The following is a 72,089-nucleotide window of genomic DNA, read 5'->3' on the forward strand; positions in this document are numbered from 1 at the left end:
CGATAAGGCAACAATAAAGTTGCACGTCGATGGACTCTTCCTCCTTTCAGGAATGATTTCTCTGCGTAGCATGTGATGCTGTTTGATTGCATTTCACCCACAGTAAAACTTCTTTCAAAATTGGAGTCCATCCTCTCAAACCCTGTCGCTGTTTTATCAACTAAGTTCACGCAAATCCTAAATCCTGTGTTGTCGTTTCAACAATCTTCACAGCATCTTCACCGGGAGTTGATTCCATCTCAAAAAACTACTTTCTTTGCTCATTCTTAAGAAACAACTCCTCATCCATTCAAGCTTTATCATGACATCGCAACAATTTGGTCATGTCTTCCGGCTCCACTTCTAATTCCAGTTCTCTTGCTAATTTTCACATCTGCAGTTACTTCCCCCACTGAAGTTTTGAGCCCTCAATTTGTAAAAAAAACACAGTATCTGCAAAACACAACCAAGCAAAGGACAATAAAACGAAGCATGCCTATAATCATGTTAGGCAGCTAGAATTGTTGGTTGGTTTTTTTTTTTTTTTAGATTTTATTTATTTATTCATGAGGGACACAGTGAGGGGTAGAGACACAGGCAGAGGGAGAAGCAGGCTCCCTGTAAGGAGCCCGGTGTGGGATTCGATCCCAGGACCCCACGGTCACAGCCTGAGCTGGAGGGAGATGCTCAACCACTGAGCCACCCGGGTGCCCCAGGCAGCTAGAATTATAACCTGACCAAAAAAGAAAACAACTTCAGAAATATAAAATAATTCTAGTAGGTAGATTTTCTGCATGGAGATGACAATGAGGCATAAAGATATGGAGTGGCTTCATGCACAAGATATTTTTAGAATGCAAACCAAACTCTTCCGCAGCTTTTTATCCATACCAGGCACTAGTCCAATAATATCAGGCATTTGGCCATCATCTCTAATTAATTCAATTCTACAATGAATTCAATATTCTTCAATAACTCTCTTTTCCAAAAAATGCATTTGAGGTATTGATGTTGACATTTTATTAATAGCTCTGCAATACTTGCTCTCTGTATAACACTAATATCAAGGACCCAAAAATAAGATGAACTGGAACTCAATTTTTCCTAGGTATACTTTGACCCTATTTGCAAAGTAAGTATAGTATAAATTATGTGTATGGCCAACAATTTATCCAAACATCCAGATTTTTATCAAGTGCTTAGTATCTATCAGATACTGTGGAATTTACATATTCAGTGACCAGGGAGAGGTTAGCAAAAATGACCACAAATTCTCCCCGCTACGTCCAGAGCCTTCCAGTGTGATATGGCATTTCCCACCAAAAGGTAAAATCTATTTCCCCAACCCTTGCGTCCTAGTTGGTCCTGCGACCTGTGGAAAAAAACGTGATGCAGGCAGGGACTTTCCTTCCCCAATGAGGCTTAACTCTCTTGCTGTATTTGGGGCCCTAACACCACCATGTGGATGAGCCTGAGCTAGTCTGCTAGAGAAGAAACCTGGAGGCGCACCAAGGTCCTCTGGCCAACTGCCAGACGTATCAGCAAGGCCTTCCTGGTTGCTTGGCCACCATCTAACCCATCGGCTGACTCTAGACAAGCGGCAAACCCAGAAGAAATCAGCTGAGCTCCCCAGACCAGAATCGCCTGACCACAGAATCACGAACTAAACATATGGTTGTTTTATGCCATACAGTGTTTTAAGCCACTAAATTGGGGGTGGGAAAGCTTTGCTAGCAAAAGCTGTCTGACCAAAACAGCCCATAGTTGTGTGGTCCAAAGCACTACCGTCTAATGAATTCATTAGACATTTGGGGACTTTTTTTTTAAGATTTTATTTATTTATTCATGAGAGACACAGAGGGAGAAGACACACACACTTGATATTAGTGTTCTGCAGAGTGCACAGGGGAGAAGCTCCCCTGCAGGGAGCCCGATGGGGGACTCGATCCCCCGGGATCATGCCCTGAGCCGAGGACAGATGCTCAACCACTCAGCCACCCAGGCATCCTGTGTTAAGGGACTTTTGTGGGACGTTCTTATAAAGTCAAATCTGCAGAGTCTCAATTCTCTTTGCCCTGCATGACAAACGAAACAGCTCCTGGAAGCCCAGGAAGCTCACTGAGGCTTGGGGAGAAAAGACCACAGCTCATTTAGCATTTACTGAGCATCTACGGAGTCGATGGGAATACGAAGATGATGAAATAATTCACGCTCTGCTCCCTAAATTTTTAGTCAAGGAAATGGAAAAACCCAATAGTAATCAGAGGATGAAAATAAAATCTGATAATCTCTGTGAAGGAGTCAGGCCTGCCGGAGGTGGGGAAAGAGGAGGGATCCAAGGCCTCTGGGTGCTACCCCCGAAGCCAGATCCTGAGCGATCAACGGAGCCAGCAGGAGAAGTGGGCGCTGGGAGTCCGTAGGGTCCAGGAGAGAGGAGGGAACCCACATCCCATTCGTTATAACTTCAGGTGGTTCCCGGGATTGGGAGCTGAAGCACAAAATTGAGAACCAGGCAGACAAGAGTGGAGCTGGAGGGGAGGGAAGGGGGATGGCGGCCCACGAGTGCAGGGGTCAGGCTAAGACTTTCAAATTTCATTTGGAAGGGGAAGGGGAGCCACTGAAAGTTTTTAGGGTGGAGAGACGACATGAAAAATTTGCTCGACTTGCCAGGAGCAGGAATGGTGGCAGCAATGTCCACTGGAGGCAGGGAGACCGAGGTCAAGCACCAAAGGTCTTGGAGTCGTGGTCTCCGCGTGATGGGCTACAGTGGTGGACACTGAATTCGTGCATAGACTCGGGCTGGGGTGGTTGGGGCAGGAGATAGCTGTCAAGGGTAGATTAGGGACTTGCTAAGTGCAGTGGACGAGCTAGTTCCAAGATAAGAGCTGGAAGCTGAGCTTTTTTAAAAAAGTTTTTATTTTTGTTTTTAAGCCTCCACACTTTAAAAATTTAAGAGAGAGAGAGAGCGAGTGAGCGTGAATGGAGCTAGAAGCAGAGGGAGAGGCAGAGGGAGAAGCAGACTCCCCGCTGGGCCGGGAGCCCGACATGGGGCTCCATCCCAGGACCCTGAGATCGTGACCTGAGCCCAATCCAAGAGCCAGGGGCTCAGCTGACTGAGCCCCCCAGGTGCCCTGGAAGCTGCGCTTTGGCATACCGAGTCCGGGGCCTCCATGGGAACCCCGAATGGAAACGTCCACCAGGAGTGTGCTGCTGGGGAGCTCAGTAGAGACACGAAAGCTAAAGGGGCAGACTTAAGGGGATGGACACAGAGCTTCCCCAGGAGCCTCTGGGGCTCTGCCCTTGGGAAAGCTCTCCTTTCTGGTTTCCATGTCTGAAAATTGAAGATATTAATCACTACGTGACAGGGTGGTGGTGAAAACTACGTGTCATAATATTAAACACGATGCTTTGTGCATCGTGGACATTCAACACGTGCCTGTCGGGAATGCGTACCAAGCAGGGACTGTTCCGGGAGAAAAGGCCCAGGAGGGGTGGGGATCGGGGGAGCTCCAGTGTTTAAGAAACAGGCCAAGGAGCAAAGGATACTAAAAGAAAAAAAAATGAACGGAAGGAAAAAAGATAACAGGCAGGTACCATTCGGAAAGCCTCTTGCTGATACAAGCCTGCCGTCTTCCAAAGAAGGTTGTACGCACAGACCGGTCATTCCTCCACTGTGTATCTAGCCTAAGGAAATAATAATATTTTTAGAAATTAAGAACAATATGGGGCACCTGGGTGGCTCAGTCAGAAAAGCGTCTCTGCCTTTGGCTCAGGTCATGACCCCGGGGTCCCAGGATGGAGCCCCGTCCCGCTCCCCGCTCAGCCGGGACCCCGCTTCTCCCTCTGAACCTTCACTCCTGATCTCTCTCTCTCTCACACTTGCTCTTTCTCTTAAATAAATAAATTTTTTTAAAAAAAATTAAGAACGATATTTGTATAAAATGTTTATTGTGATTTAAATAAACATAAACAGAGTTATAAAAACTGCGGTAAATTTACAGGACCTATTTTATAACAAGGGTGGTGGGTCTGAGTTGGGGCAGGGACAAGTGAGGACGTTCATAAACTAGAACGAAACATACCAACTATGACTAGAGATCAGATTATATGAGAATTTAAAAAAAATAAAAAAATAAGATTATACGAGAATTTCTGATTTTTGTTATTCCTTAATTCATTACACTGAGAGTGTGTTATTGACACCCCAAAACCTCTGCCTAAAAAAAAAATAGATATTTTACTGGGGGGCCCTCTGGGGGGCTCAGCGGTTTAACACTGCCTTCAGCCCAGGGTGTGATCCTGTAGACCTGAGATCGAGTCCCACGTCGGGCTCCCTGCATGGAGCCTGCATCTCCCTCTGCCTGTGTCTCTGCCTCTCTCTCCCCCTCTCTGTGTCTCTCATGAATAAATAAATTTTAAAAATCTTAAAAAAAAAAAAAAGATATTTTACTGGGGGGAAGAGGAGCAAGAGAAAACTCACCTTGTTTCCAATGTCACTCAAAACATGACCTCTACCTTTGACTGTTTCTAATGATTCTGAGTCGTCTTCATCATGTAATCTTCCTCCTGCCAAACTCAGCTGGTTGGATTGTTTGAGTTTTCCTACTTCCTACCTTCCTTCCCTTTCTTTTTTTTTTTTTTTTTTTTCCTTCCTTTTCTTCCTTCCCTTTCTTGGCCTTTTCCCTCTGCTGGAACGCTGCCTCCTGGACACTAATACCTGACCTCTAACTAGACAGGCCTGTCTATCAAAACATACCTATCCCACCAGCCCCCGCCCTCCGCCCCTCTGACCCACCTGGATCTTATCTCTAATCTCTCTTTCTAGTCCGTGACTACAGTTTTGTGCTTCCTTCAAGGCAATACTATTCCATTTCATGCCCACCCTAAGGTCATTCTACCGACAAGCTTGGGGCTGGGGGCTGGGGAATCTCCAAACACTGTAAAATCATTGCGAAACTCTGTGTGTGTGTGTGTGTGTGTGTGTGCACATACATGCATTTTTTTTTTTTTTAAGACAGAGAGAGAGAGGACTCAGAACTTTCACCAGATTCTCAAATTTTCCATGAGCCAAAAGACGGTAAGAAAGGCCATTCAACTCTCACTTGGTCCTTTCGTCCTACGGGCTCTTAGAGGCACCTCCAGGGCTTCTCCAGCGTGGTGCCTCCCGGGTGCCTGGGAAGGAGCCTTGCACAAAACAGGCACCTGGTTGTGGAATTCAACTGAATGGAGTCAACACAGAGGTTGGCATCTACCACGTGGAAAGGTGAAAAGTCTCAAAAAGAAAGAAAAAAAAGAGAGAGAGAGAAAAACACCCCCTTCACTCCTCCAATGTAAAGATTCGATCACAACCCACACAAGAACAAAAGTGAAAGTGAAAACGTTGTATTTTCTCTCAAACCTAGGGCCCAGCCTGCCAGCAAGGCTCGGATTAGGGGATCAGGCGAGGTCGTGAGCAGTCCTCAATCTGCCCCTGACTCACTTCTATTTCGAGTAATAATTCTCTCAAACTCACTATACCTCATTTCCTATTTATGCAACACGGGAAAATAGTTCTTGTCCCTTATCTGCCCAATGAGGAGGACGTCAGGAAAACAGATGACACACAGAATGCTTTCTGAACACTTCATTAGGCGGGCTCCACAAATCTTTTCATCAGAAAGCCTGTGGTTGCAAAGGGCCGCCCAGCCGTGGTGCTCGGTTTTGATGTCCCGAAGCTTGCTTTCAGGTCTAAAATATTTCCAAATGTGCTCAAGTTTAACATCGACGGCAAGAAGAATCCTGGGCTGGAATGCACTCTGGCCACACTCCGGAGCAGCATTTCTCAATTTTTAACCCGTATTCCCATTTGATAAGCCTTAGACATCTCGCTCCCTCTTTAAACTCTGTATTATGAAGACAAGGCTTGGGTTCCCCCTTTTTCCCCCCTTTTCACGCTTTTATGATAAACACCACTCGGCAGTAAAAAAGGCATGGACTACTGGTGCGTGGGGGCGTGGATGCCTCTCAAGGAGAGCGTCCTGCTGAATAAAAGAGGCCGGACCCAAAGGAGGACACTGTGTAGGACTCTCTTCCTAGAAGAGCAAATGCCTCTATCTGCGGGGGATCGGCGGGCGCTGGAGCACCCGGGGTGGGGGGAGCTCAGGACACTTTAGGGGAAGGGGAGACAGAGACGTTCACTGTGACGGTGGCATTTCCATGGGTCTGCGCGTGTCAAACTCACCCCGCATCTGCGCTCACGGTAAGTGAGGTGCGAACGTCGGTGCATCTGCCGTGCAGGGTGCACTCCACGGCTGGGCTCAAGGAGCTCGAGCCCCGTCCACCCTGAACCCATAAATTAAATGGCTCTAAAGAGCGAGCTTAGGACCCCCTCGCCTGTCCCGGCCTCGGTCCAGCAAGCGGACCCTCGGCGCCCCCCCACCAGGCCCGGTGGCCTTGGGCCTGCGTCCCTTGCGACCCCTGCATCCCCTGTGCCCCCTGCACCCCCGTGCCCCCTGCATCCCCTGTGTCCCATGCATCCCCTGTGCCCCCTGCACCCCCTGTGCCCTGTGCCCCCTGCATCCCCTGTGCACCCTGCATCCCCTGTGCCCCCTGCACCCCCTGTGTCCCCTGCATCCCCTGTGTCCCATGCATCCCCTGTGCCCCCTGCACCCCCTGTGCCCTGTGCCCCCTGCATCCCCTGTGCCCCCTGCATCCCCTGTGCACTCTGCATCCCCTGTGCCCCCTGCACCCCCCTGCCCGGGGCCTCGGCTTCTCTCTCCTGCTCTCCAGGCTGGGGCCAGAGGCCGGCAGGAGTCTCGGGGGCGGAGGGGCTCCCCTGCTTGGGTTCCTGTGGGTCCGGGTGGATCTCTAACCGCCACGGGCCACCTGGTGCTGAGTTTTAGCTGTTTAGGCTTCTAACCGCCCCCGGCCCCCGAAGGTGCGCATCTAGAGGAGTTCTTCACTATTTGGGGGCCTCGGCCACTTGCGGCAGCCCCGTGAGGCCTTCTCAGAACCCGGCAAAACGCACAGGCATGTGCAGTAATCCGTATTATGACCTGCGGTCGCCCAAGGAGCAGAGCGTCTCTGCTGTTAGAACGCGTGCGCCCTGGGGTGCCCGGGTGGCGGGATCGAGCCCCATGGCCGGCCGGCTCCCAGCTCAGCTCCCTCTGCTGCTCTCCCTGCTTGTGCTCTCCCTCTGTCAAATCAATAAATAAAATCTTTAAAAAAATAAATAAAAATTCGGGATGTACGTCTGGGTGACTCAGTGGTTGAGCATCTGCCTTCGGCCCAGGGCATGACCCTGGGGTCCCCGGATCGAGTCCCACATCGGGATCCCTGCAGGGAGCCTGCTTCATCCTCTATGTCTCTGCCTCTCTGTGTTTCTCTCATGAATAAGTAAATAAAATCTCTGAAAAAAATTAAAGTTAAAATTAAAAACAAAAGAACACACGGGCCTTTTTACTGATGTATGAAGGGGCCATACGCAGCCGCCGGCCAAATCACCAGCTCATCCCGAAGTAGTGGGAGGGTGACAGGGTGACGCACTATTTCAAGGGAGCCGCCAACAGCTGTGATGGGATGTGTACTGTGGAAACGCGCGTGCTTCACAGGTGTGGCTCATCCCGCTGTGGCTTTCCATCACCATCTCTCTCTGAAGGAGGTGACTGAAAATGTGATCTTTTCTCTATTCAAGTTCACAAAGGCCCTGAATTCCACCCAAGGACACGGACCCATGGACACCTGGATGAGGCGGCGTGCTATTTATCTTTGTGCTCTTGGCACCCTGGGGTGGGGGGGCGGGTAGTGACAGCCTCGTAACACCGTAATGAGAACAATGACAATATTAAGCATAAATTCAGAAACAAAGATAATTTCTCTTGCTAATTCTTGTTATGTTACGACTACTATGCTTCCACCAGACTATAGCCTGCAAAATTGTTCAGAGTGCCAGGGAACTTCAGTTCCATCTACCTGGAACCACATGCGCCTTCGGCCACCTTCTAGCCTATTCCCCAATTCTCCAAGCACTAACACTAAGCCATCTGAAGAGAATAGAAAGGCCGAGGAGGTTGAGAGGAGGAAGTCGCCCCGCACCATGACCTCACTGTGTCCGTCCGCTGTGACCTTCACGTGGTAGGTGTGTAGCTCTAGATACATGAGGAATGTAAGAAATGCCCTTGACTCAGTCTTTTTCTTCCCATTGCAGCAGGGAATAATGCAAGATGCTTTGTCCCCACCACGCCTCTCTCTTAATATTACACAAATACTTCCTTTCTTCTCCTTTTACTGTTGCAGTTATTGCTGAGAGCGTTTCGTAAGGGAGTAAAAAATAATGAAACTGGCTCAAGTGAACCGGAGTGACAGTGAAGTGCCTGGCGGGGAAAAACCCTGTTCGCTGTGAATTTTCACATGACCCTCTTTGGTCTGATGCTGCACATTCAACCATGCACGCTGGGGCCCAGCTGGTGCGCGCAGGCCTAGGCCGCACATAGAAGGAAAAGGCCTCTCCTCCGCCTCCCACCTGTGACCCATTTCCTCCAGCGTTGGAGGAGGATTGGTTTCTTAACTTCCAGTAGAGTTCACATGAATTAAGGGGAGTTCAATTTTTTTACCTTAAAACCTCTTTCTTTCAGTCCCGCTCAAGAGATTTGGAAGCCCCTCTTACCCTAAATCAATCAGATTCAAAAGAATGTGGAGCAAGCCTGTCGGTCCACCCACAACCCCTACCCTGTCGAGCCCTAAACATCTGCAACCTTAAAAATGAGATAAGCAGTTGAGGAAACCAAGTATCTGAAGATAGTGGCTTCGCGGCCTGAGCGAGGACTGTGTGAGGTCCCACAGAACCACCGAGTGATGACATGCCCAGCTCGCTGGAGGAGAGAGGCACAACTCTGAAGGAAGCCAGAAGGCGTCCCGGGCCTCCCCGGGGCCTCCGCCGATGCCACCTGATGCTCAGGACGTCCTGCCACCGGCAGAAAGGAGCATCTCTCCCGTCTTCACGCTCTCGCTCACCGGCTTTTTACGTTTTGTCCACAAACATGTTCAAATTGATTGCATTTTGGAGTAGTAACAACTACCTTTACACCACTTCTCCCCAGAGTTAGCAAACTGCTGCCCCATTATCTCTGTGTTCTAACTTCTTAAGAGAGCGGTGGCAGTCGTGTCCTCACTTCCTCCCTCTTGCTCTCTTCTCTAATCTCTCTCGACTCTGTTTCCAGCCATAGCCTCTGTGCTGGATTGCAGTTAGTTTATTAAAAAGGAGGGTGCCAGAGTCAATGACCTCATAATCGCCAGCTGGATCCAATGGATGGCTTCGAGCCCTTCACGGGCCCATGCAGGTGACGCCTGGCACCCCTTCCACCTGGGAACAGTCCTCCTCGTTCTCCTCCTACCTCTGAGGCTAGCCTACATTTTCCTTAAATGTTGGTGTTCCTCGTTTTCCTCCTGTAGTCTTGTTGTCTTAATCCAACCATTCTGCTTAGCAGACCTCCACTGGGCTTGAAACCGTTTTGCTCATGAATCCCCTAAAATAAAATCTATAGACCCCTATGCAATGTCTAATTTGACATCCAAGTTTTAACCCAAACTCAAATGGTGGCCGAGAATCCAGTGTATGGTACTTTGTGCATGCACAGATCTTTAATCCTCAGAAATGACATATCATTCTTCTTTTTGTTTCAAGTCCTATTTCCATTCCATTTGCCCCACAGATTTTTTTATTAGCTTTATCGAAACATCAATCACCTATCATACAATTCGTCCACTTAAAGCATACAATTTAATGGGTTTTGGCACAGAGTTGTGCAATCACCACCACAATCCATTTTAAAACATTTTTTCATCACCCCAAAAAGAAACCTCATACCGATTGGCAATCACTCCCCATTCCCTGCTGCCCTACCACAGCCCTAAGCAACCGCTAATCTACTTTCTGTCGGTAGGTTTGCTAATTCTGGGCATTTCATACAAATGGAGTCATACAATATGTGATCTTCTGTGACTGGCTTCCTTCACTTAGCATAATGTTTCCAGGGTTCACCCATGTTGTAGCCTGTGTCAGTAATCATTCTCTTTTATTTTCCAATAATATTCCATTATCTGGATATACTACATTTTGTTTATTCTTCAGATGGTGGACATTTGGGTTGTTTCTCTTTTTTGGCTGTTATGAACAATGCTGCTATAGACATTCATGTACAAATGTTTGTGTTATTCATAGATTTTAAACCCAATTTTTAATATTTCCTTTCTTTTTTAAAAAAGATTTATTTTTTTGAGAGAGAGCCAGCATGCCAATGAGTGGGGGAAAGAGCAGAGAGAGAATACCCAAGCCGACTCCCACTGAATATGGAGTCCACAAGGGACTCGATCCCGTGACCCATGAGATCATGACCTGAGCTGAAACCAAGAATCAGAGGCCCAACCGATGGAGCCACTCAGGTGCCCTAATTTTTGTGTTTCAAAGCTTTTTATTAATAAGCTTTCCATAGATCTCATCCACAAACAATATCCATAAATTAAAAGTTAAATTAAAAATTAGAAATAAAAATAAATAAATAAAATAAAAATTAGAAATAAAAAATGAAAATAAAGTTTCTGTGACCACAGTTTACCAAATACACAAAAATTCTGGCCTGAGTAGTAATAAATTCCAATTATTAGTAGTATAAAATTAATCAAAGTATCAGAAGTCTACTACAAAATTTGATAATTATTAAACATAAAAAGTAAAATTTTATTGGAAATATATCCCTTAATAGAGATGAACTGGGTTTATTTTCCAATTATTAGTTCATGGGTCTGTGGAGGCCTTTTTATTACACTGAAACAGTTTGGTGTAATTGCATCTTACTACCTTCCCTTTCACGGAGGCAGTCACTGAGACATGCTTTAAAACACACAAGAGAAGGAATGGAAGTATTCTACTTACAGTAGTTATGGCTCAAATCTCTGATGTCCAGGCAAGCCAGAGCCCCACAGTCACTTTGTAATCTGTCATCAAAAATTATGCTTAGGGCAGCCTGGGTGGCTCAGCGGTTTAGCACTGCTGTCGGCCCAGGGCCTGATCCTGGGGTCCCGGGATCAGGCCCTGCATCGGGCTCCCTGCATGGAACCTGCTTCTCCCTTTGCCTGTGTCTCTGCCTCCTTCTTTCTCTCTGTGTCTCTCATGAATAAATAAATAAATATATTTAAAAAAACAAAAAGTGTTGAAAACAAACAGCTCGAACCACCAGATTTATGAAAGGAAGGGCCCCCAGAGAACAAGCCGGCCTCCTGCTTTATAGGAAAAGGGCGCATCTCTTGCCTTTCCACCATCTCTTACTATGAGGTGTTTGGAGAGTGTCTAAAAACCTGGGCTTTAACCGAAGGGGCCATTCTCAACACTGATGCGGGTGTGGGAAAGTGAGTGACTATTGGGGGTGCAGGGGTGGGGGTGGGGGGCCCTTCCTGCACTTCACTGCTTGGCCAGCCCTCAGGTCCCTCAGCAGTTCCACATCAGCTCATCTCTTCCAAATCTATCTCCCTCCCCATATTCCCGGTCACCCTCATCCACTCTGTTCACCGCACTGCCACTAGGTCAGGTGCTACAACACGCTACTGTGATCAAGTCGTTGCCCTGTTTGAAAAACTTCATGGGGGCCTCAAATCTATCTTGAACTTTTGTACGTAAAGCATCTCCTCCAAGACATAGAGTGAAGCCAGAGCCTCTTCAGAGAAATGATGCAAGCTCTCCGTCTCTGACCTTCTAACGCCCAGTTAAGAAGGGCCAGGCCTCCAGGAGACAGGATAGGTTAGTTGTTAAAAGGATGGACTCTGGATTGGGACTACCTGGGTTAAAGGCAGTTACTTGAGGGGTAACCTTGGGTGAAATCTTTGACCTCTCTGAGCCAGTTTCTTCATCTACAGAGAATCATAATCCTATTTTTTTAAGGGCGGGGATAAAGATGAGATGGTGAGATGTATGTCATGTGCATAGCACAGCGCCTGACACATGACAGATTAGAGCAAGACCTCGGTGAGTCCTAGCCATCATCCTCACGAAATAAACCACCAAAGTCTTAAGTTGAGAGCCCAAGTCCATTACGAATTGGGGAAACCCATTTTCCAGCCTCACCTGTGGTCTTTCCCAAACTCTTCCCCCACAAGTTCCCCATGCCATACCACTTGCTCTCCTTTCCCTTCTCTCCCCAGTCAGGTTTTCACAGGCTGGGTCTTTGCTTTCACCCTTTCCCTCAGCTAGAATTCTTTCCTTACCATCTGCCTGGTGAATGCCACATTCCAAAGGGCCTCCCTCGTTGCCTTGTCTGAAGTCTCCATCGTTGATCCTTCCTCCTCTTCCAGAGCTCTCAATGTTGGAATGCCCCAAAGCTCGGTCCTTGGACTCGCCTTTTCTCTGTCAGTGTTCCCTTATGATCTCCCCAAGTCACCAGGCTTTCAATATTCATATGCTAACCATTTCCAAATACCCATCACCAGACCATACCTCTCTTTCCACTTGTTGACCTCCACTTGGATGTCAACATGGACAAATAGGGAGTCTTAGTCTTCCCCCCAAATCTGTTCCACCTACGTGTCCTCCCCTGTGCTGCATGTCTTTGACAAACTCGAGCCTTCCAGTTGCTCATGCCAAAAGCATTTCATATCTGACCCATGTTGATAAATCCCATTGGCTTTACTTTCAAAATATATCCAGAATCTGATCCTTCTTAGCCCCTCTACTGTCATGAAACCCGATCAGAGCCATTATCTTCTCTTGTCTGGATTACTGCAATGGCTACTAGCTGGTTTCCCTGCTTCCAGCTTGCCCCTATAAGTCTATTCTCAGTACAGCAATTGGAATGATCTTTCCAAAACCTCAGTCACGTCATATTCTCTTCTGCTCAAACCTAGCAGTGGCTCCATATTTCTCTCATAGTAAAACTCAAAGTCCTCAAGATAATGCCAAATAGTCTGACTCCTTTACTTCTCTGACCTCACAGTTTTTTCTTTTAAGACTTATTTATTTGAGAAAGAGACCACAAGCCAGGGGAAGGGGCAGAGGAATAGAATATCCAACGCCAAGCAGATTCCCTCCAAGAGCAGAGCCCAACAAGGGGCTCGGTCCCATGACTCATGAGATCAGGACCTGACCCTAACCCAGGAGGAGTTGGATGCTTAACGACTGAACCACCAGGGCACCCCTTGGACCTCACCTTCTCCCACTCCCCTCCACCTCCACTCCATCCCAACCACCCTGCCTACCTTTTTATTCCTAAGCCTTGCCAGTAGGCAATTTTCTGTTTGCTTAGCTATTTTCTCTGCCTGGAAACCTATTCCACCAAGAACCCCACGTGGCTAACTCACTCAGCAACTTCAAATCTTTGAGCATATCTCATCTTCTCCATGAGAATTGCCCTGACCTGAGCTGGCGCTCAGACACAGCTGCCTGAATCCCGAGCACCTATATGGTCTCCCAGGAAACTCTGTCTGGGAACTAGTTACACCTGGGCCTCTCAGGAAGTACAAATTGGAAAAAATTCCCTTTGCTGAGTCTCTCCTCTGGTCCCGTGCTATGTCCTGTGAAGAAAAGGAGCCATCCTGATTTCTTTTTTTTTCTTTTTTCTTTTTTTTAAGATTTATTTATTTATTTATGATAGACATAGAGAGAAAGAGAGGCAGAGACACAGGAGGAGGGAGAAGCAGGCTCCATGCTGGGAGCGCGACGTGGGATTCCAGGATCGCACCCTGGGCCAAAGGCAGGCGCTAAACCGCTGAGCCACCCAGGGATCCCCCCATCCTGATTTCATAGGGATCAAATCACTTGCCCCAGGTCACCAGACTTAGAGCCATGTCTCCCTGAGGCCTACGCTGCCCACCCCCCCACCCCCTACCCCCATTCTTCAGATCTGAACGCTGGATGCTCCAGTGCTTGCCCTCCCCAACACGGGCCCTCATTCTACCTGTAGAATGTCAGCCTCCTCTGGTTCTGCAGAGTCAAATGAAAGGCAGTAAGCTTCGTTAGGATTTTCTAATGTTTATTCTCTAATGCCAAGGCATCCCCTCATGTCTGCCAATCTAAGCTGGAAACAAACGTTGCAGGTGTGTGATGCATTCCCCATTCGCATCTGCAGGGGCCACAGACAACAGCTGTGGGCAGGAAGGTGTAGTAAGTCAGAAGCTCGCTCTAAAGTCCCCCTGGGCTCCTGGGTGGCTATTTGCAGTCTTTCTGCTCTTTCTTCTCTTTCTCCCATCCCCGCCTCCCCCCCACCCCCCCCCCCCCACCATAATTGTTCTCTGAGAGAAAACAAGAACTCCAACCAACTGATGATGTTCTTTCCATATTTAACATTCCTTGCCGGTGAGTAGTCATCTTTATGAGCTGAGAGGCTCTCTCCACGGTTGACACCAGGGCATTAGAGTCATTCTCCTGGGCTCAAATCCTCCCTCTGCCACCGACTATGGGAATGACTTAGGCTCTAAGTTTTCGTATACTCAGCCTTAAGCTATTAAAAATAAAAGTTCCTCCTTTATAGGTGACTCTAAGGATGCATAGGGGAGAATGGGACTAAGTCCTCAGCGCAGAGGAAGTGAACTCTCAGAGGTCAGGAGTTACTTTGCTGTTATTCCGCAGGTGCGGGTTTGGCGATGCTGGTCCCCACTGCTCCATCCACAACGGGATCAAGCTGCTGCTCCCCACCCATGACTCAAAACCCTCTGGTTCCAGAGTCAATGTCCATCTGGTGAAACGACCTTAGGAGGTTTGTTAATATGGGTAAACAGAAGTTTCTGACTTCCTTGAAGGAATGCTTGCATTCTCTTTAGTCCCAGATACTTGCAGGGAATCACTTTTGTATTATAAAAGTAAGAATGCAGCTCTAAATACAGATGATTCCCAGTTTTATCTTTATCTATAATCCGCATTCCCAGCAAGAGTTCTATAAACTTTCTTTCCGATTCTAAGGAAACTCTGCAGCTTCCTGCCACTTCCCCTATTAATTCAGTTGTAGTAACATCTCCTCGCTGTCTATTCAACTGCATGATCAAATAGGAAAACAGACTTCCTAAAAGTTCAGCTACAGTTAGACATCAGCTCTCATTCCTGTTAGGTTTCGGTTGTTGATTCTTTAAAAGAAAGTTCATTCACGAAGCTTAATTATGCAAAACTTCAGAATAAAGGCAAAGACAATCCCCTCTCCCCCTTTTTCTGAACGTTGTAAGACAACTGCTTTACCGTTTATATTCATTTTCACTTTCTAGGAACAGGAAGAAATATTTAAAGAATTTCGCCAACAAATGATCAAACAGAAAAGAGGATTTACCAGACTATTAGAAATCTCTGAAAACAAGTTTAAAAGTTAATTAGTAAGGTACAAGGTATCTATGCATTATCCCCTTTCCAGTCTTCTTATTGGTATTTAAATAACAACATACCAGCTAGCTGCTCACAGTTTGATTTTCTGCAGTTCTTTTCCTAGGTGCAAAATGTTTGACCCTGCAAAGACCAGGTGACTCAGCACATTCAAATTGCAGATCTCAGGTTTAGGGGGTGGATGCGTTCCTCTCCTCTTGCAAGTACTGCAGAGAAGATACCGGGATGGAATATTTTCTTTTCTTTTCTTTTCTTTCTTTCTTTTTTTTTTTAAGGTCTGAAAGTTAGAAGATTCTAAACACACGCGTCTCTAGCCGATGAATGAATGAATGAACCAACAAATATAAAAATAAAGAGAAAAAGGATTGGCAGAAAAACAATTCTGATTGCTAAAGAGATTGTTGTACTTAAGACATTAGCATTTAAATTGCCCCAGTAGGACTTGGGGGAAATACCTCACTGAGGCTAAGAAGGTGGGGAAGCTGGTAAAGTTTGCACCTTTTTTTCTCCTATTGTTTAACTGGAGCCAGTTTTTCCAGCAGCAGGATGAACAGACCACGGTATAAAGGTGAAAGAGGCACTGAGAAAGCGAATATATGTTTTTTACGTTCTTTAAAGACGGTAAAGCTCAGAAATTGAGGATTTTGAGCGCTATGCTTTTCTAGTGGTATATATATTAGCAGTTCCCCAAACTCGCAGATTATCAAACCACAAGGGGAGGTTTTTATAAATGTAGATTTGCAGTCCCCTTCCTGCCCTCAATTATGATTCAGTAGGTGTGTGTGGGGTGGGGCCCAGGAATCTGTAACAGCACTCACCCAAATGATTCCTTTGCATGGCTGGGTTTGGGATCAGACGAAGCAGATAAACAAAGGTGCAGCACAACAAATGGTGCATCTACACCTCCCCCAGCCCGACTGTGAATTGTGTGGGCGGAAAATCAAAGAGTACTTTAAAACTTAGGAGGATGCACCTTCCTAAGCTCAAGCTGTTAGTAAATATGAGTAACATTCTACATTGTCTTAACTTTTAAAATTCCCAATGAAATCCTAACCTTAAGTTATTTTAGGACATGACCTTGCCTCTCAGTTCCTGTTTATAGTGATGAGCTACACATATCTTTGTGCCTGAAACAAAGACTCCTTAGCCAGGTCCTGTGTTTGCTAATTTCCTTCAATTCGCTCATAGAGTCTTCCCAGCAACCCCTCCAGGTGGCTGCTCCTATCCCTAAGTCACAGATGAGAAAGTGGAGGCCAGGAGAAGGGAATTGTTCTAGGCGATAAAGCCAAGATAGAAACGATGGCGTTTACTGGTTTGGCTTGCTGGGTTATTGGGAGGAATTTACACATGAGCTTTGGATCCGTTCTTATCGTGAAGGATCTCAGGCCTGGTCTAATCTTCCCACATCCAGCCAACACTGATTGCGTGGGGCATCGTGCCAGGCCCTCGGCCGACACACACAGCCCCCCTCAGGGAGGGGTCCTCCCTGGCCCGCTCGCCGGCTAGTGGGAGGGAGAACAAGGAATCCTCTCCATGAGGTTCTTCTGGGTTTTGTTCAGTGATCTGTGCCATTGCCAGGGGAGCACATGCTGGGCTGTCTAAACTGTCAGATGTGCACTTTAGATTCAGAAGCGTGTTCCCCCAAATTATGAGCTCAGAAGGCTGTGAGGTACGCGGGTGGGAGGGGCTGTCTGCGGCCCTCTTTGAAAGCCTTCACAGAGGATGTGGCTTATGAACTAAATGTTGAAGGATAAAAAAGACTTCACTAAGCCAAGAGGAGAAGGGGGGTGGGGGGCTCCAGGCCCAGAGCAGCATGTGCAGAAGCGGCCTGGTCTAGCAGGGACTTGAGGCCCAGGCACAGCGGAGGGAGAGGCTGCTGCGGGGCAGGGAAGCCAGGGAAAGATCAAGAGGGGATTTTAGGTATGTGAGGAGTTTAGACTTTAACACATGCAAGAGGAACCACCAGTGGGGTTTTTTTTTTTTTCAAGATTTATTTATTTATTTATTTATTTGAGAGAGAGAGCCCGAGGGAGCTTGAGCAGGTGGGAGGGCAGAGGGGTGGCAGGGAGGGAGGGAGACCAGGAGACTCCCGGCTGAGCGAGGGAACCCCACAGGTGCCGAGCTCCATCCCGGGACCCTGAGATGATGGTGACCTGAGCCTAAACCGAGGGTGGGACGCCTAATGACCGAGCCATCAAGCGCCGCACCCCTGGTGGCTTTAGTGCAGCCAAGTCCTACCGAATTTGTATGTTAGATAACGCTTGCCACAGGGTGGAGAGGGAGCCGCAGATTGAGGCCCAGGTGGAAGGCTGGGGGACAAGCTGCGACAGGCCCAGGCCGCACTGGGGCCGAGGTCCCCTGTCACCGCGGAGCTCTCCCGGTTCGGGCTGCGAGCCGAGTGCGGCCCCGGGCAGGTGGAGCGCAGGTGGAGCACAGGTGGAGCGCAGGTGGCGGGCGGCAGGTGGCTGGCGGCGGGGGCGGGGCGGCTCCAGGTCTCTAAGTGGGCGGGTGGACTCGCAGCCTCCCTGGCCGGGGACCCGGGACACGTGCTGTGCCCCCAAAAGAAAAGGCGGGGAGCCTGGTTCTGAGCACGTTGAGCTTGGGATGCACATAGGGTTTTCTTTTATTTGGAAATTGGCTGGAGATAAATGGTCAGAACCAGAAGAACAGATTCGGGAGTCATTTGAGATGTTCCAAGCCCTGGAGAACGGAGTTTCGGGGAGCCCCCGGCTGTTGGGCAACTCAAGGGAACCCGGAGCAGCGGTTATTTTGTCCAAAAATGTTATAGCTGTAGTTGAGGTGCAGCGGGAGGACGAGGCCTTTCACCGGCAGGAGGCCCAGTGCCCGGGAGGCCTCACCACTACCACCCCGGGCTCCTGCGAGGCTCTTCCCCCTTAATCCTTACACTAACCCAGGGAGGTGAGACGGTAAGGAGGCCTATTATCCCTCCTTAAAAATAAGGAAAGCAAACCACAGAGATGCTGAGTAATTTGCCCACACGGCCAGTAAGCTGGCTGAGAAGCCCCTGACCCGGGCAATCTGGCTCCAGGCAGGGCCCGCGCACCAGGCCTCTGGCTGCACCCACTGCCTCTCACTGTCTGATGAATGCTCGGGGGGAAAATGAGAGTTAGAGAAGGAAGGAGAGATGAACAGCACATCACAGCACTTAAGAGCACAGTGGTTAAGATTGTGCCTGGAAATAGCAAGTGGTCGGTGTTTGCTATATTATTATTTAAAGCATGGCAGCTTCACAGAGAAGTGGTCAGAAGCCCCAAATTTAAATGTCTGCTCGCCATTTGCTAATTCTATAAACTGGGGACCGAATATGACCTCTATGAACCCAGTTTTTTTTTTTTCCAACTAGAAAATAACACACAGCTCAAAGATTATCCTGAAGATAAAGGGATATATATAACCACCTGAAAAGACGTATCACGGTCTCTAGCACACAGTAGCAGCTGGTGATGCAGGAGAAAAGTCCCCCCGTTGCAGGTAACGTACCATCAGTTCTTCATACAAAGCTCAAGCTCAGAGTGGGCACAGCACCAAAAACAAGATATCTGGGGGTGGGTACTGGCTGGCTCGGCCAGCAGAGCGTGCCGCTCATAATCTCAGGGTCGTGCGTCTGAGCCCCATGTTAAAGATCACTTTTTTAAAAAGTAAAAAAAAATGGGGATCCCTGGGTGGCTCAGCGGTTAAACACCCTGCCTTCGGCCCAGGGTGTGGTCCCAGGGTCCCGGGATCGAGTCCCACAACGGGCTCCCCACAAGGAGTCTGCTTCTGTCTCTGCCTCTCTCCGTGTCTCTCAGGAATAGATAAATAAAATCTTTTTAAAAAATGAAAAGTAAAAAAAAAAAAGCCAACATTGTTCAAGACTATTAATTCTTAATGGCAATTAATCACTAATTGTTATTCTGGAGAAAAAAACCTGGGTGGGGTAAAAAACAGTCACTTTGGGAATTACAACTGCTCTTATCAATTATTCAAGAAAATTAAATTACTTGCCTCTGAAAATTAGCTTGGATACACTAAAAGAAAGTGTGTTTCACCAAAACTCAGTTCATTCCAAAGTGACTCAATCAGAAGGGACAGGCTTGTGCATTGTACCTTTTCTCCTTCTCCTTTCCTCATTCTAGTATTGTTGGGTGCCTGGCCGTCTCGGTAGGTAAAGCCCGCAACTCTTGATCTTGGGGTTAAGTTCGAGCCCTGTTGTTGGGTGTAGCATTCTTAAAAAAATAAAAATAAAAATAAAAACCTTAAAATTTAGAATATTGTCCCGTATAGGGTAGAAACAAAAAAGAAAGCAAATTAACTCTTGGGAAGAACAGACACTGAGATCCCAAAGTGCAACACCACTGGGCCATGTGCCAGGTGGTCCAGAAAGATCGTTCTCAGCCGGCAGGCTCAGGGGATGGTTAGAAAAAGGGGATTTGATCACGGCTTTAAAGGACAAACTACAGGGGCACCTGGCTGGCTCAGTAGGCAGATCATGTGACTCTTGATCTCCAGGTCGTGAGTACAGCCCCAGAGCCCCACGCTGGGGACAGAGTTTACTAAACAAAGAAACAAACTACAGTTGAGAGAGCACAGCCAGGCTCCGGCGGCCCAGCTCTCCTGCCTGCGTGTCCTGCGGTACTGAGCACCCTCCCAGGCCCGAGCACCCAGCCACGGGAGCAGCTGCTTCTCAGGACACCCAGGCCATCCCTGCACGGAGGCAGCTACCTACGCTCCAGCTTAGCGACACTTCCTGGGCTCTGACTGAGCTTCGCATTGCTGCTCTCAAGAGGAACATAACCTCCTCTGCAGAGCCTTCCCTGAGCACTTGCCCTTCTAAGGCTTCCACCTGGACATGCCCACTTTCCCCAGGGCCCCTTCCCCCACCTGACACACACGACGCCGTAGCAAGTCAAATGAACATTGCATCTTGCTGCCTTTATATTACCTACAACTGTGAAAATTTAGCTTATTTGTATTTTTACTGGTGTCCTTCTGCCCCTCCCCATCCTCTGCTAAAAATGGTAAGTAAGCTCCATGCCTGCCTAGATATTGTCTTTCTTGTCCACTCTTAACATTCTCAGCACCTGGCAGGAGGTAAAGAACTTACTAAATATTTATTGAATCAATAAAGTAACACAGAAGAGCGTGATCAAGTTGCAGAGGCAGAAAAATAAAAGCTGAACGAGAGAAAGCGGAGAGTCGCTCATTTGGGGCAGCAGGACACCTGGAGACTGAAGTGAGGCAGCCACAGGGTGGATTGAGCAGATTGACGTGGAGAGCGCTCGGGACAGAGGCGTCCTGAGGGAAGGACTGTGAATATGATGAACTGAAATGAAGCCAGAAAACCCAAGAGAAAAACCACTTGTTACCACTAAAATTGGCAAAAATTAAGAAGCCTGATAAAGGATGTAATGTACAGCATAACGACGATAGCTAACGATACCTTACTGCATCTTCAAAATTTGCTTAAGAGATCTTAAGAGTTCTTATCACAAGAAAAAAAATTGTTTTAAAAACATTAGAAAAATAAGTCTGGGGGTGCCTGGGTGGTTTAGTCGGTTGAGCATCTGACTCTTGATCTCAGTTCAGTTCAGGTCTTAATCCCAGGGTGGTGGGTTCAGGCCCCTCCTGGAAAAAAAAAAAGTCTGAAAAGTGTTAAGGGTATTTGATGAACAGTTTTCAAACAGCTGAAAATCAATTTGGGGATCTCTCTTAAAAGTGAAATTGGGGGCAGCCCGGATGGCTCAGCGGTTTAGCGCCGCCTTCATCCCAGGGCCTGCTCCTGGGGTCCCGGGATCGAGTCCCACGTCGGGCTCCCTGCATGGAGCCTGCTTCTCCCTCTGCCTGTGTCTGTGCCTCTCTCTCTCTCTGTGTGTCTCTCTCTCTCTCTTTCTGTGTGTGTGTGTGTCTCTCATGAATAAATAAATAAAATCTTTTTTAAAAAAGTGAAATTGGGCATATTTAAAATGTAGCAACTCTGTATCCTGGTTAGGCTGTATCCTAGCCTAAGAAACTAATAGGTAAAAATAATGTAAGCATTGTTTATGTGAGCAAAAATCTTAAATCAACCCACAACCACTAATGGACTCATTAATAAAATATGGTGTTATTTGTACCATGAAATACCAGAAAATTAAAAATAATGAGGATGTATGTATAATAGAGAATATATATATATAGAGAGAGAGAACAAAGAATGTCCTATGAAAGTAAGCAAATCATAGAACAATAGGTATATATGGAACCATTTATATATATTTAAACTCATAAAACAATACTACATATAAATTATGAGTACATGTAAATATATGTAAAATATTTTTAAGGACTCCCCAGGTAGCTCAGTGGTTGAGCATCTACCTTTGGCTCAGGTCGTGATCCTGGGGTCCTGGGATCAAGTCCCACATCGGGCTCCCCACAGGGACCCTGCTTGTCCCTCTGCCTGTGTCTCTGCCTCTCTCTCTGTCTCTCATGAATAAATAACATCTTTTTAAAAATAAAATAAAATATTTTTAAAGCACATATCAAACTGAACAGGGGCTCTGTGAGGTGAGATTAGAAGGATAAAATGGAACTGGAATTAGTATTCAAAGGAAACTTGATCTTCAGTGTTTTATGTCATTAAAACAAATTGAAACAGGTCCAAAAAAAATAATAACTGTTAATTTGGGATGATGGGAATATCATCCACTTTTTACTGGAAATCAGAAGAGGGATGCTGGACACAGATGGAAAAACTAAAAGGATTTCAGGACGGGCAGATTGGTGCAGTCTAAAGAAGGCTGAAAAGATGAAGAGTTAAAAAATATACACTTTTTTTTTTTTTAATGATGAGAGGCACCACGAAGAAAACTAACACTGAGGTCCATCTTTGAAAGGTTTGCTGTGTTAATGAGGCATCTAAGTGATGTCCAAAAAAAAGAATTCAAAACTCAAGCTGGTGCTCAACAGCTGTCCTGGGGAAAGCGAGGAATAAAATGGGTGCTCGATCAATTCCCTTCATAACCAAGGACTTTTTCAAGGTCTCTAGAGAATCCACTCTGTACGTCTGGTTTGTTTGCAGCATGTACAGAAACCCATACACAGTGCCCTGTACTTAAATATTAGTCTCCCTCTTTGAAAGTCAGGTGACTAAATTTAAATACACATTTCTAGAAAGCCTGGGGGTCTGAGCTCTGATAAGCAATCGAACCACTCCCGTAAGGCAGCTTGTTAACATTTCCCTCTCAATAAGCAAGAGAGGCGGACAGTCAACCAGGACCCAATTTGCAATGTCTGGAATAAGAGACTTTACACCTAAAACTCTATTTGGAAATCAAACTCTCTACTCTTCTTCTTCTTCTTCTTTTTTTTTTTTTTTTTTTAACTCTCTACTCTTACATGAAGATTATCAACTTCCAGTTATCAAAAGAGTCCACTTACCGTCGTGGGGGCGCCCGGCTGACTCAGTGGAGCAAGCAGCTCTTGATCTCATGGCTTTGAGTTCAAGTCCCACGTTGGTGTAGAGATGACTTAAAAAGAAAATCTTTTTAAAAAGGGGTGGGGGGCAGCCCCCGTGGCCCAGCGGTTTAGCGCTGCCTTTGGCCCAGGGTGTGATCCTGGAGACCGGGGATTGAGACCCACGTCGTGCTCCCTGCACAGAGCCTGCTTCCTCTCCCTGTATCTCTCTCTCTCTCTCTGCGTCTCTCATGAATAAATAAATAAAATCTTTTTTAAAAAGTAAAAATAAATAAACATAAAAAGGGGTGGGGGCTGCACCTGGGTGACTCAGTTGGTTAAAGGTCTGCCTTCTGTTCAGCTCATGGTCCCCGGGTCCTGGGGTCCCGGGGTTCCTGCTCAGAGGGGAGCCTGCTTCTCCCTCTCCCTCTGCACCCCCACCCCCAGCTCATCTGTGTGTGTGTTTGTGTGCTCTCTCTCAAATAAATAAAATCTTTTTTTTTTAAAGAATGCACTTACCTTTATTAAAATGCACCCCTCTAATATTTCATAATTATGGGTTTGTTTAGTGCCGTCGTTATCCTTTTATAATGTGTTTTGCAACCTCTGAAAATGTCAATATAGTCTGGGGCGCCTGGCTGGCTTAGTCAGTGGAGCGTGTGACTCTTGATCTCAGGGTTATGAGTTCGAACTACGTAGGGTGTAGGGATTACTTAAAAAAAAAAAAAAAAGTCAAGAGTCTTAGCTCTTCTCTAAAGAGGGAAACACAGGACAGTGGGTGACTGGTCAGGGTGACTCAGGGACAGAGTCAATATTGGAACTCAGAATCCGGGAGCCTGACATCCCTAGTTCCTAAAACCAGGAGGCTTCTGCTAACCCCAGCAGAATTTTACTTCTTCACCAGACTATGCTTCTCTGAGGACCTGGGAACTGGCATATCAGTTTCCAGAGCTTTCTCCTTCAAAAGCAGTGAGCGGCCAGAAGTAAAAGTTGGCCTGCCAGTTGTGGTCCTTTGCAGCCGCAGAGTATCTGAATTCAAGATTCCTGTCTCTAACCTTTGCTTTTTCATAAGGCCTGGCCAAACCTCCACTGATACAATCTCACCACCTCCATAACTAACGTAACTTTGCCAGTGAGGCTGGGTCAGTTTTTTTTTTTTTTTTTCCAGAATCCTCTGTTCAGACTGGGTTACACACAAATCAAGTGGCCCTGTTGAAACTATTTGCTGTTTTGTATGTTTGTTCGAGTTAGTGCTATCTTGGCCGGGCTGAGCTCCTAACAGCCACGGGGCTGGTATGCTTGCACTGACCTTATAAAGCCAACAGTGCGAGGCTGTGTATACAAGGATTTAGGAGATTATTTTACCAGAATAAAGTTGCTGTGTAGCCATCCCGTGTCTGTGGCGTTTCTTTCCATTAACAAATTGAAGAGTTCCTAAGCACCTGAAATTAGATGGCTGAAAAAATAAAATAAAAAACTAATATACTAAAATTTAGGTTTACTGACAGGATCAGATATTTTCAGTGAAAAAGCCAACCCAACTGTGGTTTCTGGGTGTGCTTTTTCTCATGGGACTTTAAAACACTTTCACAAATAATTTTTTCACTACCACATATTTTTCATTCCGATTATATATATATATATGTATATATATATATGTGTGTGTGTATATATATATATATATATATTTTTTTTAAGGAACTTAATCACTCCTTCAAAGTCACGCAGCCAGTTCATAGCAGAAACCAAACAGGAGCCCGAATTCAATTTCACTATTATGAATCTGATATCGCGTGTCCTTTTTGCTAAGCTGTATCGCCTCCTTATTTTATTTCCCTTAGAAAGTCACTGTTTACACGTCAGTCGAAGTGGTCACGTTAAGACAGAAAAGAAAGCTCACATTAATTATCAGCAGGTCCCTTCCTAAAGCAACAGAAACAATCAAGGTTTTGCTCAAAAATAAGCTACGAAAACAATGTTGTGTCTTATCATTTCATCTACCAGTTTAAACCTTCGTCGTATTCATTAATTAAAATGTCCTAAATCTCCTAATGCTAAAATATTCTTAAACTAGCATACAAAACCCCAAAACGCATGTCAGCCACAACACACACAAATCCATCACTCAATCTCGGTCCATTAGTCTTGCCAAGGCCAGTGTCGAGTATTCCTGAAATTTTCACTTGTAGAATGAATGGATGTTTTGTAAGGATTATCTATTCAGGCAGAAAAAAAAAAAAAAAAGTCGGGGGGTGGGCAGGGAGAAAACAAGAAACAATTAGCCATTCAACTGGCACCGAGCAAATTCCAAGTATGAAATCCTTTGTTTGTTTTTATTTTGTTTTTGTTTTTCTTACCTACCGGAGGACTCCGATCCACGAAAAGAAATACATCGTGTGAGATTTTTCTAGAGCCTTTCCACAGACCTCCGTGGAGACCCTCCTTGTCAGCTTTGGCTTTATTTTGGCAGCCTGGGCCTGGAATTTAGAGCTATCTATTTGCATTTCAACACCCTTCTTTTGTTTTCTGTCCCTCCAGAGGCTCGGCCAGTTCAAATAGCAGGTAAGGCAGTTAGATCATTCTAATGACCCTAGAAAACTCAAAGGAGAAAACTTGTCCAAACAATGCAGTTATTTTAGCTAAAAAACGACCACTTACTTCATTAGTCAAGCCTACAAAGCCCAAGCTAGACCATCTCGTTAAAAATTTACCTTAGATTGTTCTAAATACTCTCTCAGCCCTAAGGAGGGAAGAGTGATTGGTGAGGAGTAGGGGAGGGCGGGGGGGGGGGGGCGGGGGGCAGTTTGTCCTTTTGGAATCTCTCCTGAATAAATATCAATAAAATGTTCAAATGTTCATGGGAATTTACAGGTCACAACATTGCGTCCGATTCTGAGAGCAACAGCCTCTATCATTTCTGCTGAAGGAGCTCCTGAGTGCCTCTCCAGTGAGGAGATTAACAAAATTAAAAGAGAAAAATGAAAATGAATGAATGAATGAATGAAAAATGTGGGGTGCCTGACGGGCTCTGTTGGTAGAACATGTGACTCTCACCCAGGGTGGTGAGGTTGAGCTCCACATTGGGCATAGGGCCTATTTTAATTATATATTTTTAAATTTTATTAATTTGATAGAGAGCACAAGCAGGTAGAGAGAGGCAGAGGCGGAGGGAGAAGCAGGCACCCCCCAGCAGGGAGCCCCCCTTGGGGCTCCATCCCAGGACCGTGGCCTGAGCCAACCCTTAAATAAGTTCTTTATAAAGAAGAGAGAGAGAGAGGTTAGGAGCATAAGAGCATTGGAGAGAGCAGGGCCTGAAGAGCACCTTGGCCCCGACGCAGCGGGTGTACAATTCCTGTCAAACTGGCTCTGATGACCACGTGGCCAAGGTTCTGTCACATGATCTAGAAGGCAGCTTTCCAAGAGTTTAATATTCCAAGAAACAGCAGATAAATATTTGCAAAGTTGCATATTTTTAATAGGCAAATCCCCCAGGGTCCATCTTGAAGGTCAATGTTTGGAAAAAGACTGTGATTTTATAATGAGGCCATGGAGTCACAGATTAGAGATGGAAGGGACCATGAAGTTCATTTCCTCAAGGTCCACGGTTACAGGGCCAATCTGCGACAGGCCTGGAACCGTGGGGGTAGGCCCCAAACCCCGCGCTTGAGCTCGTGGTTACCAAACCTGCTTACATGGGATGCACAGTGAGGACATCCCACCCGGGACTCGGGGACGTAGCAGGTCGGCCCAGAATGGAGAGACAGCTGCAGACACTCCCAAGGCCTGAACTTGTCGTCACCTGAAACAGCTCCACCTGCCAAATTACTGACTCCAGCCTTCAATGTTGCCAGAAACATCTCTCCTTCCAACTTGCGTGGTCTACAGCTGCAGCTGTTCTTAGAAATATTAGCGCCTCCAGTCCATTGATCCCTCTACTTCCTCCCAGTTCATCAGCCTTCGGCTTTTTTTCACTTTCCTCGTTGTCAGTTTAGATTCCGTATTACAGTATCCCTTAAACTCCCTTCCTCTCTGTATTTCCTACAAATCCATCCTGGAAAACCTCAGCCCTGAGTGACGTCGACCCGGTCACCGCACCCCCCCCCCCCCTTACCTTGCACATAAGCAGTCAGACTGGAGGAAACCAAAGGGACAGACGGCTTCGTGGTCCCCAACCACAAAGGGGGGCCCTTCCCAACTTGGTGTCTGAAATCTTCTCCACCATCTTCCCCTCCCAGGACACCTGTCTCTCCCTTTACCTCTACATCTTCTAATACTCAGATGAGGGCTCCCGAGATCTTTCTTCCAGCCACAGCCCTGCATCGTCCCCGGTTCGTGATGAACGGGATTTCTCCTCTATGTGCTCCATCCTTCCACTTGTGCTTCGCATGCTCTCCCGTCATCATCACCCACAACACTTTTTATTACTTTCTTCTCAATTCACACATGGATTCCACCAGAAAAGTCTACGGATTATGCCTTCAAACTGTATCAAAACCAAGCCATTTCTCACGATCACTACTGCTACCTCTTCAACAAGACACCATCATCTCTCAACTAGACGATAAATGGTCTCCCCGCGTCCACACTTTCCTCTGTTCTCAACATAGCAAGCCTAGTGGTCTTTTGAAATCATAACTCAGAGCACGTCCTCCTCTGCTTAGAAGCTTCTGGTGGCTTCCCAGGTACTCAGAGTAAAAGCCAAAGATCCAACAAAGGCCTTTAGGGTTCCATCAGCACGATCCAACAGAACTTTCTGTGATGACGGAATTTTTTTTTTAATCCTACTGTCCAACACAGTAACCACTAGCCACATGTGGCTATTGAGCATTTGAAATGCGGGCAGTGCAATGAAGAACACGAATTTTTATTTTTATGTTTATTTTTTATTTTTTTTCGAATTTGTATTTTTAAAAAATTTCAACTGATTTGCCTTAAAATAGCCACCCGTGGTTGGTGGTCTCTTCCCTGTCCACCCTATCCTCCCCACCCCACTCCCAATTTTCCTGATTCTGCATCACACTATAAAATCTCCTGTAAAGTCAGGTGATGTCACTTCTTTGCTCAAAAATCTCTATGGCTTCCCATTTTACTCAAAATAAAAGCCAAGGAATGCCCTTATTTTAATTTACGAGGCCTTATTTGATCTGGCCACCCTACCCAGCTATTTGGTCTTAATCCCTAATCCCATTCTCTTCCTTGTTCACTCCACTTTAGCCACAATAATGGCCTCTTCAGTGGAACATGCCGAGGCTCTTGCTGCCTCAGGGCCTTTGCTCATACTGTTCTCTCTGTCTGGGACATCTTTTGCCCAGGATTCATATCACAAACTCAGAGCTCTCTTACTTCTTTCAGGACACTGCTCCAGTGTCTTCTGGTGAGAGGGGCTGATCTTATTTGACCTGAAAGCCCTATCCCAAACAGCATCCCTCCCTCCCTATCACTCTCTATCTTATCTCCATACTTTTTTTTTTTTTAAATAGCACTTATCTCCATCTGATGTATCCTGTTTACTTATTTTTCTGTTTGTCCCAGCAGAGCAAGGTCCCTTTCTGCTTTGTTTACAGCAGTGCCCCTCATACCTGAAGCTGGACCTGGTTCATAAAAGATATATTTTTTTAAATGCTAAATTTGGGGAAAGAATATGGACAGCTGCATGATGCTAAAAGCTTCTGGCAAACAGTCTCCAGCCTGAGATCCTGCGCTCTCCTGCAGCTATTCCCAGGGGAGCGGTTGAGAATTGGGTTCTTCTCTAAATATAGTATCCTCACGTGCAAGAGAGCAGCTCGGTGCTTTTACTATATTAGCTCGAATCTACACAACAACCCATTTTACTAGTACAGAAACAGAGAGGTTAAGTAAACTGCTCTAGCTCAGCTGGAGTGACCTTCACTCGCTTCTCATGATGGAGCTTCCACAGTGCACAGGAAAGTCTTCTAAGAGCAGCTACTTTAAAGTGACCACAAAGCTTCATGATTAAATGAAGCTTCTGACTCCGGGCCTTCCCGGGAGAAGATGAGAATAACTACTATTGTGAGAGACTAAATGAAAAATAATTCAGTATAGCCAAGAGAAGGGACGGCATCCTTTATTCCTCCCCTACATGGCCAGTTTTTCTTATCAAATTGCCTTTATTTTATTTTATTTTATTTTTTCAAATTGCCTTTAGATTTTACAAATGCTATGCTAAATATTGTTGGCCTTCATGTTTGAAAATGTTGCTGCTGAGAGTGCTATTTTTTATGCTAGAATTTTTACAGTCAGCAAATAAAGTAATGGTCAGTAAATTCAAGACCAGTTCCACAGATTGGATCAGCTTCCTCTTAACCTGCTGGACAAGAAGAGTACGTCCTATTCCGCCCCACCCCACCCCCGGTTTTATGTTTAACATATTAATGAGGGACAGGGATGATCTAAGTCATTTCAAGCCATAGACAGTTAAAATAGTTATAGCCATTAGTTCTAATTATATATGCCATGAAATCTTTTTTTTTTTTTTTAAGATTTTTATTTATTTATTCATGAGAGACACAGAGAGAGAGAGAGAGAGAGAGAGGCAGAGACCCAGGCAGAGGGAGAAGCAGGCTCCCTGCGGGGAGCCCGACACGGGACTCGATCCCAGGACCCCAGGGTCATGCCCTGGGCCAAAGGCAGGTGCTAAACCGCTGAGCAGCCCAGGCGTCCCTGCCATGAAATCTTTAATAGAAATGTCAAAATATCAACATCGGTGTAGGTTTCACATCCTGTTCTTTTCCATTATTGTCTGACAGAAGCACCAGCGAATAGGGAAATTTCATCTTTGGCTACAAAAATGAAGATACAGTTGGAATCATCCACTGGACCGAGAACCTAAAAAAAAAAATCTTAGGGACTTTGGGACTCTTGCTTCCAACGCTCTTGCGTGTCAGAGGGGGAAACCCAGTCAAGTAATCTGAGCGTAGCACAGGCACCATGAGATGTGTGGCCAGGACTAAAGCGTCCTGACTTCCCTGCAGCTCGTGTGTCTCCACCAAAACCCAATGATTATCCCCCAATTGGTGTAAGGAAGGGGAGGGGAGAGAATTTCCACAGAAGACCTGCATATGACTCTTCTGATGCTATTCACGGTTGTGAATTGCAAATTACTTTTCAAAATTACTTGGCTCAAAATACCCAGACACCTGGCCACAGACTGCCAACCTACCACTAAAATAGGCACCTTGATCAGCTCACCCTGTGACTTCAACCACTCAGCTGCATTTGACCACAGCGACAGACATCTCTGCCAAAAGAAATATGAACAACCCTGGGAACTGATTACAAAATTGGGATTGCTCCAAACTTTTCAAAAGTGATGGCTCTGTTGTCTGGAATGTCTCACAGCCAGGACATTTTTCTCAACAAGTCAGCTCTATGTAATGAAAGCAATTAGAAGAAGTTCAGATGTGCACAGAACTCTCTCTGCCTAATATGGAAATAATAATTAACTGTCCCAAAATGTAAGCATTGGCTCATAGCTGATGATTCACCTTTAAAGTTGTGCAAAGAAGGAGGTCAAACCCTTTGTAAAGCAGTTAAACAGTGTGTATCGAGAGTCATAAAAATGTCTATCCCCTTTGACACAGTAATTTTATTGCTGGAACTGATCTTAAGAACTAGTCTCCACCCTCAAAAGATGTTCACTAAAATCTGAATCAACCTACATACTCAAGAAAAGTGTTAATCGTGGTACATCCTCCCGATGAAATATTACACAGCCATTAAAAATGAATTAGGAAGACTTCACAATCCGGAAAAACGCCCTGGGTGTTGTTAAATTAAAAAGCAGAACACAAATTACACATGCGTTGTGACTGAGACCGTGTTCGAATCCATTTTCCCGCAGGAGAAACAGAAGGCAGGATTCCGGGTTATTTTTTGACCCTCTTTCTTTCCCCCTTAACTCTTTAGAAATGTTGATTTACTGCTTTGATAAATTTCAGAAGAAGACAAGGTTGTGTGCCGTGCTTCACACTCTGCTTTATATAAATAAATCAGCACAGAATGCTTCTAAAAACATAGAGAGCTCATTGCAAATATTTGTCCTTTAAAGATTGGGGGCGGGGTCCAGGCCTACCACACAACTGCCACCGAATAGTCCCATCAGATTCACTGGCGTCCAGGATACAGACGAGCAGGTCCCCCCCGCCCCCGGGAACTCCCTCCCCTAAAGAAATCACTTGTGCAGGTCTGTATCCCGGGCTCCTAGCACTTCTACAGAGGACCTCTGGGTCCACACCCCCTGCAACCACCACTGTGCTCTGGAAGGCAAGTTAAGCCCTTTCTAGGCTGGACTTTGAATCCTAGACCCCAAGGTAGGAGAGTACACAGCTGTGAGGATTTTGTTTTGATGTTTATTTCTTTAAATCAGATTTTTTACACCCAGTGAACCTGGACGTACCTACATGCTCTTCACAGGTAAATGGAGAGGTGGGGGCTCTCCTCTTGTTTCTGGCCTGCGGCCAAGAGGAGCTCATCACCCCACAAGTAGTGTGGGGAATGAGCCTTAAATTTGGCTACTTGAGCTCTGCATGCAAGCAGATACCGATCATTAATGTTCACACACGAAAGGAGTTTTCGCTTGTTATATAAAGCATTAAAAAGGAAACAAAAACAAAAAACCCACCTACTAAGTTATGCAGATTTTCACGGTCCTGAGACCAAAATGTTCATCCAAACGCAGAGACCTATCTTGGAATAGTATAGCTATTGCTAAGCTAAAAGTCAGACACAGTTATTTTGGTGTGTCAGTAAGTAATAAGAAATGAAAATAGACCCCATTTTCATTATTGAGATATGTATATATATTTATATATATATATATATATAATTATACTGTTTCAAATGAATGCTTCTGTCAGTAATTCTTCGATAGGAAAAATTTAAATTTTCCAGGATTTGTTTTTATTTATCAAGCTCTTTCTAAACCATCACACCTATGTTGCTCAAAAATTGTTGAGACCTTGGGTCAAGGAGACACTTGCGTTGGCTTTCAACAGAAAATGTGCTTCTCTACACTAAAATGGCCACTTAAGCAAGAATGTGGAAATGATTTATCTCACAGTGTTTAAAGTTGGATCTCGACTCTAGCTATGTCATGACTGCACAATCAGTCAGGGACAAGTAGTTATATGCTCCTAAACAAAGAAAAGCACTCTAATGGCCAAAAGAGTCGAGTATCTAACATAGCAGAATTACCTTAATAAAAGTTAAATTACCCACATCCCAAGGAATAAAAATCACGGATAATAATAATAATGTTTAAGTGTTAAGAACAGCAGAACATGAAATAGATCTATTTACATCACATAAAGATTGTCTTCCAAACGTAGTCAGTCTTATGTTCAGAAGTGATATTAACAGTATATTAAAGTCAGAGAGAAAAAGAAAAGGAATCAAGTGGCACAACCAGAGACTATAACTACATGAGAGCAGAGATTATTATTTATCTTGCTTACTGCAGTATCTTTGGGACCCAGTAGTTTCTCAGTAAGGATTTATTGGATAAATGAATGAATGCACAAATAAAGGGATGAAGCTCATCAAAATAAAAATATAAGTTGTAATGTGAAACTATAGAGGCGTGCATTCTCGCCTTAAGTTACTAAAATGATCCTGCTTAAAAGTCAATGTGTTTGGTACATAACGTATTTAAAAATTGGGCATTAAAATTTAGGTATCGGCCTGACACGTAAACACGGCTCTGAGAATTAACAGAACTGAACTGGAGCTCTTCTAGAGACCTGTCTCTGCGGACTTGATCGAGCATGTTGGAGTTTCAGAAGTTTTTTGGTCAAATTGACTAATGGGTTCAGAGGCTGTTCCTGGGAGTGTTAGCAAACGAAACTCGTCGGAGATCCATCTTAACTCGTGCCAGGGATGAAGTCTAAGGTGCTCCCCACCCTGTTCTACTCCAGCTCACCATCCTGCGGCCTTCCTCAGTAGCACTTATCACGAACCACTTATCTCGTTTGCTATTCTGTCTGCTTACTTCACTAGAATCCTACTTCCAGGAGAGAGAGAAACCTGACTCTCTCCGTTTATCAGTGTATTCCAGCACCTGACACGGTGCCTGGCACCTAGCAGATATTCCCAGTCTTCAGAATGAATGAATGAGGGACTAAGTGAATGCTGGATCCAAGGGTGAGGTCAATAGCTTATCACGGGCTGCAGGAAGGCATATGCAAAAGCATTCTCAGGGTGCTGCGCTCGGCTGCCGTATGACAATATGGAATTCTGTTTTTATTATTTTTATTTTTATTATTATTATTTTTTAATTTTAGTTACTCATGAGAGACACACAGAGAGAGGCAGAGACATGGGCAGAGGGAGAAGCAGGCTCCATGTGGGGAGCCCGACGCGGGACTTGATCCCGGGTCTCCAGGATCACGCCCTGAGCCAAAGGCAGACGCTCAACCACTGAGCCACCCAGGAGGAGTCCCTGGAATTCTGTTTTTAAATCAGATTTGGTAAAAAGGCTTTCTGAGTAATTGACATATTATCCACGGATAAATGATACAAGTCTTCTCATTCCAGACAGATTCTAAGAAAGATCTTGATGGTTCAAAGTTTAAACCCCTCTCAAATTTAAGCAGAGGCTTATATTCCCAAGAGCGATTTTTTTTAAGAATTAAAGTATTAAAAACTGCAAGATTCCAGCTACAATATCATCCATAAGCCCATTCAATTTAACAAGCAACTATTAATTTCCTGCCATGCTTAATTATCAGTGATATCATAAAAATACTCAATTCACTAATTCAACAGTGAATTTGTAGATGTTCTGTCAAAGGCATTTTAATTTCATTTTGCCTTAAGCTATAACTTGAGGATACTCTAGTTTGTTTTTTTAAGATTTTAGCTTTTTTTTTTTTTTAAGATTTTATTTATTTGACAGAGAGGGCAAGAAAGCCCAAGCAGGGAAGGGGTCGAGGGAGGAGAAGCAGACCCCCTGCAGCTGAGCAGGGAGCCGGATGCAGGACTAGATCCTGAGCTGAGCAGAAGGCAGAAGCTTAACCGCCTGAGCCACCCAAGTGCCCCTCTAATTTTCATTATATACGGATTCTTAGGAAAATATTTTACTCAACAGGACTTTTTCTTATCAGCAGTAAGTATGAAGTTGAATCTAGACCTCTCTAAGTTCACTGCTGGTCCGATTTTGGTTTACCTAACTGCAGTGCATTTACTTTGCATTCCCTGAATTGTTCCATGGTTTTACAATACAGTTCGGTTCCTTGGGTGAATCATGTGTATGGTGCAAGCTCTACGTTGAATAATCTTAGGGTTAAAACACTGTACTGGTATCAATTCACACATTTGTTGAAAATGGGATTCCAACAACCTAGATGAGTACACCCTAGACCGACCTTTTTGAGACATATTCAGACATGGTTCACATGGATACTTCATGGCATCATTGTGGTAATTCAAAACCTACCTAAAAATTAAAAAAGCATAAAAGTTCAACATGGACTTTCAGTTTTGTTTTGGTTTTTTTTTGTACTTTCAGCTCTTTTACTCGTTTTCACCACCTTCCCACACACTGGATTCAACATAATACGATTTTTGCCTACATCAATAATCATTCCCAAACCAGATAGAGAATGGGTGTTAATAACTCAGCTGTTTCACTTTTGGTTTTGGTTTTTTTTTTTTTTTAAGATTTTATTTATTCATGAGAGACAGAGAGAGAGAGGCAGAGACACAGGCAGAGGGAGAAGCAGGCTCCACGCAGGGAGCCCGACCTGGGACTCGATCCGGGGTCTCCAGGATCACGCCCTGGCCGAAGGCTGCACTAAACCGCTGGGCCACCAGGGCTGCCCTGTTTCACTTTTGTACAAACATTATAGTAGCATTAATGGAAATCAGCATAAAGAAAAAAGGGATTAATGGCATAATACTGCCATTGCACCATATCAAATACTTCATTCCTTATCAACACATGAATGTAATATTATTTTTACTTTTTAATGTGTTGTCTCTACACCTAATGTGGGGCTCAAACTCATGACCCTGAGATCATGAGTCACATGCTCCTCTGACTGAGCCAGCCAGGTGCCCCTATATGAACATAATCTTAAATTGCATTCATAGAATATAAGCTATTTAGAATTTTGTCCTTTTTGCTTTATATATTTCCATGTTACTAGACACTTCCTATTTATAATTTTCAGTGGTTAAATATACCACTTGATAAAATTTTGTGATTTTTTTTTTAATCCTTCTATGGGTTATTAGGCATTTCTCTTTGGTTTGGTGGACACCATCAAAAACAAAGCTAGAGATACGTCTTCCTGGAGTCTAAAACAAATTCGTGGGCTGGGATTACCAAATCAGAGAATATGAACGTTTTTCACATCTTGATTACATTTCAATCCAGATTTAAAAGTTTGTTCTCAGGAACATGAGTAATGCGGGTGTTCCAGGAAGTATATGATGAATATTAAAATGCAATGGGCTTTGTTCATATTAATTAAAGCACTGAAGAAGTGGGAAAGAAGTCATATCCAATGACTGGTCCACCTAGCCCAGGAATTTATGGGAAGTTGTGGTTTCCTGTGACACCATATGAGATGTGTACCCAAAACATCTTAATTTCCTTTAGCACAGTTTTGGAGTAATTGTTCATGAAATTATTTAAATATGCACATCCTACTCAGAAAAAGCTTTATTTTTTTTAATTTTTTAAAGATTTTATTTATTTATTCATGAGAGGCACAGAGAAAGAGAGGCAGAGACATAAGCAGAGGGAGAAGCAGGCTCCCTGCGGGGAACCCCATGTGGGACTCGATCCCAGGTCCCTGGTGCCACGCCCTGAGCTGAAGGGAGATGCTCAACCACTGAGCCACCCAGGTGCCCCAGAAACAGCTTTAAAGGTACTAGTTATATCACTCAGATGGCAGAGACCTTCCTGTTTTGTTTACCACCCTAGCACCAGGACCTCAAGCAGGGCCAGGGAGGTACAAGTCCCCCCTGCTATACGAGTGTCCCTTGTGAAACCTTTCTCAGGCTCAAACAGCCTAGAAGCAAAGAAGCAATTGCTATTTTGTAAAAGTGCAAATACTCTTCAGATTTGTTTCAGGCAGTGAAAACAAGTACTAATGTAGGTCATTCGTGAAAGCAAAGTGACATTAAATAACTTTTCAGATGCTGGGGCGGGGGCTACTGTATTAGGTGCTATTTGTTGAATGAGTCCATTTCATGAATGTAAGGCCACATGAACTCACCACATAGGTACCACCCCCCTTCGTAGAATCTGAATTTACTCACAATCTACAGATCTCTCGGTTAGAAGCCATTTCACAGAAGGAAGGTAACGGAAGAAAAACATTAGTGAGGCCCCCATTAGTGAAGGGATTCAAACCCACACTCCTTCCTGCGCCCTGGTCATTCTGGCCACGCTGAGCTTGGGTAAGATCTGTCCCACTCAGTCCAACACCCAGGTACACAGACACACTCTTTGCTGAATGTTTTATATTTTTCTGTTCCCTAAAGGACCAATCTCTCTATGAAGACACTAAATAAATTTAATTAGGAAGAAATAAAATGAGAAACCACCATGGTGCGAATAGTAGGTAGCTCTCTTTCAAGGAAATTAATAGAAGGAATCAAAGACTGAAAAAGCCAAAGCACATATCCTTGAGAAAAGGGCCCTAAGGCAATTCTTACCACATAGGACTTAGGAGTCAAACGTGACTCTTCAAGGCAGCTGCGGGCACTTCGGGTCACCATGGAATCAGAGCGGGGAAGGGGGAAAGAAAACTCAGCAAAGAGGAGACGACACAAACCAAGAAGTTTTATTCGGTTGCCTTACAATTTGTTGTAGTTTCTAGTTACTAGAAATTGGTCCATCGTGGCGGTGGAGCTCAACATAAACGCTCTCTAAAAAGGGCACTGAGGGGCGCCTCGGGGGCTCAGAGGTTGAGCATCTGTCTTCAGCTCAGGACGTGACCCCGGGGTCCCGGGATCGAATCCTGCATCAGGCTCCCAGCAGGGAGCCAGTTTCTCCCTCTGCCTGTGTCTCTGCCTCTCTCTGTGTCTCTCATGAATAAATAAATAAAATCTTTAAAAAAAAAAAAACGCACTGAGATTTTCTAGAAAGATTTCTAACAAAAGAGTTCCTAAAAATTTCAGCAAACTTTACACTTTTCTCTGTTCCAGAGACCTCTACCCCACTCACACTGCACCAAGTCCTGGATGCCTTTGCTTGGGCCACACATCACTCTCTACGTGGGCAACATTCACATGTGGCTTTGGGTGATTGTTGAATGCAAACAGCTGCACCGAAAAGAAATGAATGCGATAGATACTGTGGCTTCTGCAATGACAAAAACGAGAGTAAAATTCCAGAAATGCTGGTCCTTTAAAGCGACAAGGATGTGGAAGAAACAATCATCCCTGAGGGGGTAGAGCTGGGAGTTTCAAGGAATGTAAAAGTGATCAAATCTATTAAACACAGAGGTGATATATGACTAAAATGAATTTCTATCATATTCGTTAATATTCATATGGTTAAAGAGACAACCCAATTCAGTGTCCCTTTAAAAATTAATTTTCCTTCAAAAAGAAAAAAGGTACAGGATTTATTGCCAAACACGGACCCGTCCTGCAACCATTCTAAGAGGTCAGAAGAACCATGAACACGCGAACAACGCTGCTGCGCGAACGTGTCTTCTCTGCACGGCAAGGGCAAGATCTCAAATGCCCGGCAGTGTGAGTCAGGCTGGGCTCAGAAGTTTCCCTATTAGCGTATTAACAAAAGGTCTATCAATAATCATAAAAGTGAATTTAAATCTCACATTAACTTAAAAGGGAGCAAATTATATTTCGATTAAATGATGAGAGTGAGTTTATTTTTATTTATTTTTTTTTAAATTTTTATTTATTTTTATTTATTTTTTTAAAGATTTTACTGATTTATTCCTGAAAGACAGAGAAAGAGGCAGACACAGGCAGAGGGAGAAGCAGCCTTCCTGTGGGGAGCACGATGTGGGACTCAATCCTGGGACCCTGGGGTCATGACCTGAGCCCAAGGCAGACAGAGGCTTGGCTGACTGAGCCACCCAGTTAGCTTACTTTAACACATATTATTCCAAGTAAAGTAACCATGTATCAGTATACTCTACACTTCACATCAAGTATGCTTTTTGCTTCCCGTGATACTGATACTTTATGAAATTTAGGTCACCTCATTTTTGTTGCTTTTTGCAGAGATTTCCTTGTGATGCATACAAGTATCACTGTAGACAAATAAGGAAACACACAAATAAGCCATGACTTGGGGAAAAAACCCACCCACAATCCCATCGCCCATACACAATACTTTAATCCTTCTAGGCTGTTTCCCATGCACACATTCCTGCAAAAAGGAAAAAGGTATCCTGTATTTTACAACTTCTTTTTCTAACCGAATAAATATTGAGCAACTTTCCATTTTTACACAATTATCATTATTTTAAAATATTTTATTTATTTATTCATGGGAGACACGGAGAGAGAGGCAGAGACACAGGCAGAGGGAGAAGCAGGCTCCATGCAGGGAGCCTGATGTGGGACTCGATCCCGGGACCCCGGGATCACCCCCTGAGCCAAAGGCAGATGCTCAACCACTGAGCCACCCAGGCGTCCCTTTACAAAATTATTTTTAATGATTATACTCTACAGAATAAGTTAGTTAACCTGTCTGGACATTTAAAATGTTTCCATGTTTCACTACTATCAACAGTGCTGGGATGAACATCTTTGCCCATCTTTGGTACACATCCCACAATATTCCCCAGAAAATGTCCCTAGAATTGTAATTGGTAGCTCAAATGCTCTATGCATATCTTAAGGTTTTTGATATGAACTGACCTCCAGGAAAGCAGTCCTAACATAAACTACAAAATGGAAAGTTTAATACACTTTAAAGGGATGTTACATGAACAGGGGTGTGTTAAATACTGTCTTAAAAGTAGGCAGTATCAATTAACAAGGAAAAAATGGCCAATAAACACAAGAAAACAACTTCCAAATAATCACAGAAATGCAAATTAAAATGATTACATTTCTCCTCTATCAAAATGACAACATTTCTTAGAAATAGCTAGAGTTGGCAAGAGGAAAAGAGCATGAGGTGGGCACTTTCACACACTGCAGGTAAGTCAGTAAACAGGCACAAACTTTGTGGAGGCCAATTTAGCAATATCAAAGCCTTAAGAATTTTTAAACCCTTTAACCTAGTATAGTCTTCTTATGGGCGTTATCACACTAAAATAAAAGTGTGGGAGAGGTATAAAGAATTATATACAAAGGCATCCAGAGTGTTATGTATATTTTATCATAAAAGTGAAGAATTACCAATGACTGGTAATAAGATACCGATGAACTAAAGTAAGATTTAAAAGCTCCAGTTTGGGGTCCCTGGGTGGCTGAGTCCGTTAAGTGTCTGCCTTCAGCTCGGCTCATGATCCCGGGGTCCTGGGATCCAGCCCCACATCGGGCTTCCTGCTCAGTGGGGAGCCAGCTTCTCCCTTGCCCTCTGCCTGCCACTCCCCCCTGCTTGTGCTCTAATAAATAAATAAAATCTTAAAAATAAAATAAATAAAATAAAATAAAATAAAATAAAATAAAATAAAATAAAATAAAATAAAATAAAATAAAAAAATAAAAGCTTCATTTCATGGGGACGTCTGGCTGGCTCAGTTGGTGAAAGCATGCTACTCTTGATCTCAGGGTGGTGAGTTCAAGCCCCATGCTGGGTGAAGAGCTTCCTTAAAAATAAAATCTTTAAAAAAACAAAAAAAAACTACATTAAATAGGGAAAACTGAAAGAAAATATAACAGAAGGTCACTTAAATAGTTGTCGGAGCGCCAGATGCCTTTTCTTTTTTCTTTTTTTGTATCCTCCAACTTCTTAACAATAAACATCATACTCATGATAATCAGAAAAAAATAATAAACATAAAAATGTATGTCATCATTAAACTTCATTTCTTTCTCTAATAATGTTACTAAGTACACTGAGAGTCCTGGAGTTTATCTTTGGCATTTTAGCTAACAGTTAATGGACATGTTCATTTAAAGGACTGTAACTTAAAATATTTTTTGCTTCTAAATGTTGTCCTATAATTTCTGGAGAGTTCATGAAAGTGTTTAAAGTTTGCCTTCCTTTAGGATAGTTTATACAAGCTCCTAACAGCACAGTAACTTTGCAATTCAAGGCCAGCCTATGGCATGTGTGGCAATAAAAGATGTTTCCCATTAATAAAGACAAGAGTGAAAGAAAGTGGATCAAAGGAAAAGAATTAGTCACTCACTCTCCATTTCACTGCACTGTGCAATGGGCATTCACAAACACACAAACAGAGCAACAAAAAGGAAATGGGACAGAGGCCTTTTGAATTATTTGTGGACTCAGCCAAAAGTATTTGGAACCTGTCGATATTGATGTAAACTCTAGAGTCACAAACAGAAGACTTTTTTTTTTAATAATCTCTACACCCCATGTGGGATTCAAACCCACAACCCACTGAGCCAGCCACGTACCCCGAGAAGCCTTTTTTTCTCCTCCCTTTCCATCTCTCTCCCCCATTCCCTCTAGAAGGGACAAAATCAAAACAGATGTATTAGCTACTCTATTATTCAGAGAAATGATAATCCTCATCTTCTAGAATAATGTTCTTCAAGTTATAGGTTAGTTTTTAGTGGGTTTCATCCAGTACTTTTTAAAAAATGGAATGGGGGCACCTGGGTGGCTCAGTCAGTGAAGCACTCAGCTCTTGATTTGGGCTCAGGTCATGATTTCAGGGCCCTGGGATTGAGCCCTGCATTGGGATCTGCATTGAGCTCCGCACTCAGTGGGGAGCCTGCTTGTCTCCCTACCTCACCCCTTGCTTATGAACACTCTCTCTCTCAAATAAATAGATTAATCTTTTTTTTTAAAAAAAGAAATAGATGAACCCATTGTAGTAATCATTTCACAGCATATAAATGGAACCATCATGCTGTACAGCTTACACATATACAGTGATGGATGCGAATTGTTTCTCAGTGAAACTGGAAAAGAATGAAATAGAGTAAAATCTGTGAGAGGGAAATAAGACATACTTGGTGTGAAAACTTTGTAGCTATTATACGATCTGTATAACAGGTGATGTAAAATGTATTTTTGACTGTGGGGTCATAAGAAAGTTTGAAAGCTTCTATTCAACACAATAGAGAAACAATGAAATCATCAATAAACTACTGTTCCGTACCCTCATCAAAAACTAAGTCCCCAGGGGTGCCTGGCTGGCTCAGTCAGTAGTGCATTGGAGTCTTGATTTGGGGGTCTTGAGTTTGAGCCCCATGTTGGGTGCAGAATTACTAAAAATAATGAATAAACCTAAAATATATATATATTATATTTAATATATATATTAAATCCCCAAATCAAGTCTTCCTAGAAAGTACGAAAAATATTCCTTGACACAGAAGGGTTCTACAGCCGTGCCCTAACCCGAGCCTTAAACCTCCAGCAATTTTGTGCTGCCCAAAATCATGTGAAGAGCGCTGGCAGGTGGCCACATTGGATTCGGTCTATTTCTTGATGCTCAGTTTACGTGTCGCACCGTAACTACACGGCCTGCCGGGACCGCAAGCCTCGAATGCTCTGTGCTTCCACCGCGCGGCCGTGCAGACCTGCCTTTGCATCCTCGGGAGCTCGTTCCACGGTCAAGCCCTCCCCGGCCCTCGGCTCCGGGCGTGCACCAGGCCCTTCTCCCCCACAGTCCCCTTCGGGGCGGCTGTTCTTCCACGTGTCAGCGAGTGTCCGGGGGCCGGTACCTTCGAAGCACGGCCGGGGGCAAAGCACCACGAATGTGGGAACCAAGAGCGACACATGCTGAGCTGTGTCGGGGCCTGAGCTGGCCCGGGGCCCGCGTCCTTGCAGGGGCAGCGAGGGCAGCGAGGGCAGCGAGGGCAGCGAGGGCAGGGGGGAGCCCCGTCAGGACGGCGGGTCCCCTCTGCGGGGACAGGTAGTTTGGAGCTCGGCCCAAGAGCCGTGGGAAGCCACCGGAGCACAGGGCGGGAGGAGGATGACACTCGCTGGTCGTGTGGCGGCACAAGGGAAGGCAAGGGGGGGGCCGAGGCAGTCACGGCGTCTGAGCAAGAGCTGGGCGGCCTGGGCCCTGGGAAGTGTGGGGCCGCCCCGGCGGGCCGCGTCCTCCTTTCCCACACCTTCCTGGAAACTCCCAGGAGTCTTACCTTTCTGCAGAAGCGGCTTCCTGGAACCTCTCGGCCTCCTGTCCGTCAGCTACGTGGTCCTCGGAGCAGGGCTGGGGAAGGGCTCCTCTCCCCGGGCCGAGCCACCTGTCCGGGTCTCGTCCGGCCCGGCCCTGGGCCTCTGGGCCTCGACCACGCCGACCTGCAGCGCGCCGCGGCCTGCACAGCCCCGGCTCGTCGGGCCGCACCTGCTTCCTTCCAGCCGCCGGGCCTCTGCTCCCGCTGCTCCCCGCTGCCTCGCCCGGACCGCAGCCGCTCTCTAGGCTCCGGGGCTCTTCCCTTCGCCTCCACCCGGCTCTGTCCTCACCCCACCTCCACCGCTGTCCTGTCGCGCTCCCGGCAAACCCAGGCCTGTCCCTCCCGCCGGGACCACCTGGGCCAGCCGCGGCTTCCGAGGGTCGGGCCGGTTGTCTGGACCTGAGCTGCGCCCAACTCCTTTGCCTTCACGTCTCCGTGATCCCTAAACCAGGGTAAATTCCCAACCACGCACACCTGTAGCGTCCTCGCCTTCCTCTCATTATATCCTGCTTCAGGACCTTTTTTAAAATTCTACTAGCCCTTTCTCTTTTTTTTAAAGATTTTATTTATTTATTCATGAGAGACCCAGGCAGAGGGAGAAGCAGGCTCCACGCAGGGAGCCCGACGTGGGACTCGATCCCGAGACCCCAGGATCACACCCTGAGCCGAAGGCAGGCACCCAACCGCTGAGCCCCGCAGGCGTCCCTAAATCCTACTAGATCTTAATTAAGCCTGAGAGGAGAGGAAGAACCATGTCTGACTCTTAACTTCAGTGTCAGCAGCTAGTAGTGCTTGGCAGGCAATTAATACGGTTATGTGGTAATAGCGCATTTTAAAAACTGAAACATTAAAAGTAATTTTTGAATTGAAAAGTGAAACCATACCATTAGTTCTTTCACCAAACCTACCTAGTTTGTTATCCTTTGTATGTAAAGATTGTCCCTCTAGGAGAGTGATATAAAATTGGCTTAACACCAACACAGACTGATTTTACACTGATTGACCCTTTTGACCAATGACATAAATCTGCAACCTATCCGGCGGATGTTAGGGTCTATCGAGGGGCACAGAATCTCTGAAACATGGGCCATCCTGGGGCCCCGGGGCGGCTCAGTGTTTGCGCGTCTGCCTTTGGCTCTGATCGTGACCCCGGGGTCCTGGGATCGAGTCCCGCATCAGGCTCCCCTGCTTCTCCCTCTGCCTCTCTCTCCCTGTCTCTCATGAATAAAAAAAAAAAAAGTTTTATGTCATTAAAACTACTGGAAAAGACTGGCTAGTGTATGTCAGCATGTTTAAATGTGAGGTCTCAACAATGAAGAAAATCTGTTACATGTAATTATGATATTATTAATCTTATATGGGTATCTTTAAAAATTTTTTTGTCTAAAAAAATCACCAAGTGTATTAGTCAAGTTAAATCCTTAAAAACAAAAAAGAATGACTTGCACCTTAATGAAATAACAAAATACCTGCATTTGGAAGTGCCTATACTCTCCTCAATTGTATCTTTAATGGCTGACATTCGTGTACTTAGAAAATTGCAGTCAAATCCCAAATATAAGCAACAAATTTTGTTTTCCTTTCTATTTTTTGGAAAAAAATTAAATGGCCACCTGCTAAACAATGAGGAGTCCCAGAAAAACTGTCATCAGATAATAAACACAAGCAGTAGAAAACTACGTGGCACTTTTGTTTTAAGAACTTTAAAATATTCTCAAATTACCTTCAATATCTCAGTTCCTTCTCTAAGCAAGTCTAATACTAAACTGCTTCAGCAAAAACTCCTCAGTAGACTGTAATTCACCAAATGCAGTTAAATAACACTAGAGTTTTTACTCTTGAAAAGATCATTTCCTATTTTTCCTCTCAAGTAGTTAATTTGAAAACAAATTAAGCTACACCATTTATAAACAACACTGACATCATTATATAATTTCCATTTCTGAGAAAATCCTATTTCCTTTTATCTACTTATTAATATTTATTAAGTAAGAATGCCATGACAGGATTAACAAAAAAGAGCCAAGTGTTTCTATAAATTATTACATTTTGGGGAAACAAAATGAGGAAGGTGGTAATATTTATAACTAAATTTCCTTTATATTCATCTTTCCAGTGGAAACTATAAAAATAACCCGAATATCATAGAGATAGAAAATAATCTACCTTTTCATGTTACGAAATTTGCTTCCCTCAAAAATCTTTCCCACTGTGCGAATTCTACGTATTACCACTATTAACTGCACACATTGAAAATGGCAAAAGCTGAGCACAATAGGATCCCCAGCGCCTAACCGGGGAATCACAAATAGGACATGGAAAGATTCTGTAAAAAAGAATGAGTAAAAATAGAAACACCTCATTCCTACATATTGTCAGCCCTCTTCTGCTAGTCAACCTCTTTTATGTAACTCAGGCAGGTTAGCATTCCTTGGGCCATAGGCCTGACTTACTGCAGAGTAATTTCCTGTTCTCGGGTGATAGTCACAGTCCTGAGAAGCAAGCAGGCAAGCATTTTTATATTTACAGGAAGAAGTAATCTAGAAAGGTTTAGCAGTTTCCCTGAATCACACAGCTTAAAAGTTCTGGAGCTGGGACTTGCTCCAAGAACTCGAGCCTCTGGACTTGTAGGCTTGATCTCTAACCACTTATACTGAAAGTTGGTGCCAGGCTGGAGAGTGAGCACGTATGAAAGTGTCAGGGGTCCAAAGCTAAGCCTACATTTGCATTCTCTCTTTAAAAAAAAAAAGAAAGAAAAAAGAAAAAATTATTTATTTACTTGACAGAGCGAGAGAGCACAAGCAGGGGGAGCAGCAGAGGGAGAGGGAGAAGCAGGCGCCCCACTGAGCAGGGAGCCAGGCTTGGGGGCTCAATTCCAAGACTCTGGGATCTTGACCTGAGCTGAAGGCAGAAGCCTCATCGACTGAGCCACCCAGGTGCCCCTACATTTGCATCCTTGCTCCACTATTTCCAGTGTTTCTCCGTTGGAAGTGTCCTAACCCAGTTTGCTCATCTGTGAAAAGAGATTAAGGTTATCTTGACTTTCAGGTTCATCAAGAGAATTAAATGAGGCAAAGTGTGCAAAATCTCTGGCCCTAAAGTAGATGTTCAACAAACGTGAACACCTAAGAGCCACAAACCCAAAGGGCAATTTCTAATACGACCAACCCCGGGGTTCTTCAGGGCTGTGTATTAGTGCACTCTCTCCCAGTACGGCAGGGCACACAACAATCAGGGGGTTCCCTTGCTTTATTCAGCTCCCAAATCAGACATTCCAACTGATGAGACTAGAGTCGCAAGTCACACAGAAGCCACTTTTCCTAAGAACAGGGAGTCCTCCTTCCTCCAGCTGTATCCATAGCTGCCACTGACCTGAAGCAGTAACTGCTACTCACTCCCTCTGCCTAGCTGCATGCTCCGCAAAGGTATTCAGAAAACGCATATGAAATAGGACCTGTCTTTAAGGGAGGAGCGCTCTTTTTTAAAGAAAAGGAGTCTTGGGAGTAAAGGAGGGATTAGATCTCTCTTCCTTGACTAATTTATTTTTATAAACGTTAACTTACATAAATATGAAATTAACATAAAATAGGGAGTTTTAGTTAACTGCAAATAGATTTATTCTCATTAAAGAAATTAGGCTAATCTTAAATTCTAGATACCGTACAATAATCCTAAATCTATCACTACAGGGCCCCAGAAATGATCTAGAATACACAAGAATTATTAGAGCTTTGAGTAAAGCCTATAGATACCTCCATATTCCATCAGCAATTTAAGAGTTTTATTTTTAGGGGTGGGGAGGGGAAGCAGAGGGAAAAGGAGAGAATCTCCAGCAGGCTCCCCATTGAGCGCAGAGCCAGATGTGGGACTCAGTCTCATGACCCGGAGATCATGGCCTGCGCCGAAACCAAGAGTCGGATGCTCAACTGTCCCAACCACCCAGGCACCCGCCTCCATCAGTGATTCTCAGAAGTAGTTAAGTTCCTTCGGTTTACCAAAATAGTTCAGATAAAAACAATGATCAGAAATAAAGGGTAATGGGCTTGAAAACAAGCTTAAAAATTAATCAAATCAGATAAGCCCAAGAGTTTTTCTAGGAAAGTTTCCCACTTTAAAGATTAAAAGGTATTATTATAGTATAAAATATATATATATATACTATATATATAATATATTATTTAAAGATTATTAAAAGATATTTAAAGATATTGCCCCATCTTTAATCACACTTGGGCCCCATACTCATTTCTTAAACAGTGATTGGTCAGATTATCTAAGTATTCCAAAAGCTCTTGCCATCTGTCCCCACCCCGCCCCAAGGTATCCTAATAGTGGCACACCAGTTAGAGCAGTTTCTTCGACACTACTGACTGAATAGTTCTTTGTGGTGGGGGGCTGTCCTAGGCACTGTAGGACGTATACCAGTATCTCTAGTCTCTTCCCATCAAATGCCAGTGGCACACAACCTAGCTCCAAGATGTGCCAACCAAAAACGTCTCCAGATGTTGCCCACAGTCCCCTTGGGGATGAAACTGCTCCTGTCTGAATCACTGATGTAGTCACTGCTCTGGTGTCTCTACCTCCACAAGACCTTTGTTTAAGTGCAAATGCACTCCCTGGGACAGTTAAATACTGATTTAATGGTAACTATTAAGGCATCTGAAGGATGAGCCCTACCCATCCCCCTCCGCCCCCTACCCCGTAAGGTGGCTGCTATAAGTACCGCTTTGTAGAAGAGATTCAGGTTCAGGAAGATGAAGGAACTTGTTCTATTTGGTGCCAGAGCCAAGATGTTTAAGTTGGGTCTAACTATAATGCTTTAAGTGGGTCTTTCCATAAGACCGAGACCTCTGAAGAAATAAGGAGGAGTAGAGTCAAAAACTAAACAGAATGAACCCACAAGATTTAGATTCATGAAGAGGTTTCACCAACCTTAGGAGACAGCAGGTCACTTCCCTCACCAGATCTCTGTTCTTTACCAGTGTTATGAAAATACTCCCACCTAGGGCTGGGGGCGCAGTGCGGGGGGGGGGGGGGGAGTGACATAGATGAAGGGGATTAAGAGTACACTGATGATGGGCACAGAGTATAGACTTGTCAAATCACTGTATTGCACACATGGAACTAGTATGTTATACTAGAATTAAAAAAAAATTTTTTTTAAAGAAAATACTCCCACCTACAGCACACAAGTACCATGAGGACTATGACATACAAGCGTAATTATCATCAGTGATTTTTTTTTTTGATCCTCATGATTATCACACCCTAAAATCTCTTCCGCAAGAAGAGATTCACTTGACTACCTTCTTTGAGTCTTTGTTCCAATGTTACCCCTTCCAGGACTTCCCTATCTGGAAGAGCACCCACCTTACTTTCGCTTTCTGGGCCCTTTGTTTTTCTTCCTAGCACTTATCCTACCCTGCACCATAAGAAGCATTTGTTCACCTAACTCCTCCACTAAAATTTAAGGACACTTAATTTGGTTCTCTTTTCGCCTCTACTCACCTAGAATAGTTCCTGGCACACAGTGGGCACCCAGATGCTGGCTCAGGGGATTAATTTTTAAAAACCAACGGTTGTGGTGTGGGGTCCTTGGCCACATCAGCTGGTAGAGTGTTGTGACCCTTGATCTTGGGGGTTGTTAAATTCGAGCCCTATGTTGAGTGTAGAGATTACTTAAATACAACTTTAAAAATAAAATCTTAAACCCCAAACCAAAAACGGTAACTATGTGTGTGGTGATGGATGTTAAATAAACCTACTGAGGTATTCATTTCACAACACACACGTATCAATCAAATCCTTATGTTGTACGCCTAAAACTAATATAATGTTATATGTCAATTAAAGCTCAGTAATAAAAAGGAAACCAAAAAAAAAAAAATGCAGAAATGAAACCAGGAAACTTAGAGTTAGGGACCTGTGGAAATGATGGGTTTTGATTAGAGATGAGAAAGGAAAACCAAAGAGAAGGTGTTGGAGCATTGGTGAATGTTTTATACATTCTAAAACAACTTTTCAGAGACAAGAATCAGGACTACAGAAGATTAAGCAGATGAGTTATTTGCTAACGAAAAGTACATGCCACATTCTCTGTATTGCCTTCCTTTCAGCTTCTAAGACTGATGAGATAGATGCATGGAATAGTTTATGGAATGAAAAATCTACAAATCTGCAAATCCCAGTACTAACTAATCTCTTATGTTTATATGGTGTCCTTTTTATGATGTAATGATTATCTATATACATTTTGTCTTGCTTGGGAAGCAATATGTTAAAATGTATATTAAAAAACATATTTAGCTTAATTTCTGATCACCATATAATACAAAATACTAATGACTAATGTGCCTAGTTTTACTAATTGATTATTAGCAAAAAGCCTTCTTTTCCATATTCTCCTTCAACACTATTTAATGCTTAATCTAACACTGCATAATCTCTGGATTTTGTAGTTGGTAGATTATGAGTTGAGAGATTATGAGATTAAAAAGTAGCCAAATGGAGAGGGGAGTAACTTCAAGACAAAGCAGTTGTCCCTCCAGTTTCAACCTGGATGACAATATAATTGGGACCCACATGAAGAAGAGCAATGAGCACCATAGTTTCCAACTTAAAAAATTATTTACCTAGGGGAGAGCTTCTGGTAATAGTAAAATATTCAATTTATTTTTATTACAAAGGCAATTTTAAATGAAATCAGCAAAGCGCAACTATTATCAAAACATTTCATCTATTCCTAATTTAAAACCCAGTGATGGTGTATTTGAGAAAAAGTTAAAACTAAAACTTATTTATAAATTAATAAGTTAATAAGACTTCAACCAACCTAGTGTTTTTTTCTTTCTCCTTCCTTCCTTCCTTCCTTCCTTCCTTCCTTCCTTCCTTCCTTCCTCCCTCCCTCCCTCCCTCCCTTCCTTCCTAATTTTATTTATTCAAGAGAGACAAAGAGAGAGGCAGAGACACAGGCAGAGGGAGAAGCAGGCTCCATGCAGAGAGCCCGATGCGGGACTCAATCCCGGACCCATGGATCACACTCTGAGTCAAAGGCAGATGCTCAACGGCTGAGCCACCTAGGCATCCCTTTTTTTTCTTTTAAAAAAAAAATTTTTTTTTAACCTAGTGGTTTCATAGAACAAATGGCAGAGAAGAATAAGAGAATTTTGAAGACATCCATTTCCAAAGTATAAACTAAATTTATGATTTCTTTGTTCTATATAAGTACACTAAAGTGACCATTTATAAAGAATAATTCATTTCACATGTTCACAATGTAAATACTAAATATTTTTATACAGTATTTCACTTTACCTTTCAATAGCCATTTCTGGAAATGCACTGTAATTTTACCATGTTTTTCTTTTTTCAAAATTTCAGGGTTTTGTTTTGTTTTTGTTTTTTTTCCCCAAAAAAAAGATCTTTGACTCACATTTTATAATAAACCAGAACTGCTGTTCTCCAACAATTGGAAAGCCTCCTAAAAGATTTGGAGCGGCTGTTCTTGAAACACGGGGAGAAACTGGATCTACCTTAAACCTTATATGAACAAAGAATTTCAAAAATAATATCTGTTCTGTGAAGCTCAATTCTCTAGCTATGTTTATAAGACATGAACTTTTTCAAACCAAGTCAAGTCAGGTTCAGGCAGTGGTTTGCTTCTTATTGAGAGCCTAAACTTTTTTTCCTTTCTCTTTACAATCTTAATAGCTCTAAACACATTAATCTTATTTATTGCCAAGCAATGTCCCTACCATCTGCTCCTGCTAGTATTCCATCTGAAAATATAATTCTTTAAAATATATTCAGCCCCAGTAATTTGTGTTCTGAATATTTTATTTCAAAGCAAGTACATGGGGAGGGGGCGTCAGTGGGAATAAACTTGATCATCTAAATAATTATTTATATGTGGTTTATAAACAAAATCACTAACTGAATTATGAAAGGCAATTCGACAAATATTTTGAATTTCTGCTCTTATATTCAGCTGCCAAAATTCCAACTGATATTTCAGTACTGAACATTTTTAACAAGCAGTACTTTCAGACCGTTCAAAATGTTTTTGTATTTTAGATCCAGATGGAAGTACTGTACTGGTTCAGTTGGGTGAATGACTGACTATAATCCAGGGTGATCGTTTCTTATTAAATTACAAAATACATATTATTTATTTTGAGTTTGGAAATCAGAAAAATAATATTTTATAATTATACATCCAATCCTATAGAATTTTACTTGCATGTTATGTAAGATTTCAGTTACACACATAGATGAATTGACAGGATTTAAAAGGAAAAAAAAAAGTTCCCCCTCATAATTCTTTCTTTGCTACTTAATTTTTAGTTAAGAATGAAAGTGTTCTTCTACCTGGTATTAGCCAGTTAGTCCTTTATGATAGTATTTTTTTATTCCCACAAATTAAGATTTCACTCTTAATAAACTACAGTAATTAAAAACCTAAACGATTACAAGATAGGAAATATTTAAATGTTATTAGAAATACATGATTATGCAAATTGCCCCCTCTTCTCCCTTTCTATAGGTCACATACACTAGCATTATCAGCAAAAATAACATTGTATCATTCACTGATACGCGTTTTCTCTCCTTGTCAAGTATCAATTGCTTTAGAGGTCTACTAAAAGAGTGAACAAACTGAAAACTGTAATTTTCTATTCATTCCACCAGTCCTCTCTGGAAATCTCCCCAAATCGCATTTTAATTCTGCCTTGATAATACATTCCTATGATTCACCAGCAGTAACCCACCCATTTCAGTTTATCACTACTACCAGGCTCCTAAAGGTATCCCATCCAAATCTTTAAGATCTTTTACCACACGACTGTGGTAAACACATCCATTAGGATCATTCTCCTTACATCCCTTTACATTTTTCCTTTACACGATAGTCCTTCCTTCTCTTTCAAAGACAAATCTGTCACAATAGTTTGATTACTTTTTTTTTTAATACTATGTCCAACATTCTTAGGTATTTTATATTCAAATAAACCCTGAACTGTGTTAAATCTAGTCACAATTTTTTCTTTAGGCAATTAAGGAAAGTTAAGTCTAATGGTTTCAGACTACTCTTACAAACTTTCTTTTCTTTTCTCTTTTAAAGATTTTATTTATTTGTTGATGAGAGACACAGAGAGGGAGGCAGAGACACAGGCAGAGGAAGAAGCAGGCTCCCTGCGGGGAGCCCGACGCGGGACTCGATCCCGGGACCCCGGGATCACAGCCTGAGCCGAAGGCAGACGCTCAACCACTGAGCCACCCAGGCGTCCCCTCTCATAAATAAATTTTCTTAACCAAACTTGAGATCAGCTAAATCACTATCACTCATTAAAAAAAAAACAACAACACATAGATAGCTATTTCAAATGTGATCGAGTATAGAAACATACAATATCTTAGTGGACTGCATTAAAAAAATAAATGTGTGGAACTTCTGCAGCACCATCTCCCAAATTCAAAGGAATAAAACTCCACAGTAACTTACCTCAGAAACAACATAATCCTTCACACCATTAACACAATTTTACACTGTTCATTGAAAGGCTACTTAAACAAAAGGGGATCATACAAGACTGATTTTTAAAAGTGCTTTAATGCATGTATGCAGCGCCATGAACCTGACTCAAGTTTTCTAATTTGCTGTGCTTACGACAGAGTAAAATTTACATGTTGGGTCTATTAAATACAAACATTCTCGTGATAACTTTCATTCCTGTATTTTACCCATTTGCAAGATGAAAACTCTGGGTCTCACACCTCAGCCCGCTTTCCAATCTCTACTTAGCACTTTTGTTATTTGGGGCCACTAAGTAAGACACTGCAGCCTCAGAGAAGATATTTCCAGTTCCACTACTAAACTGATCAAGGTCATGGGTTGTCTATTCACGGAGACCCACAATGATACCCATTTACAGTTCTCATTATCCTCCAAAAAGAAGGAACTCTCTTTCAAATGTTTATACTTGGCTTCCTCGTAGGAAGAGCCTCGTTTATGTGCAACCAAACATAAAATAGTTACATTGCTGATCTTGTCATTCAATTTTGCAATCCATTCTTAAAAAATTAATCTAAAAATGTCACTTCCAGACTTAAAAAAAAAAAAAGCTGTAATGATCTCGAAAAGCAAGATTAAGCCTAGCTCCTTTTAAGTTTCCAATAGATAATGCTTATAAAAACAAGACCTTATAGAAAGTAGAATGAACAAATGAGTCAGTCACAAGTTAAAATTAAACAACACGTTTCAAAGCAAAACCTAAAAAATAATAATTAATTAGGGAGTTTCCAACTTGTTACAATCACTCACACTTTTCCTTTGTCATAACACAATATGCCTTTATACGCTGCTCTTGTACAGTTCTCTTTTGGTGGGTTGGGGATGCAGATTCAGAGATTTTGTCTTAATTCCTAAATTCTGTGCATTTTCACTTCATCACATGACAATAATTTTGGCCGCAATTGTTTTGATTTAAAAAAAAAAAGTTATTTACAATTCTCACCAACCAATGGAAGCTGCGTGATTTTATGAGTTACTAAAGAAAAGATTTAATATATAAACACAAAGATTAGCCATCTTTTTCCTAGATTGGGAATGTAAACAGAAGTTCACCACAGTTGTCTGTTAAGTTATTTATTAATTGTTCCACAATAGTACTAAAGTTCATACCAAACCAAAGTACCTAAAGAAGTCTGAACTGAAAGAATGACGGAGTAAGAACAGTTTTTCCAAGGTCTCCTTTACCGTTCTGATTAAATTCTTCAGGACCCCTGTCAATATTGGGAGTAAACCTGTTCCTTTCCTTCTCCTATTCTAACATGTTCCTTACCTCCCTTAACACACAACCTCTGCCCATTATTCTTTTACTCCCTACAAACACAGGAAACAAAATTTTCCCCTTGGAGTATAAGATTCAAATCATTAACATTTTTTCTCCAGCTGTTTATCTACATTTCCCAAGAGATACCTATCTCAACATGTAACAACATACTTTTTCAAGGCTTATCTTGCACAGGATATTTCAACCTAGCTAGGCACACTCAGGCTATATGAAGCAGAGGCTTATGTTATTAAGAACTCGGTATTATTCTTTCTGGGCAAAGAGGTATGGGTTGGTTGTGGGCTTTCATTTTTGTCAAGATACATGCTTATGTGGGAAGCTACTCCGGTACAAACTAAAGGAGCCCAGAAGATGACTGCAGTTATTTATTATACACTGTTAACACATTTTCTTTGTTGGTGGAAAATACTGAACTATTGTCAAGTCTAGCATCTCTATGGTACTTATTATCAGATGAGAAACTGTGCAAAGAATTATATTCAACTCATTATTTGGCCAGCTTATCATAAAACTTTATGGCCTTCTGTAACCTAAATGTGTTCTGTATAAATGCTAGGTAACTAATTAAATTGCATATGAAGAAACTTTAAGTACTCAATTATCAGATGCTTTTTTTAGTTTAGGTATTGATTATAAAATAAAATTTCAATATTTAGGCAGTCTTCTAAAGCAGAGATTCTCTTTTTCAAAGTTTATTTATTTATTTTTAGTAATCTCTCTAGCCAAGGGGGGCCCAAACTCACTATGGAGATCAAGAGCTGCATGCTCTTCCCACTGAGCTGGCCAGGTGCCCCAAGGCAGGGATTCTTAACCTAAGGTCCACAGGTTAAGAATTTTTTATTGGGAAGGGTTTTTTTTGGGGGGGGGGGTTGCTTTTTTTGGGGGGAGCAGTGGCGGGCGGTTCTTGTGAGCATAGAGACTGGCTTGTAAATCTTCATGTGCAAGTATATTTCTAATGAATTGCGGTGGGGAGATATCAATTCTATCATCAGCTGCCCAAGAAGTCTGTAACCCTAAAAAAAGTTACATAGTTTCTCCCCTAAGGTGAGGCAAAGGCTCATTGAAAATTTAAATAGAATCTACCTGTTGGTCACTCATATGCAGTCAATTCTTTTTTAAAAAGCAAAACAGGCACAAAGAAAGTAGAAGTAACTTAAAAAGTGTAGGCCCTCTTCATAGCTCAATCTCTTTTTAAACTCAGAGGATTTGTTTTCAAATTTTTTGATCAAGGATAAGGCAACAGAATTCCTAGTGCTGTCTTCATGCTAATGTTCGAGTATTCAATTAAGGAAGGTAAAAGAACAGGCGGAACAAAACGATTTCCCTCAAAATCTGTCAGGAACTCTTTATCGTCTCATAGAGGGTACGAGAAGGTTGGCAAACCAACACAGGTCCTCCTCCGTGGGGAGGGATCCCGTAGCAAAAATATTCACGGAACATTACTGACATAACCTCACACGTGATGGTTGTGGATCATATCATAGCACTAACAAAGGAATCTTGCATCACACTTTAAAAATTAAATCCTGTCATTGTGGATTAGAGAAAACACGAAGACCATAAAACTCAAGAAATGATAGTCTTCAGATGTAGTTTACTCTAAAAATAGAACTTTGAAGTTCAGAAGCTTATTTTTCTTGGGGCAAGTTCTTCAGTTTAACGAGACCTATGAATCTGGAAACTGAGGATGAGGCCACATTGCTCAAGCCGTCACCCAGTTCAGGCTTACATACCACTAATGACAAGTAACTACAAAATGCCAGACACAGGGAAGGAACAAGAGGTAGAAATACTTGGATCGCTGTTCACAATGTGAAAACAACACTAAAAATTTTAAGTACAGGAGCGCCTGGCTGATCTGGGGGTTGTGAGTTCGAGCTCCACACTGGGTATAGAGGGTACAAAAAAAAAATTTTTTTTTAAGCACAGACTTTTATTTTCACATATTTCACATATTTCAGTTCTTATTATTGAATTACCACACAAATTACTGAGCAGCAACTGCTAAATTATGGTAGTCCTCGTCCTGAATGTACAGCGACACAACAGTTTCCTACTTCATATCCTAACACCTTAAACGTAAAAACCTTAAATTTTAAAAAGATCATATTCAGATATGAACATTCCGCAAACCGAAACAAAGGAGAGGGAGGGTAGGTGGGAAAAAAAAAAAAAAAAAGAAGAAGAAGAAGAAAAAAAAAAGTTAGGGTTAACCTAGAATAGAGAAGTCATCTGTGCAGAGAAATCAAGAGGTGAATTTGAATGCAGAATCAGTGAGATTCTGCTTAGCAGTCTTATTCGAGAAAATGACCAAATCTAGGAAATGACCTTGGCAAAGAAAGAACCAATTTACTTTTCCTAATCATGTGGGCCCAGGAGTAGATATTTCTCTTACAGAGAAAGCCATGTTTATGCCTAATATAATTTATCATTTCCCTACAGTAGCATCATACGCCAAAAAAAAAAAAAAAAGCCCCCAAGGTTTCAAAGACCTATTCCACCCTTTAGTATTTTTTACTCCTTAATTCAACATTTATAGCCACTGAATTTCAAAGCACAATTTTCTCATGATCTTACATAGCCACTCACAATTTTTTCTCCATCTTTAAAAGGCACTTTCAAACATCTTTTCATCTCCAATATTTAAATGTCTTACCTCTTTTCTTCTGCTATCTATACCTGTAGCCTTTTCAAACATGGTTAAACTATGACTGATACTTTTTTTTTCCTACTAAAAACACTCAAGGACATTTTTGTGTCATACTGTTATCTTATTACAACGTTTTCGAACCAAAATGGATGCATCTAGAACCAAAAGATACTGGATTCTGATTTTAAATGAGGCCTCAATAGACAGTCTCTCTGGTATAATACTTAGGATAGGTAACCTAATTTCAACAAAGCATGTTCTGATTTACATAATATTAATACATTTCTACCCTTCCATATAGTACACCTCAAACACAAAGGAAGTAACCAATTTTTCAAATAAAACAAACCTAGAAATATGAAACACTTAAGCTAAAAAAAACACACAGTAAGAATACAAGTCCCTATATTGTAGGTCATACCACTGACGTGAATGCTTTAGAAAATGTAGCTAATTTAAAAACCTGAAAAATGTTACTGGATATTAAGTGATATCTCCTTTCTTCAATTTTGTGATTAACAGGTCTTTTATTGGTAGTAAACTAGAGCAAACAATCAGAATAATACATATGCAGTATTCAGTACACACAATAAAAGTTAAAGAAATTCAAAACCTGTATAAAACAAACACTGGAGAAAAAATCATACAGTTTAAGAGATACAGTGGTAAAGGTCCTCTCCATCCTTTGATTACAGCTTGTACTCTGTACCCAATAGAACTTACCGCACTTACCAAAATAAGAAATACAGACTTTTTTTTAGTATTGAGTGTAAATTTAAGAGGATTAAACACATTTTCTAAGAATCTTGCAATGACAAATAGGTGACCCTTTAGCTGGTAAGCAGACTCAAGGGAGGAAAAGTGGGGAAAGGAAATTAACTAATATTTTGTAACCATTTTTAATAATTTCTTATTTTCCAAACACTGCTTTCATAACAGAAGTGTTTTACACTTGCACAATATTAATTACTTTATTATACATGGAAGCCTGTGGTAGGCTGATTACACAATAAGACTGCAAACAACCAGTGGTACTTTTCTGACGTCAGAAGAGTACATAAGACTGAAACATCACCAAAAGTACATAAAAAACTCATCAGCATAAACATCAAAGTACATTAAAAAATATAATCAGGAAAAAAAAAATACAATTGCTAAAAAGTGGTTTAGAGCAGAGCTACTGTCTCATCAGTAGCCTCAAATGGCAATTAGCGTTCATAGCAAGTTTTGATGACTTTACAAGACCCCTGTACAATACTGACTAATGCACCCTTTTAAAATGTACATTAAAGGCTGCAATTTCACAAAGAGGTTCTGATGTCATTAGTAAATGCAGACACTCTTACCTCTCGCGTTAGCAATGTCACTAGTTGGAATTAACAACCTTAGTATCTGTAGCTCAGGATAGGTGGGGCTTTATTATACATGGAAGTCTGTACGGGTTTTATTTTTTTAAAAAGGTATGTGGGTTTGTTTTTTTTTTTTTTTAAATCCTACTGTTTAGTATCTGAATGCCATAAGGCATATAAAATGCCTAATGAATTACCTAATGGAATGTAAATCATTCTAAAATTGAAACTGTCTAGATAGAAGAGGGAACAAGGCAGGCTCAGAACTCTAAGAAAGAGGGTAGGTCAAGAACAAGAACAAAAAAACAGAAGTGTGGGTGACATGTAATAACACAGACAAGAGAACAATATGTTAAGCCATGTATAATAAATAATGCATACCCCAAATTTCAGAGAATTATGTAATTCCAACTTGGGTTCTAATACTGGTACCAACCAACCACTCGGGTGTCAACACTGCTGGATATCATAACTTCTAATGGAACTACAGCCTTGTTAACAGTTGGGATAAGGAGAGGGTGCTATTTTTTTTTTTTTTCCGTCTTCTTCTTCTTCTTCTTCTTCTTCTTTTTTCTTCTTTTATTAAAGCTATCATTCCAGGCTTTGATCAAAGATCCAAGAATATTTGTTCTACCAGGCTGGAATGAATGGTTTGGAAGTTCAGAGTACATTTAAAAGCTGCAACAAAATATAGGTAGCCAACATCTCAGAATTTTGGATCAGCCTAGATGGAGACAGCAATTTGAAATGTTTTCGATCCCTTACTTAAAAATGATGAAATGTGTATCATGATGCCCAGATAGAGCAATTTGAAATGTTTTCGATCCCTTACTTAAATGATGAAATGTATTATCATACTATCTGTAAATTGGATATTCCATTACAGTGATAACGTACAGAATTCCCATGCGTTATTACACTTTCCTGAGAGTAAAGCAATTAGAATAACCTTAATCCTAGCAACAAAGTTTTTTTTTTGTGTGTGTTTTTTGTTCTGTTTTGTTTTTTTTGTAGGGTTTTTATTTTATTATTTTGGGCGGGGGGGGGGGGGAGGCTTTTTTTGTTTTTGTGGTTTTTTTCTTTTTTTTTTTTTTTTTTGCATTTAAAACTTTTGGGCTATTCCCTGACGATCTATACATGTAAATTTGATTGCTAAACATTGTCACTTTGAATGTCAAACTATTTTTTAATCTATTGATTTTGATTTAAAAATCATAATACAAACAGAGCTAAAATCACGCTAACAAAATAAACTAAATATGAAAAGTTGCATTGAAAGGGCATTACATTATTCTTAATAGGATCGTGTAGAAACATTCCAATGGCAGTGTTCTCAAAATAAAACAAAATTACATTAGACCTCCAGCCTGGTCACTTTTTGGGACCTTACCTGTAACTTTGGCTGGTGGGCGTCTTTACTCTTGTACTACATGGCTCACTTACATCAGACATCATGTTTGTATACCCTGAGAAATCTGACACTGAAGTCCTTACTCTATGGTCCACTTCTCCATTAGAGTTAGTGATGAAGGTCATTGGCACCCTGCTGCCCGACTTAAACTGAGAACCAAACGCCTGTGCAAAGTTCTCAATCTGGTACGTTGTTCTAGGCTCTATGTCTTTCTGAGGATCTATCTGGCTAGCTAACTCCTGAGATGGAATCTGAAAGCTTGTTGAGGACTCTAAATTTTTCTGTTGTTCCTTCTGGCTAGTCAATTTCTGAGATGAGGACTGGAAGGCTGACGAAGTCTCTAGATTCTTCTGAGAATCTATCAGATCATCCAGCTCCTGGGAAGGTGTTAACTGCTGATGTGTAGCATCCAAAGCAGATAAATAAAGACCTGGTTGAGATCCAAACAACATCCCAAAAGGAGGCTTTGGCAATGAAGATGGCAACACTGAGGTAACAGATTGGCCGAAACCACACTCCAAAGGAGATGTAGTGTATATCTGTTTTTCTGGAAATAAAGTGTGGTTGTGGAGAGGTGAAGACAAACTGACAAACTGGAAACCGTGTCCAAGAGTAAAACCTGCATTAGTGGATTTTTCAAAAGCCTGTTGGAGGTATTTGGAGTATTCTTGCAACATGCTCGCCTTATCGTTTGAAGGTGTTTGGGTGCCTGGGCTCAAATTTTCTTCCTGAACCAATTCCGAGTGTTCTCCTGAGGTGTGTAAATCCACTCGCGGTTCCGCTATACTGAAAGGATCCTCTTTCTGGCTTTCCGATTTGTTGGAGTACTGATCCAAAATACTTTGTAAAACCTCGTCGGGAATTCCAGACTTGTCATGACAAGACTTAATTTCAGCATTGAGAGCCGAGGAGTCAATGAGGGACAACGGGGTCTCATTGTCCAAAACACTGACACCTGCGGACTGAATGACGGACTGTTGGGAGACCATGTGTCCTACGTTTATAGAAAAGGCACTGTTGCTGCTGGCAGTTGGTAAGTATCTTCTTTTCTTTGAAAACTGCATGGCATCATCGTAAGTACTGCTTATCTGACCTTGTTTGCCACTGGTACTTTGGAGAAGACTAATGGTCTCCACGCTATTATTCGATACGATGCCAAGCGAGCCACTGGGTTTCCCAGACAAGGACTTCTGTCCAACCATGTCTGGCAACGGCGACACAAAGTTAAGGTAGTTTTTATCGGTGTTCTTTCTGCTTCCTTTCTTAAAGATCAATTTTGGCACCCTTTTCTGCAGTTCATCGATACCGGTGCCAATTATGCCTCCACTGGAAGACACGGTAGGCATTTCTACGGAGTAACTCTGCATGTTTATGTTATTTGAAATCTGTGATTCGCTCGTTTTACCGGCCTTATGTTCCTTGCTCTCGACAGCTAGGCTTTTTGACTTCGTTTTCCTCCTCGAGGAGCTTGTGTTTCCCTGAGACAACACAGCCAGGTTACCCATACTGTTATGGGTCGACGACCCAGGTTCCGCACTCGCGGCTCCTTTAGCTATGGCTTCGCCACACGTGCGCCTGTGCTTCAACAGCCGGTCAGTCCTTGAAAAATACTGTTGGCAAGTGTCACATTTGTATGGCTTTTCTCCACTATGCGTCCTCTTGTGTCTCTCCATGTGGTACTTCTGGATGAACTTCATGCTGCACTGATCGCATCCGAACGGCTTCTCTCGGCTGTGGATCTTCTCGTGTCTCTGCAGCAGGTATTTCTGGATGAAGCCCATACTGCACTGGCTGCACTGGAAGGGTCTCTCTCCGGTGTGAATGAGGACGTGCCTCCGCAGGTGGTAGGAGCTCCTGAAAGCAGCACTGCAGTGGTCGCAGATGTGAGGTTTCTGACTTGGGGAGAGGACGGCGCCTTCTCCGTCTCCGACCAGGGGAGGTTTGGAAGATGCGCTTGGCTTCCTCTTGGCTTTGATTCCCTGAGATTCTGGCTTTGGCCTCTTTGCCTTTTTGACGGTAGTGTCCTGCTTTGGCTCCTCGCCGCCGCCGCCGCCGCCGCCGCCGTGGTGGTGGTCGTCAGTCCTGCCGGTGCCGCTGAGCAGCACGTCGCGGTGGTGCTGGGCCGGCTGCTGCTGGGCGTGCTGGTGCAGAATGCTGAGGTCCTGGATGACGCCCCCGTCGCCGCCTCCTAGGCCTGCAGGTCTCTCCTCGGCCCCGGCGAACAGCCCCCCGTAGTGGTGGTGGTGGTGGTGGTGGTGGTGGTGGTGGTGGTGGGGCTGCGGCTGCTCCTCGGGGTCCGCCGGCTTCTCCTGCTTGATGCTGACCAGGGACTGCAGGAAGCCCCAGGAGGTCCTCTGCGAGGGGAAGGCCGCTGACGCCGACGCCGACGCCGCCGGCTCCTTCTTGAAAGTCATGTCCGGGGCCGGCGGCGGGGGGGGCGGCTCGGCGGCCGGGGCTGCGGAGGTCGCGGAGGATAACACGCACTGCGGGGGAGGGGCGGCCGACCCCGCCGGCCGGGTGAAGCTGGCGACCGGGGGCAGCCGGTGGTTGAACATGACCATCCCCGGGGGGAAGGTGGGCTCCATCTCCGCCCTCCTGCCGCCGCCGCCGGGACCGCCGCCGCCGCCGCCGCCGCCGCCGGGACCGCCGCCGCCGCTGCTGCCGGGACCGCCGCCGCCGCTCAGGAACCCGCCGCCGACTTTCATGCCCCGGAGGAGGCCTGGCTGCGGAGAGGGGGGCAGAGGGGACACGGAGGAGGGGCTGGGACCGGGCCCCGGGCGCCCCGACCCGCCGCGCCGCGCCGCCGCCCCGACCGCAGCGCGCCCCGCGCCAGCTCCCAGCCCGCTCGCTCCGGCCCCGGCTCCGGCCCCGGCTCCGGCACGCACGGCCCCGCGGCCCCCCCCGGGCCTCGCCCGCCCCCGCCCCGGCCCACCCGCAACACTTACGGGTCCCGCCGCCGCCGCCGCCGCCGTCGCCTCCAGTTAATAAAAATAACGCCGTCCTCTCCACAATGGAATTAAAAGCCTCTCCCGGACTGCGCAGGCGCGGCGCGGGGCCTGCCGGGAACGCTCACCCCGGCCGGAGGGGCGCTCGGCGGCGCCACGGCGCCTGCGCCGCGGCTTCCGCCCGGCCCGCCTGTCAATCACTGGGGCGGTTGGGCGGAGGGGCGGTCCCCGCGCTGCAGGGGGCGGGGACTCGGAGCCACGCCCCTTTGCCCCCCTCAGCCCCGCCCCGCGAGAAAGAGGCTCGCAGGCGAGCCGCGTGATTGGCGGGCGGGACCCCGCGGGGGCCGGCGGGGGGGCCGGGGGGCGCTGCAGAGAAAAGAGGCAGGCGGAGCGCGGAGCGCGGAAGGGGGGGGGAAACTGAGGTCCCAATGTTGCAGGAGGCCGGGGTTCGGGGCCTTGCAGTCCGGTTGTAGGATCAAAATCCACAGCCTGCAGTTGGATGACCTAGGGCGCTTTTGGTTCTACCTGAAAGCAGCCAACTTCAGAGGCTCCCAGCATCCGTTAAAAAAAAATTAAAAAAATAAAAAAATGAAAAAAAGAACGAAAAGAAATACATAAAAATTAAAAATTAAAGAAATAAAAAGACTGCGCTTCTGTGATTCGTTTGCAGACCTTTTTAATGATGGGCGTGCGTCCTTTGCATTTACAGGAGGAGCCTGCTTTGCAGCCGCAATACAGGTACCGTTGCAAAAAAAAAAAAAAAAAAAAAAAGTTGTCTTCTTGCCAACCTACCTGAAGGCTACTGGAAAAGGAAACCGCGTGTAATCCAGGGGCAGCCGCCCTGTGGGACACACCTACACACACACACTCCGTCATCATCGGATGCTATTTAAATGCCCGCGTACCTAGTCTGGCTGAGGAGTCTTTGCCGCGTGGCCCTGCTGCCCAGCCTCCTAGGCTCCTTATAAAACGCGCACTGCTAGGCCCCGGTGTGATCTGTGCTGGGATTCACTCTGCGCTCCCCGAGCAGAGCAGAGCAGAGCAGAGCAGAGGATGCCGAGAAATGCCTGCAAAATTACGAATCTTTTCCTAAGGGAAATCACAAAGGAAAATCTCGAAATCAAAAACCAACAAAAATCAGACATCAGTGCCTGATGCACACAAAGCACTCCCTTGCATAGGAAGCATGCAGAAATCTAAACCAGCCTAAGCAAGACTGTAAATCACAGATTTTTTCCCCCCCTCAAAGAACTAGGTCTATGACAACAATTTACTTACATAGTATACTTTCTAAATGAAATGTCAGGTCAATTTTCTAGCTAAACAACTTCTCATAATTAAATCATCGATGACTTCTCGGAGAAATTTCACCATTGAAACCATAAGTACTATTCATTATTCCTAATGGGCCTCTCTTAGCCTGCTCAAAAACTTAAGAGATAATAATGTTTAGTGGGCATTTTGAGGTGAGAAATGATACTTTTCTATTTCCGTGCAATTACACATGAGCATTCTGCTGCTTACACTGTGACGCTGTAAACCATCGAGTGTAGTTAAGTGTTAAAAGAAAGACTGAAAATTCAAAAACTTAAGGCAGTAGTAAAATATTAGTCAATGCCTATGAGAAATGAGGCTGTCCCTTTATTCAGGGTGTCAGTGTTTAATGGTAAGCTGGGATGCATATAAGCCAGTCCAAGCATGAAGGGCAGTAGGACACTCATCTGAAAAGCCAACTTTGTTCCTCAGTTATCAAGATAAGAAACCTGTCATTTCTCTCATTCACTGTCAGCCTTGAGATACTCCAAGCCGACTTACCTCTGTGTTGTGTACCCCATATATCAGGAAGATGAAGAGACCCTGTAAAATAAAATGGAGGGAAAAAGCTGTTAACGCTAATCATTTCAGCAGTAGAAATACCTGAAATAAACTTTCCTGGGAACAGACAAAAGAAGACACACTTCATCAAGGTCAATTTATTTTTCTATTTTTCAACATTAGAAGCTGTACCTTGAGCATTTATAAGGTAACATACCAGCATATCACTTATAGTGGTTGTGCTATTCGATTCTCCATAAATAGAAAGTAAAAATACCATTCCCGGTACATAGAATATTAATTAGAAAAATCAATATGCCAGTCTCTGGAAGATAGCTGGGTAATGAAAAAATTAAACTCAGAAAATGTCATCAAAGTAATCACAGAAACAGCACTCACCATCAGTATTTCAAAGCACTGTTTTAGACTACAGCAACTGGAATATATTTGTTACTGTCTTTGAGGGGGTAAAAAAAAATTTTTTTTAATTAGAACAGCTAAAAGGATAAACTTGGAGTAATAAATGTGAATAGCTTTTAAATAATATTTAAAATACCAGTTCAAGTTAAGATAAAATTTCACATTATCACTTGTAAAACTGCATTTTCATTGTGACTTTTTTTTAAGATTTTTTTTTCATTTATTAATCAGAGAGAGAAAGAGAGAGAGAGAGAGAGGCAGAAGACAGGCCCCATGCAAGGAGCCCGACACGGGACTCGATCCCGGGACTCCAGGATCGCGCCCTGGGCCAAAGGCAGGCGCCAAACCACTGAGCCACCCCAGGATCCCCTATTGTAACTTTTATATAAAGAAGCTCCAAAGATCTGCTGTTTATTTATGAATCCTTAGTTTTAGGAAATACTTTATTGTAAAATGAAAATGAATCTCACTCTTAAATCTAATAGATTAAATTTTTTAAGTAAATAAAACTGATAGAGTAAACTTATTAGAGATAATAGCAAGAAATTTTCCATGAGTTTCTGCCTTACAGAGGAAATAAAAATCTATAGTGTCCTCTTCTTGTTAGATATTAGTAAACTAAATGTTAGAGGTCTGCACTAAAGTCTGGAAGTGATTCAAATAGTTAAGAAATATGACATTTTCAAAAGGAAAATATTACAGGAATATCTGAATATTTGTTTCACACCTGAGTACTTAACATCTTACAGATAATGGAAACAATCCTATAACAAGAAAATTGAATAAAACAGAAAAAAAGTTTTGCTCTTGTTAGTTTCTTTTGTAATAGACTTTTTTAAGAACAAAAGAAAAATGAGAAGATAGTACCAAGAGTTTGCATGTATCCCACACCCAGTTTCCTTGATTATCATCATTTTACTTTTTTTTTTTTTTAAGATTATGTATTTATTTCAGAGAGACAAGGAGAGAGGTCGTAAGCAGATGCCATGCTGAGCACAGAGCCCAACACGGGGCTTGATCCCATGACCCTGAGATCACAACCTGAGCCAGAACCAAGAGTTGGACTCTTGAGTGACTGTGCCACCCAGGTGCCCTTCATCATTTTACTTTTTACATTTTTTAAAAGTAATCTTTGCACCCACTGTGGGGCTCAGACTCCCAACACCTAAGATCAAGAGTTGCATGCTGTACTGAATGAGCCAGCCCGGTGCCCCTGATCATTTTACATTAGTATTCATTATATTCATTACAATTAATCTTACTAGTTTTCAGTAATACTCTTTATATGATTTCAGAAACAAACTTGCATTATATGTATTTGTGTTAAGAACAAAAATTGGGGATCCCTGGGGGGCTCAGTGGTTTAATGCCTGCCTTCGGCTCAGGGCGTGATCCTGGAGTCCTGGGATCGAGTCCCACGTCGGGCTCCGGGCATGGAGCCTGCTTCTCCCTCTGCCTGTGTCTCTGCCTCTCTCTCTCTGTGTCTCTCATGAATAAATAAATAAATCTTTTTTTTTTTAAAAGAACAAAAATTGGTAAGAAGTGTGAACCAAAAATTTCCATTGGGTCATAAGCTATTAAAAATTCAAGCACAGTGAGAGTTTTTTCACTGTGCATACAGATGTCCCATAGCTCAATACCAACACTCAAGTCCATTTTTCAAGTAGCCTTTTTCAAGATCTACACAGTGCAGAGTGAATTCAAGCTGCTTAGATGGTACTCCTTTTATAGGTATTTGTTTACCTATATTCTAGATAATTCAAGAAAAAAATTCTTCTTTGATTTATGACAAAAGTGTTAGATTATTAAGTCCTCCTTCCTTTCATAATTGTTCATTCTTTATGTCATATTGTGTTATATCGATATAAAATTCAGAGTAGGTCATTCAAATTTTACTTCTATTTATGAGGTAGGAGTGTTTTGCTTTGTGCAATAGATGAGTTCTTCACTACAATGTCTTATGTATTGAATAATAAGCACTATGACATGTATATGTTAAGAAATCCAGTGTTTTCATGAAATCTGTATGATACTTTGAAATTAAAGAGTCCTCTGCAATGTGTACCATCACTCCTGTAATTTATCCATTTTGTAAACTCAATTTTCTCTAAAAGAAAGGAGAGTTTTAAAAATCACACTTATTCTCCATGTCTCAGTGAAGAGGATATAGATCATGTCCTAATATTTTTATTTACAATACTTCCATGTTACTTGTTACATGTTTTAAATTTTAATACATTTAACTCTATAAAGTAATAGAAAATGACCAACAACAAAAATCTCCCTTTTGAAAAAAGGATTTATACTGAAAAACAATTTTAAATAAAGGCAACTCCATTCTCAGAGGGTTTGGGCTCTTCTTTTTCTTCAACAGATGGACACTGAAGAGCATGACAAGCAATCCCCAAAGTGATGACTTCAAAGACCCTGACAAAGCCTGAAACTTGAAATCACTCCAAGGACTCTTTGGCTTTCTTTCTCTTGGGTTGTCTACTGGATGCCACCACCCCCACCAGTTGAAAGGTAAAACATTAATAAATAATTAATTTAATTGTATACTTTATACAGGATGACTTTTTCCCCCATGATTTACCAACTATTGACAGCTGTGATAATTTAGATCTAACTCTGAAGAACTTCATAAACCCTTCACTACTGGATAAATGTTGCATTTTCTCTGTTTTCCAAAGGGAAGAATCAAAACAGAAACAGTGAAACCTAAAAATCTTAAGCCATGACCAGGAGTCACTTTTAAATCCCCGCGGAGAGAATACCTTTAAGAACAGCTGGAAGGAACCAACTGCCAAATTTCAACTGGCACTGAGATTTCTGAACTTCGTATATGAACATTCTGTCCCAGCAAAGAGTGAATATGTACCTATGCCACATTTCTGAAATGAATGATTCCTCATGTCAGGTAGTTTCTGCTATTCCATCCATAGACCTATCCATTCATAATATATATGGAGTATTGATCTATAGTGGAACCAGCTTCTCAATATTTTAATCACAATAAAAATAACAGAATTGGGTAGGAAGCATCCCAGGTATACCTGGATCCTGAGCAGGTGTATATTACATGGGCAGGAACCAGGACTAGGGAAAGAACACAAGGGTATTAGATCTGATATCGTACAGGAGTTAAAAATAGAATAGGGGGAAACTATGATTTTTATTTTCATTTATATATGAAACCTTAAAAATTGAGGCAGCTTTGTGAATATCTTCATTGTCAAAAGCGTTCATTGAACAATATCGGCAGATAGATTCAATGGCTGACATCTAGGCTGTTATTTTTATATCGATCTGTACGTTGGTAGTGCACTTCGTGACTGCTACAAAATCGGTCTTTTCAATGGTGATGTATTCTTTCTGGCGATACAAAGAAAAAGAAAGTGCCACCACACACAGTACATTGCCTACTCAAGAATCAGAATAATATTAACAATGCTAATATATGTATAGCTCTCTCAAAGCGCTTTCATTTACATAATTCCATTTGTTCCTCACTATAATACTGCAAAGTAGGCAGCATGAGTATTATTAGCTTTTTTTTTTTTTGTATATGAGGATTTTGAGGCTTGCTCAAAATGCCACAGTGCTGACAAGTAGGCAGAGGCAAGGATTAGTGTTCTGACTCCTCATCTAATGCGCTTTCACATACAACTGCCTTAAATAGACACCTTCGTAGCTCTGAAGTCACCAGCTTCAAGGTAATAAACTGGGGAGATCGTTCAAAGCTGAGATTTTTTTTTTGAAAGCATATTACAGTTTGATTAGCTCAGAAGGTCAGGGACACAGTATCCAGTAATAGGACTTCAAATGACCCTGGTGCCCTGCCAGTCTAGGATGGCCTAGCAAATACAACAGGAAATATGCTTCGCAACAGTGATTCTCAGTTGCTATGTGCCAGGTTCTGTCTTTTGTACTCTCCTTACGAATTCTCCTTCAATGATGTATACTTGCTAGTTGCTGGGAAACGTATCTTTTCCCATCAAAACGCTGCTAGGTAACCACATGGTCAAATATCCTTTATCATTATCATCATTTACTGAACTTCTTTGAATGTATGGCACTATGCCGTGTGCTTTTATTTATTTACAAACCATGCTCCAACCTAGTACCTATAAACAATTCCTGTTTGGGGGACGAAATCCCACAGAAACAAAAGCCTTGGAGTGCAGGGATATGTATATTTGAGTTTGCTTGTTGTAGCGCTGTATGTCGTGGTAAAGAACTGGAAACAACCCGAATGCCCTTCAACATGGAACGGCTGAATAAATTGTGGTATCTTCATCTCTTATGATATTCGGCAGCTGAAAGAATGAGCTGGAGCTATGTTTATTAGCCTGGAGTGATTTCCATGAATTGTTAAGTGAGAAAAGCAAGAGGAAAAGACACGTGTGTTATACACTCTCATTTTTATAAAACAAATGACAATCCCCGCCCCCAATTCTGAAATAAGGATGTCAACCTCTTGAGATGCCCGGATGGCTCTGCGGTTGAACATCTGCCTTCGACTCAGGGCATGATCCCGGGGGCCTGGGATTGAGTCCCTCATTGGGCTCCCTGCGGGGGGCCTGCTTCTCCCTCTGCCTGTGTCTCTGCTTCTCTCTTTCTGTGTCTTTCATGAATAAATACATAAAATCTTAAAAAAAAAAAGAGGTATAGGCAAATAGCAAATGGACATGGAGGGAAAAGCAGAAAGCAGGGCTAGAGATGATTGTTAGATTTCTGGCTTTAGTGATGGGGGTGGGGTGATACCATCTTCTAAGACAGAATTAAATGGAAAAAAATGCATGCTTGTTGGGGAAAAGAATACATTTATTATCTTATATGTGTTGAATGTGAGTATGGTCCAGTGAGCCTTGGGATGGATATCTGGGATAGAGATGGGGGTTTGGGAATCACCTGAGTGTGGATGGAAGTGAATGTCCTCAACTAGAGAGTGTGTAACATAAGTAAAGGCAGTGACCTTGGAAATGTCATCCCTGCTTTGGAGTTGAGCAGAGAGAAAAGAACCTGTGAAGGAGGAGTCAGAGAGGCTGAGAGAGGGTGTTTTTGTGGAAGCCAATGGAAGAGAGTTTTAAAGAAGTAATGATTAGTGGCAAACACAGGTTAAAGGCCTAAACTCTGAAACTAAACTAACTGCCTAGGTTCCAAGTGCTAGCTCTGCTGCTTGCTAGCTGTGCAAGCTTGGGCAAATTACTGAATATCTCAGTGCCTCCCTTTCGTCGTGTGTAAAATGCTCATGGCAATGTACCTGTCCCATAAGATTGTTGTGGGAACTAAATGAATTAATGATGGTGAAGTGCTTGGAACAGTGCCCAGCACGGGTAATTGCCATACGGATGTTGGATTGTTACAGTAAGACCAACTAAGAGAGGACCTGAAAATGCCACTGGATTTGGGGGTTATTGATTCTTTGCATTTATATTTGAGTAACTAACCATATGTCTGGCACTGAGGAGATAGTCATGAACAGAAACTGATCCTGGGACGCCCGGGTGGCTCAGTGGTTGAGCATCTGCCTTTGGCTCAGGTCGTGATTCCAGGGTCTGGGGAATAGAGTCCCACATGGGGCTCCCTGCAGGGAGCCTGCTTCTCCCTCTGCCTGTGTCTCTGCCTCTCTCTCTCTCTCTCTGGGTCTCTCATGAATAAATAAAATCTTAAACAGATTTTTTAAAAAAAGAACACTGATCTTGCTCTTGAGGAGCTTATTTCTGGTGAAAAGCGCGTATTGTGTGCTGTGTGCACTCTTCTCATCGCCTGACATGCATTGTTACACTGCTCATAGTCCTCACAGTTACGCAGGATGTAGGTACCATAATTACCCTCATTTTACAGGTGCAAACACTGAGCAGCATGGAGGGGTTCAGCAAGGTGCTGGAGCAGAAGGTGACAGAAGCGGGATTTAATTGAGCTGGACTGGCTCCAGAGAAGACCTCCTTAACCCCTAAGTCCTATTGTCTCCAGGTAGCTGCTGGTCACCTCAGCACCAGTGGCTTTAAAGATTTTATTTATTTATTCATGAAAGACACAGAAACACAGGCAGAGGAAGAAGCAGGCTCCCTGCGGGGAGCCCGATGTGGGACTCTATCCCAGGACCCTAGGGTCACGCCCTGGGCCGAAGGCAGATGTTCAACTGCTGAGCCACCCAGGTGTCCCCAGCACCAGTGACTTTAGAAGCATGGTGGGGACAGTACCCAGCGTGTAGTAAGCTGAGCACTGAGTGGGAGCTGTTCACTGAGAGAGAGGTTGAGAAAGGCTGAGAGCATTTCCACAGAGAACCTAACTGACAAAGTCTGCGTATTTGGATTCGTGGGGGATTTATTCTATTTGGGTGATAGAGTAAGGAGCGCTGCAGGATCAAGTAGTGAGCGTGTTCTTTGGCCAAGTCTTTCTCAAAGACCCGTGTCTACTACTCCTTTGCAATGAGCCGGGTGGCAGGCAGTTCAAGATTTAAGACCTGCCGGAGGGGTAGGTCTTTGGTATTATTTACTGAAACAGAGTCCGTACAATTTAAATATCAGATCCATAAGTGGCAGGATCTCTGTCCCCAAAATCAGTGAAGACGAAATGTGTTCTCAGCCAAATTTAAGATAATTGCAAGCTGCAGATGGGAGAGCAGAACTTTTTGGTAAATGTGAAAAAAAAAAGTCTAAAAAGTAGTTATATCTTCCCTTGGTCCGATTCTGAATTAGCAGGTCCTAGGAATCTACATTTTTAGCCCATATTCGAGTTGTTCTGATGCACAATAAAGTCTAAGGATTAATTCCAGCTCCACTCTGTACTCACTCTGTGACCTCGGGCAAATTTCCCCGTCTCTCTGTGCTTCAGTCTTCTCATTGAATATGGAGATAATCATGGTTTGTCGGAGGGATTGAAGAGGTAAATTTTTACCTTGACACTCGGCTCAAAATAAGCTTTCTGTATGTATTTGTCGTGTAAAATAAACACATCACTGTTTTAAGGGATAATCAGCAAATAAGAGAGTCTATAACTTTAGGGAGGTAAGAGTTTGCTTTCTTTGAAAATGAAATAAATTCTGTCCTCCTTCAGCTTTCAAGTATTGTAACCAAAAGGCTTAAGGAGTAAGTAAATTAGGAAGACTTTCAGGATAGAGTTTAGACAGTTTTGACAACGGGTATTTTCTTCAATAGCTCTCGTTCTTTTTTTTTTTTTTTATTGACATGTTTTTATTTTGTTTGATATTTTTCAAAGTATGTTTATTTATTATTTTTTTAAAGATTTATTTATTTATTTATGATAGACATAGAGAGAGAGAGAGAGGCAGAGACAGGAGGAGGGAGAAGCAGGCTCCATGCCGGGAGCCCGACATGGGATTCGATCCCGGGACTCCAGGATCCCAGGACTCCTGGGCCAAAGGCACGTGCTAAACTGCTGAGCCACCCAGGGATCCCCAATAGCTCTCGTTCTTAAAGTTATGACGATGGTAAGATACGATGCATGTCACATATTGGGGGGGGGTCACCATTTTACAGATGAGCGCTACAGGGATTTTAAAATATAGTTTAAATATTATATGAATCAGGACTTTCATGGTTGCAAATGACAGAAACCCAACTCAAACCAAATGAAACAAATAAAAGAGATTGAACACTACTGGGGTAGTTCTCAGAATTGAATCAAAGTTGAATAATTAAATCTCAGATTGGCAAGAAGAGGAATGAACAAAGAATTCTCTGCTGCTCAGCCATTCTCCCAGATTATTTTTCTCTGGTGGGAGATGTAGCATCCAAAGTGCTCTCATTTTTACAGCTTTTTTTATTTTATTTTATTTTTATTTGAGAGAGAAAGTGAGGGAGAGAGCGAGCACGAGTGGGGAGAAGGGCAAACGGAGAGAGAGAAAAGCTGACTCCTCTGCTGACCAGGAGGCCCGACACGGAGCTCAATTCCAGGATCATGACTGGAGCCAAAGGCAGATGCTTAACCAACTGAGTCACCCAGGCGCCCCTTAGAGCTTTCAATACAAGGGAAAAACTGGCTTTTCTCTTTCAACTCTTGAGATAGGCTTCTGGCCCCGTTTAGGTCACATGTCCCTCTGAATCACTCACTGTGGTCCAGGGGATGAGTTATTATGGTCAGCTCAGACTGGCTTACCAGCCTACCCCTTAACCAGTTCTGTGATCAGAAAAGCAAAACTGTAAAAGAAGATGATCATTCCATTTGGACCACTTAGCTCGAGCCGGAGGATGGAGACGGGTCAGAGAGGAGTAGTCATCTGGGGAATGTCGGCTACCCTAGTTAGTGGTCACTGTCCTCAGGACTCACAACTTGGGGGGGGGGGGGCGAAAGAAAGAAATGTATATATATGAAATAAAGAAAGGCTAATACATGTGGACGGCAGCATTATAAACACACCAAGTTAAATAGTAACAGATCTGTGGAGAATTGGGACTCTGAGTATGAAAAGAGAAGAAATAATCAGTGACCAATGAGAAGTCTCACACCCGAGAGGCAACGATTATGTAAAAAGAGAGAGCGTGTAAAATAAAACCTGCTTGGATGGAAAGTCCTGATCAGAGAGTTTTCCATTAAGACCAAATTAGTCAAAAAAAAAAAAAAAGACCAAATTAGTCATTTACTTTAGAAAGTGGCAATGTTAT

At 43.2% G+C, this 72,089-nt stretch overlaps 1 protein-coding gene and 1 long non-coding RNA gene across 3 annotated transcripts; both read right to left on the reverse strand.

The window, feature by feature from the left end:
* Positions 1 to 17,889: 17,889 nt before the first annotated feature.
* LOC112934581 (uncharacterized) lies at positions 17,890 to 23,896 on the reverse strand. The gene is made up of 3 exons (XR_011996416.1): positions 23,261 to 23,896; positions 22,727 to 22,815; positions 17,890 to 20,932 (listed from the first exon to the last, which is right to left on the reverse strand). It is a non-coding gene; the product is annotated as an uncharacterized lncRNA (long non-coding RNA).
* A 28,749-nt stretch (positions 23,897 to 52,645) lies between these two features.
* Positions 52,646 to 61,339, reverse strand: ZNF281 (zinc finger protein 281). Of its 2 annotated transcripts, none has more exons than XM_072733444.1 (2): positions 61,225 to 61,339; positions 52,646 to 61,002 (listed from the first exon to the last, which is right to left on the reverse strand). In XM_072733444.1, exon 2 carries the CDS (start codon positions 60,982 to 60,984, stop codon positions 58,255 to 58,257), a length of 2,730 nt encoding a protein of 909 aa, XP_072589545.1. In that variant the 5' UTR covers positions 60,985 to 61,002; positions 61,225 to 61,339; the 3' UTR covers positions 52,646 to 58,254. The 2 variants fall into 2 exon arrangements, with proteins under 2 accessions (XP_072589545.1, XP_072589546.1); XM_072733445.1 differs by having other exon boundaries at positions 52,646 to 60,998; positions 61,225 to 61,324.
* Positions 61,340 to 72,089: the final 10,750 nt, after the last annotated feature.

The sequence above is a fragment of the Vulpes vulpes genome, chromosome 13 (genome assembly GCF_048418805.1).
Source record: "Vulpes vulpes isolate BD-2025 chromosome 13, VulVul3, whole genome shotgun sequence".
Taxonomy (NCBI): Eukaryota; Metazoa; Chordata; class Mammalia; order Carnivora; family Canidae; genus Vulpes; species Vulpes vulpes.

What these genes read in the sequence shown, in the direction of transcription:
- ZNF281 (XM_072733444.1), bottom strand. Translation starts at nt 60,984, where the DNA reads ATGAAAGTCGGCGGCGGGTTCCTGAGCGGCGGCGGCGGTCCCGGCAGC.